This window comes from Paroedura picta, chromosome 6, assembly GCF_049243985.1.
Source record: "Paroedura picta isolate Pp20150507F chromosome 6, Ppicta_v3.0, whole genome shotgun sequence".
Classification (NCBI taxonomy): Eukaryota; Metazoa; Chordata; class Lepidosauria; order Squamata; family Gekkonidae; genus Paroedura; species Paroedura picta.
In genome coordinates, this window is record NC_135374.1 from 89,244,154 (window position 1) to 89,316,242 (window position 72,089).

The 72,089-nt window shown below is 41.2% G+C and overlaps 1 long non-coding RNA gene across 1 annotated transcript; it reads right to left on the reverse strand.

Moving 5' to 3' along the window:
• Nucleotides 1-30,244: 30,244 nt before the first annotated feature.
• On the reverse strand, nucleotides 30,245-34,097 carry LOC143840724 (uncharacterized). The gene is made up of 3 exons (XR_013232350.1): nucleotides 34,058-34,097; nucleotides 31,647-31,754; nucleotides 30,245-30,291 (listed from the first exon to the last, which is right to left on the reverse strand). It is a non-coding gene; the product is annotated as an uncharacterized LOC143840724 (long non-coding RNA).
• Between the last annotated feature and the right edge of the window lie 37,992 nt (nucleotides 34,098-72,089).

The window sequence follows — 72,089 nt, forward strand, 5'->3', positions numbered from 1 at the left end:
GCTTGCTGCACAATGTTGAGTGTAATCCACCCAAACACTTTATTAAGTACTGTAGAAAAATCAGTCATTTCCAGTACAGTTCACACTGATAATGCTATAGGCTAACATTTGTGTCCAAATTATACAATAAACAAGTGCAATGTCTTAACTCTGTAGAACTGCCCACGTTTGTATACATTTACATTTTTCAAGAAAACTACGATGATTTACCATTAAAAGGTAGTGAGAATCCATGAAAGGCAGAGAACAACTGAAAGACTGGGTCCTAGTTCTTGCTGTACCTAGAACAACTAGTTCCCAACATTTCAGGCCACCAGGAGGGTTAAATTTAAATAATCATTTTTGAAATCAGTTCGGAAATGGAAAAAAAAATATCAGTGACAGCTTGACTCTCACTGGGTATGTGGAACACATACCTGGAGCTCTGGGGCTTCTTGTTTCCCCTCCTCCATCTATCCTTCTCTCTCTCTCTCTGTCTCTCTCCGTCTCTCTCTCTCACACACACACACAAACTCCTTTTCGCACATTCCCCTGTGCCCTTGTCCCCCTTACCTCTCACTGGCCTGACCTCCTCCCTGGTCCCTCCCCTCTTCCCTTCCACCCCTACCCAGACTTCTTCCTCCCTCTCAGCTCCCCCGCAGACTCTCTCCTCCCTCCACCCAGACTTTCTCCTACCTCCCAGCTCCCCCCACTCAGACTCCCTTCTCGCTCCCACCTTCCCCTCTCCTTACTCTTGTGGTGCCACTGGCCTGTCTACCCTCCATGAATCACATGCATCCCGAAACTTGGAGTGCAGTGGCACTGTGCTGGCTGGGCTGCCTCCCACACTCCACATGTGTCCCGAGGCCTTGGGTGGGGCAGGGCTGTGCTGGCTGGGCCACCTCCCACACTTCATACCTATCCCCAGGCCTTGGACAGGGTGGGGCTGTGCTGGCTCTGCTACCTCCCATGCTCTATTCATGTCCTGAGGCCTTGGGCAGTCACAGTGCTGATCCACCACCTTCCACACCACTCAGCAGCTGGCCCAGCCTCTTCTAATTTGCTCTCTGGGGCAGGACTACAGACATCACGCCCATTCCCATTTTTGTCCGGGTGACGAAGCCTGAAGATGTCTTCCACATCAATAATGATTGCCAGAAAATTGAATTCCAGTGTGGTGTTCATGAAAACACAGGGGAAAAGCATATATTGTAATATTTAAAAGACTTTAAAATATTGTTAGGGGGGAAAGTTCTGAACCAATAATTAAAATTAAAAGTGATATGGCTTTTTATATGGCTTCAGATATTGTTGTCATGTTTAAAGCTTAAGTTCGATTTGAGGATTAGAAAGTTTATCATATATATACTCTAAGATCATTGATTATGTCAATAATTCCTTTTTTGCTGTTGAAGGTGTCTATGTATTAAGCAACCTACAATCACTACAATTTTTTGGAGACAAATTCATATCCACATGTCTATTATCTGTTATGAAGACATGTTACTCTATGACCATTTATGCACTGGAGGTTTCATGCCTGGCTGCAGGCTGGAGTTTTACTCAGGGCAGGTTGTCCCACCTCTTCCTGCACCCACACGGGGGAGCATTTGGCCTGGTGCACTTCATCCCCCCCCCCAATTTGTACTCCTGCACGGGAGCCGGGGCATTGAAGTTCCCAGTGCATAAATGGCCTATGTATATCAAATATCCACAACTAATTTTCACATAATTTACTCCCTCTTAAATTGTTGGCGTTTATACAAGTAGCTACCTACCATGTATTCTGGCTTATTGTAAGAGAGGGCTGAGTAGAATCACTAGTTTACAAAAAGTGTATATGTAATGCACAGTTGGCTGTGCTTTTAAGGAAGGACTTGACTACAGCTTTCTACAGAGTAAATCCCACTGAGATTGCTACCACAGTTTCATACCTTTGTAAGAGAAAGGGGCAAACCCATCCTGCTGTAGTAGGTTGCAATGTCCATCAAAACTTTAGCACATACCATGCTTACGGATTTGTGCCAGAATCAGGTGCCTAATATCTAGCATCCCCAATTACCTCCATGTAGTTATATGGCTGCATTAGTAACTCTTAATGCTGACCAATATCATTATACTGGGACAAATACTGAATGTTCTTGGTGCAACAATGGATTCAATCATGCACTATTTTTAACTGATAAAAGGCAAATGTAAGGTATAATCTGAAAATTATTTTGATTTTTTGATTTTGATTGAAAATATATATTCCTGTTTTTAATTTGGGACATTTTTCTCCCTAGGTAAATCTTCTCCAAGACCTATTTCCTGTTTATAGATGATATTTCACAGAAGCTCAAAGCCACCTGCGTACAAGCTTTTGAGGAGCGTCTAAGTATCTATATGGTTTGGAAAGCAATAAATTAACCAAAAACATATTGTTTACTGTTGCGCATTTGCCTTGTGGTGTCACTTTAAAAAAATATACACTCTCTTCCAAAAACAGAGTTAAGGGAAAGCAAGGAGAAAAGAGGGGAGGAGGAAACTTTTCAAGCAGGTTCTTAAAAGGATTGCAAGAAAGGGGGGAGGGAATGGCCTGCAGAGACAAATGCAAGTTCAAACACCAAAGTTAGAGGATTTGGGATTAATTGAAATCCTCAAGTGGTGCATGGTAAGTGACTGCCTATTTAGAACCAATAGATAGGTTTCCGTGAGGTTAAGGAAGCGAAAAATCCCATACGAAGCTAGTGAGATGTTAAATTCTAATTAGAAGTGTTAATTAAAAAAAAACATTTCCAATTTCATCAGCGAGAGTGCCTTTGTTGTTCTGATTCTCTTTGCTACAGTGAATCCTAAGTATCCTAACTCATTTTGTCCCAATATTATTTACCACTTCTATAGGGTATATAAAGTAGACTGTGACTATAGGAGCTTGGATTATTTTGGCTGGCACCTGCTACTGTGCTGGTGATAAGAGGGCAGGCAGCTCTTCTGTCTCATGATCCTATTTTCTGGGGTTTAAAACCTAGTCATAAAAATTCACGCCAAGCTAAAAACTTAAGCATATAAAATCTCACACTGTAAACGAATGCTCTATAAATCTCAACGTGCACAAATCGCCTCGGTCATCTTCAATTATGAGGGGCCAAAACCAGTAATTTCTCTTGCATCTAGGAACTTCTTCATGATTTACTGTGACTAGAACCAGCAATATCCTCATTTAACTTTCCTTTTTCACCCGGGCTGTTAGGCTGGAATAGGGAACAAACACTTTGTAGGGGTACATGCATAGATAAGACATATGGCTGCTGTCACAGAGAACTGTGGGTACCCAATACCCTTGAAAATATAGGTCAGTGCTGCCTGTGAAAATGAACTACTGCACAGATGGAGGGAATTTTCTTCCTAATTAGAAGGCCAGGCTATGGAGACCACTTTGAAGTACTAACTTTGGCCTCCTCCAAACAATTGTGCTCTGTCACTTGCAGTGTCCAACAACTTAGCAATGTACAGGAAAAGCACTATGGTATGTCATAAATCGGCAAGAGTCAGTATTGTGTGAGAAACATAAAGTTAGTAGGCATCCTGAGACAAAATATCCTTGTCTAGGAAAACCCTTGTATAGCCTTACCCTTCCCCCAGACTAACACAGATTCCAATTTAAACTAGTATATTATAGTGGTTAGCATATTGTACCAGCGTGTGTGGAATCCACATTCAAATCCTCATTCCATCATAGAAGCTTGCTAAATGGCATTGGGCCAATCACTCTTTCAGTTTAACCCACTTCACAATGTTGTTGTGAGAATGAAATGGAGGAGGAAAGAATGGTATATCCTGCTATTAGTGCCTGTTGGAGAGAAAAGTGTGTTATAACTATGTTAAAGAAACAAATCAATAAACTAACTAACAAAAGACAAAAGCCAAGTGGAAAGTGAGGCAATTTGGGGGTGGGAGAGATGACAGTAGGGAGTATGATGTCTTCTGAGAAAATTCACAAGGCTAAACTTGTTGGGTTGCCTTCAAATGTGTCTACATCAGTCCAAAGAAGACACATCAAAATTTCCCTCAATTTTTTAATCTGTCGTGGCTGTTGTGCTAGACTAGGATTCAGAAGACTCAAGTTTAAATTTGTCATGAAGTGGCTAGTGTCACTGACTGGCACCCATCAGGTGGCTGGGGAGGGGGAACCAAGCTATAGAAAATGCCATCATTGTGATGATGGGACATCATTTTGAAAGTGAACATAAATGTCACACTACGCTAGGATTCAGTGGATAATCTATGGTTTTACCATGCAGTGGTATGACATCACTTCCAGGTTTGCTCCAGAAATGATGCCTTGATAGGGTCAGCTGTGGGGGTCATTTTAAAATCCACCTCTGCTACAAGTTTTTCACCATATGCTAGTCCTTAAGTACACTGCTAGATCAGCCACATAAGCAAACAAATGATGGCATCAGTTCTGTCTCTGATGGTGTTAGGCATTGTTCCTGGTGGAATCCAGTAGGCTTCCCCTTCATGCCTCACTCAGAATTTCAGAAAAGAATGACCAGTTAATGGATTTTTAAAATGGTAATGCACATACTAGAAAATATTCAGTGTCAAAGACATTTCCAGCAAATGCAGTATTCTTCTGAACATATCACAGTGGCCAAACTCCACTGGCTCAGCTTCAAAAATATCCAGGAGTTTATTTGCCTGTGATGCAATCAGTAGTGCCTTGTTAGCATTTAATACATCTTCATTTAGCTTCTCCCTCTTCTCCCCCTCTTCCCTGACACAATCTTACATCAAGCTGTCAACTTTTTAAAACTGTTCCTTTTTCTAGGAAAGTGACCTGTTTTCAATTCACAATGTAAGAAAGGCTTCCTCAGAAACCATTTGAAAGACCAATAGCAGACAGATAGTAGGCTATATTTGCACATCTAGTATTTTGTAGCAAGGGAAAGGTTAGTAATATGACAGAGAGCTTCTACTTGTCTACCAGTCAGTTGCCTCCAGGGCCTTGATCCCTGTAGCTGTATGCTACCCAGAAGCACTCCAAGAACAAGAACACTCCATTTCCGCATGAGGAATCTTTTGTTTTATAAATTAATTTCAGGGCATGGGGGAGGGGGGGAGAGAAAGTTGCAATCCACGAGATAACTGCTGTGCTGTGATTGGTGGCTTGCTGTAATTGACAACCCAAGGAGTAGGGAGAGAAATTCATTTTGTTTTCCCTTGCAGCCTCGTTGGGAAGCAAAAAGCTGTGATGGGGCAGAGGGGAAATGTGGGAGGGGTCTCCCGTATGGAGTGCTGCAAATGCGAGGTTTACCATCCCACATTTCCAAGCAGGAGGCCACCTCATAACACTTTCTCTCTTTCTGCCCCTATTCCATGACTCTCTCTTTCTGCCCCCCCATCAGTCTCCCAGCCTCCTGCCTGCTCCCTTCCACCCACAAAGTAGCAGTAGTTCCAGTCACCCACCTGCTTCTCCTCCCTAGCAGCAATGACAGCAGTAGCTATCACAACAGATATCAATTCCTCTTAGGTCTGACAGCTCCATTTTGGGAAGTTCCAAGGGTGGAGCCTTGGGATGATGACATTTTGTGAGGGAAGCAACCTCTGTAGGCTATAATGCCATGGACTCCACCTTCCAAAGTAGCCATGTTCTCCAAGGGGACTGATCTGGAGAGCAACAGTACTTTCCCTAGATGAAATGGCTGTTTTGGATGATAGAGTCTTTGACTATCTCTCTGAGGGCCTTTCATATCTCACCCTCCAGATCTCTAGGAATTTCATAATCTATACATTTTACCCCTTCGTGTGGAAACGGTCTTGTACTCCTTAAGAACAGTTGCTAAAGTTCAGGGATGACAAATTCTTGGGAGCCAGAGCTAAGCACATTAATTGCTAACTGCATTTCATTCTTAATAAATATTTTATCATAAATAAAATAAGTAAGCACACCATATGATGCAGTAAATTTACATAGACACCTCACCCCCAAAAAACTATTTAACTTTGTATAAATCCTGATCCAAAGTTTTATAGAGATGCAACCTGCACAGGTTTACTGGCAAAAGATGTCTTCCTTATTGCTGGCATGGATTTTTACCAGAGCCAGGCAATAGTATTTATTGGTTACCTGGAATAGGGCAGGCATCTCTCCCTTTTTCACATCTGAGTTCCAGTCATTAGTTGAAAAGTGTAAGTGATTCCTGATATTATCGGCAGGCTCTTGAAGGATGTCATTATTATAATTGTTATCATTGTTGTCATTATTATCAGACAAAGCAGCAAAGAGCCAGCTTTGTGCAGTGGTTAAACATGGCAGACTCAAATCTGGTGAACCAGGTTTGATTCCCCACTTCTCCACATGCAGCCAGCTGGATGGCCTTGGGCTCATCACAATCCTGTTAGAGCTGTTCTCACACAGTGGTTCTGTCAAAGCTTTCCAGCTTCACCTACCTCATTGGGTGTCCATTGTGCAGAGAGGAAGGGAAAGTGATTATAAGCCGCTTTGAGACTCCTTTGGGCAGTGAAAAGTAGGGTGTAATACCAACTCTTCTTCTTTTTTGGCACTTGGGCACTTGTATAGAGTAAAAGTCCCCCTATCTTTATCTGCTTGGAAGAAGGAGAGTAGTGGCCCTTGGTTTTTCTTCTGTGCTTGAAAGAACACAATCCAGAAAAAAGACAATCAAAGCCCAAAACATTGCAGAGTAAGCTAAAAGCTTCTTATTAACAACTCTTGAAGTCATGTCAAGCCAAGTCAAAGCAAACAAGTCAAAAGAAAATAACAAAGAGATAAAGCTCTACAATAGCTAAGCTGCAGTCTGGTTGATGCCATCTGGACTTATCAGGTATCAATCTGACTTCCCACATAATAGCAAAATGTTCAGGACCTCCTGCTTCAAATCTGGTCAAAAAGGAGGACTTCTAGGAAGATCCCACTTCTGTCATGTGATTTGTTTTCATATGGCATCTGAGATGGATCTTGGACCGTTTATGCACTGGAGGTTTCATGCCTGGCTGCAGGCTGGAGTTTTACTCAGGGCAGGTTGTCCCACCTCTTCCTGCACCCACATGGGGGAGCACTTGGCCTGGTGCACGTTGTCTGCCCCTGATTTGTGCTCCTGTACAGGAGCTGGGGCAGTGAAGTTCCCAGTGCATAAACGGTCTTGGTGGTGCAAAAGAAGAACCAGAAGGAGTTTCTGTTTATAGATTTCCATATGGCTCTTGAGACCTCTGATAACAGTCTATATGCAGGGTTGGCTTCCAATGTGCTCCCCTACCCCAACTGGGATCATAGAAATGTGACCTATTGTTAAAACAAAATGTATTTATTTCTGCAGCAACAGATAAGGAAAGTGTTCAACAAATATTTCATTAGTTGTTTGCAAACCCTAAGACATCAATATTGATCTTGTTAGATTCTCTTCCAACCTTTATTTGGATACAATGGCATCAGTACAAATAAAGCTGTTTTGTTTTAGTTCCTATGAACAGCAGAGTCTTTCTTTGCAAAAGCTCTTGAATCAGCACTCCTGCTTCAGTGACTGCAAATACTCCCAGGAGTGGTTTAAAGATTGGCGGGGCCTGTAGCACCAGAGCCAGTTTAAGGATTCAGGGAGCCCTAGCAGAGTACAGTTGCAGCAGGAGCAGCCAGACTAGGGACAGAAGGACCTTCAACAGTGGAAAGAAGTCATTCGGAGTGCCCTTAAATAGGGAAAGGGGGAGGAATGGAGGGAATTCATCTTTCAGGGCCCCTGTAAGCATGGGGCCCACAGCACATGCTACATGCGCTACATGGCTACACTGGCCCAGATACTCCCGACAAGACTGCCAGAATTGCTATTCCCGTGTAGCCCTCTTATTTTCTGTGCCATTCTTTCCGAAATGGTTCAGAGGATGTTGCCTCATGACATAGACACTTCAGACCTCATATCCATGCCAGTTTCCTCCCAGCAGGTCTGCTCTTCAGGTACCACCAACAATAGATTATTTAGCACACAGCCTAACACAGTCTACCTTAAATGATGCAGAGGACAAAGTGGATGCTTTTCCAGCCAAATTTGCTTAGCTAAAGCCAGATGCTTGGAATATCTTCTTTTCTCCAAGGGATTTGACCTAAGGAGAAGGGGTTTAATGAGCAAATATGGCTAGGGCAGCATGGGAAACAGATTTTTAATTAGAAATCTGGTAATGGGATTCAAAATACCTGGCTAACTTGTATTTCCTTGTGAACACACCTCATCTTGAAGGTGCTCATTATTGCTTGTCATCCCCATCTTTAGAGGACTAGTAATTATTATGATGAAATATGGCATAACATTTCTGTAATTTTTTTTCTAAAAGAGTGGTATAGCAACATGTCTCACTGTGAAATGAAAATACAGGAATATGTAGTAATATACCGTTATTAAAACAATGCTATTTCAGATTACCTTTCCAGAGTGGAAAGAGAAATCAAGAACAACAATGAGAAAGACTAGGTGGTAAGACCTAGTGGTTGGAGTTTTGGTGCCATGTCCCTTTCACCCACCTGAGGAAGAAGGGATTGTGCCAGAGGGGCATTTCCAAGGCTTTTTTGGCCTTCAAGTCCACCCCTAAGTAAGTCTACTCTAATGAAACTCCCCAGCCTCATTCTACTTTCAGGGACTATACTAAACTCATCCCCTAGTTCATCTAGATACAATTCCTGGCTTTATTGAAAACAACAGCCACAGAACTGAACTCTTTTTGCAAAGCTACATGCAGGAAACCATGCCAGTTGACTCTACTCAGAAGTCACTACTGAGAAACAGCTAAAGGTAGGCTGTACTTTAAAATCAATTCATTTTGAAAAAATGTTTGTGATAGATTTAAATACGGCAGAATTCCACCTGTGCAGCAATGCCACGGGGCAGCAAGAGATAAGAAACATGCTAGAAAGCAGATTGCCTCTAAGTGCCACTCAAGCCTCAAAAGCCACTTAGGAGCTTCAGCAAAGGTTCACCATGAGTCAATCTGATCATCACTGGTATCTTCTTCACACCTGGCAAAGTGATTCAAACTCACAGGAATTTTGTTTCAACAATGAAAGGATTGTTGGGGAGGGAGGGACTTCAGAAACGCCACCCTTTCTTAGCCCATCATTTTTAATATAGGACAGAAACTGGGCAAGTAACAGAGTTCCTTGTAAGGATTGTTGAAATGATAGGTTAGATCAAACTACCAAACTCCTCCCACAAATGAGGCAACCTACACTGACAAAAGCCATGTGGGATGGGAGCTGCAGAAAGGAGGGACAACAGGAGAGACTGGATGAACCCAATGCTTTGAATGCTTTAAATATGAAGTCCTATTGGCTGTAATCTCTGGAAGGTTGAACAGCATCAGAACCAAGTATGACATCACCAGCAACCTCCTTGCCATGCTGTGCCTACTCTACTTGCATAAAGTTTATGGCTCTTCTGCAAGGATTGCACTCAGTGAAGAAATCGTTAATTCCAAAGCTCTTCTGAACCACACAGAACAGCACTGAGCTTCTCATAGAAGAGATGATAACTGTCTGCACTGGAATCTGGCCACACAGAAATTTTGGATTTTTCCTTGTATGAAAATAGTAATTGATTGGTGAGGGGAGGAATACAAATATCCTTAAACAAGGTTGCATACTGTAGTTGGGGAAATGTGAAATCTTTGGCATGGTACTCACATTCAAAACAGGGTTCTGAAAGTGAGTAGATCTGTAACCTTAGAGATTAATAAAAAAAAATCTCTTTCTTTGGTTTGTTTGTTGTGGTTGCTTTTATTCGGGTGATGAAAATAGAACAAAGCAGACCATGTTCAAACAGCCGTTATTCAGTAGTCTTTACAGATATTGTCTGAATCTAATTGGATTTTAATGAAATGATATTTCCTTTGTGATAAGTACATAAAAATTATGTTTTTAATTAACATCACAAGGTATAAGCTATAGATACCAACCCTCAACTGAAATAATATTACTTTAATGTTTGCTTCATTATAAAAAAGGACAGAAGTAATAACAACATAGCAAAGAACGTGTGTAAACGAACTGGACAATGATTACTGCCGGTCTCTTTTCTTGCCAGACACCGCTAGTATTGACTAGTAACACTTCCCATTTCCCATGACTTATGACATGATCCCGTGCATACATAATATGCACAGGACTGAGTGCTAGCATCTTCTTTTGCTATATAGGAACCCGGATATATTTGCATGTAGTGGGTTTCTAAGATGCAGGGATAGATAGAGCCAATTTGGTGTAGTGGATAGGAGTGTGGACTTCTAATCTGACATGCCGGGTTCGATTCTGCACTCCCCCACATGCAGCCAGCTGGGTGACCTTGGGCTCACCACAGCACTGATAAAGCTGTTCTGACCGAGCAGTGATATGGGGGCTCTCTCAGCCTCACCCACCCCACAGGGTGTCTGTTGTGGGGAGAGGAAAGGGAAGGTGATTGTAAGCCACTTTGAGCCTCCTTCGGGTAGAGAAAAGTGGGATATAAGAACCAACTCTTCTTCTTCTAGATACAGTAGACCCCTGGTATGTGTGGATTCGCAATTCAAGATTCCACTTATTTGTGGCCTGACCACATGATGCAACTGTTCCTCATGAGCCCTCTGCATGTTAGAAGATGGAGACTGAGTACCCTCCACATGAGTATCAGCTTGACTGAACTGTCTATTGTATGGAGGAATTGAGCATGCTGTAGACTTGCACTGCATATCCATTTTACTTGTCCCACAAGATGACTCACCAAGTGGTGATTGACTGCAGCATGGTCAATTTGTCATGCAACTTGCTCAGGAACTTTGGGTTAGGAAACCCCTGGAGATTTGGGAGTAGAACCTAAGAGGCATCAAATTTGGAGAGGAGAGGGACTTCCATTGGAAAAAATGCCATAGGGGCCACCCTCCAAAGCAGCTATTTTTTTCAGGTGGACATTATAGAATCAAAGAATCACAGAAGCATAGAGTTGGAAGGGGCCATACAGGCCATCTAGTCCAACCCCCTGCTCAACGCAGGATCAGCCCAAAGCATCCTAAAGCATCCAAGAAAAGTATGTATCCAACCTTTGCTTGAAAACTGCCAGTGAGGGGGAGTTTACCACCTCGACCGTTTATGCACTGGAGGTTTCATGCTCGGCTGCAGGATGGAGTTTTAGTTGTGGTAGGTTGCCCCACCTCTTCCTGCATCCACACAAGGGAGCATTTGGCCTAGTGCACCTCATCCACCCCCGATTTGTACTCCTGCATGGGAGTTGGGGCAGTGAAGTTCTCAGTGCGTAAACGGTCCTCCATAGGCAGCCTATTCCACTGCTGAACTACTCTGACTGTGAAATTTTTTTTCCTGATATCTAGCCTAGAGCCTGGAGATCAGTTGGAATTGCCCCAGGTTTGCTGAAAAATCTGTTTGGCCCCTATGTGGCCCCAATCTGTGGATTTAGATATATGCAGATGCGGGGCTACACAGGTCTAACAGTATATAGACAAGGGGGGACCAGCAAGAAATCTGTGGGTTGGCTATCCCATCACCCCAACTTTGCTTCCTCTCCTCTCCCCCTACTTCTCTCACAGTTTCTGTCCTTCCTGCAAACCTTTTTAAAGTTTCTCTCCTCCATGCCTGTCACTTTCTCTCTTTCTGCCCCCACCTTGTCACTCTTTCTCTCTTCTGCTCCCCCATCAGTCTCCCAGCCTCCTGCCTGCTCCCTTCCACCCACAAAGCAGCGGTACCTCCGCCCACCCACCTGTTTCTCCTCCCTAGCAGCAATGACAGCAGTAGCTCTCTAGGGCCCATTCCACACACATAGGATAATGTACTTTCAATGTGCTTTGTCAGCTGGGTTTTCCTATGCAGAACATGGGGACAGAGAATGAGGCAGAAGACATTTGGGGAGCAAAACTTTCTGGGGGAAACATCTAGCCGAGCATACTTGTGGATTTTGTTTCTGCTTTAGAATGAACAGTGGGGTATTTTCACATGACCACCTACCACAGGCACAATCCTTCCTGGCATTACAACAGTGCCTTCATTTAGCGCTCACTTTGACTCCCATAATTTATTCATAACAATGCACTTACCATTAGACGTTTGCGGAATCATTATAGCAAAGACATTTTATAAACTGCTGTGCCGGTGACACTTTTATTAAGTAAAGTGAAGGTTATTTTTTCAGGAAGAATAGTAGTAGGTTCTCATCATTACTAAAGATGCTGTCCTATTGAGAGGACAAAGCTGTCAGCAGGCCAAGGATTTTGAAGTTAACAAAACAAATGTTACACAGACAGTTAAATGATGAGCTTTGTGATTCATAAAGACACTGCTAAATTCCTTTTTTTCCCAGATTTATATCATCAGAGTACATGATTGTTATTATATATTATAGATCCACGACAGTCTGATATTTGATTCCAAGTAGGGAAATTTTTTAAAGGACTATCTCCTTCCACATATCCCTGTACACCAACTACAGTCATATTTGCTATTGTATGGTACAGGACACTGTGAATGCTGTCTCAATACACAAGACCAGTAACCAGTTGGGTTTACAAACAAGCCCTGACTCATCATTGTGATCATGTTTCATGGTACATTTCATATGGGCTAGGAAGGGGGAAGGATGACTAACCCAATTGACTTACTTGACTTGCAGGAGGAATAAGACGCGACACCAATGCTGGGATGAACAAGGCCACAGCTTTATTACCTCCCCACGGGAGGGTTGACACAACATGGGAGAGGGAGCCTGACCAAGCAGTCAGCAGACTGCACCAACAATCCAGAGTCCAGAGGCACCCTGGGGACCCGCACCGTTCCCAGCCGGGAGAGCAGATCCCCTTGCCTACTGAAGTCTGCCACTAAGGGAAGCGACCTATGGGGAAGCCACCAGGCGTCAAGCTGCTTTGACTGCCCCCAGGCCACCTGGCAAACGAGCTCCTGGCCTCCCAGCTGGGTAAGCCGCGCTCGTATACGCGCCTCCTCGTAGTGAGGCCCCAAGCCCCAGGGAGTCCTGCCAACAGGCTCCATCCCATGCAAACCCGCAGCTGTGACAATTATTAAACAAAACATCCACCTCATAACCCTGACAATTTTGTATTCATAGTGTGGGTGGGAGGGAAGCAGCTCCCGCAGCGTTCCTGGCGAAGAGGGCGAGACCCGCGCACGTGGCGACTTAAATAGCCACCACAGGTCCCGCCCTGCCCTTTATGCTGTGTGTGCTGCATTCTGGCAGTGCGCACACTAGAGGTCCTCTGTGTGGTCACCTCTTCTTCTCAGCTGCGTCAATGTTCGGCCAAGGTAAGTCTTGGACGGGTTTTACTTTTCCTGGTGAAGTAGATAGAAAAGGAGTCCAGTCCTCTCCATGTTACTGCTTTGGGGTTTTCACCCCTGCATCTTTATTGTGCCTCAAAGAAATACAAAGGTGGACTTTGTTGAGGTAAATTCATGTCTGTAGCTGCCAAATGTAAAAGCAACAGTTGAGCCAACTATGTTTTGATTGCAAGAATTATTCTGACAGATTCAGCCGGTTTTTCAGTCATTTTTGACTGCTTGCAAATATAATACCTCTCTCAGTAGGTGTCAGAGTTTGCAGCTTTCTATCCTGAACTTGGAGAAGTCTGATGACAGACTGTTGCCACTCACAACTATTTTTATCTTAAAAGCTGATGGTAAATATTGAAGTTCTCAAGGAACCACTCTCTGGAACTCCTAAGAAAAATGTGTTCTGAATGATGCAATCACAGGATGTAAGTTCTGTCACAGATTCCTTCCACAGTTTGCCTGATTCTATACGTTGTTTGTACCGTGGTTAACAACCCGACTCATTGCATTGTCACATACTTGGCACATTTCTCTGAGGCAAGTCATATGGCTCAGTCTTGCTGTGCCCCAGGTAGATTCCTGCAGCATTGCAACCACTGTTCTAGCCCTGGTATCAAATTTCTGTTAATGGCAAAGGAGTCCCACTAAGAATCTACCAGTTCAGGGGCTGACCACTATGCGAGAAGCAACAGGCACAATAGAGAAGGAGAGACTGACGCATGCCTTCCTGAGCTGCTTGGGGGTGTGATAAATATTTAGCACATTTTTATTGTATCCTTCCACTAGGATCAGAGGTTTTCCTGAAGCACCTTGCAAACTGCTTTAGATTGTCATGATATGTGTGTGTGTGTGAAATTCCTTCCATTGTGTACACTAGAAAACCAAATAAAATAACATAATCTTTTTGGGTGAACAGGAAATATTAATACCTACTGGGTCGCTGGAGGGAAGGCAGCATGGTCTGATTTTGGAAGCTAAGCAGATTCAGTTCTTGGATAGGAGTTCACCAATGAAATCTCTTCAGAAGGCAATGGCAGCCCCTTCTGCTTCTCACCCTGAAAGCTCCTTGCTTTGGTCCCAATAACTCTATTACACGCAACTTGACAGCATTTGCATATTTATGTAATGGGTCATTATGGAGGGACAGGACATGAATGGAAGCCTGGGGGATAGTGTCCTGAGAAATACACTGCAACTGCTGAACACCACTGAAGCAGCTAATTGTTTGAACTCTTTGTACAACTTACAGAACATTGTTGAAGAAACCAGAATTATCTGAATTTCAAACCCCACTCCATCCTGGACTATTCGGGAACGCTCAAAATAATTCTTATCAGATCTGGAGACCTTAAAATATGCATTGGTGAGTGTATTTGGGTCAGTCTGTGGGTGGCTAGTACTGCAGATCTTCTAATTCTGTAATTAGTTTCAGTGTTTCTAGATTTTTATACAAGGCTTTTGTATGACCTTGTGTACATATATCAAAGAATGGCCGTGAGTAAATGGCGGCCGTGGTTGCTGCGGCGAGTGGGCAGGACAAAGAGACGCCAAGGCGTCTGCCGCCAGAACTGGGATGCGCCAGCTGGCACGTCCTGATTGCGCGGGAAGGGGCAGGCCTCGGGTGCTTGAATTTAAGCACCATGAGACCAGAGCTTGCCCCTTTCGCCGCCCAGAGAGCCGAAGGACTCTGCCCAATATTTGTTTGGAGTTTTTTCATCACAACTGCGTAAAAGGGGCATGAACCAGCTTGCATATTGGGACCCTGGGGTTGGGAGTCTCAATAAGAGACCGGCTAACACCAACCGCAGCTTTGCCCGGCTTGGAAGGTCAAGGGCTTGGTGCCAGGAGGTAGGGATGGTTGAATATGGTGGATGCCAGACAACCATTAACCGGCCTCCTCCCAGGGGAGGGCATGCAAAGGGCAAGGGAGCCTTCCTCCCAACTGGGAGGAAGGAGGACCCAGGGCACCCCTTGATCCCAGGTTAGCAGCCGGACGGCTGCATGGAGTTTACTCCTCACCTCGTGCCAGGCCAACCCTAGTTTTTGGGTTAGTTAATAAAGCTGTGGCCTTGTTGATGCCAAAGAGATGTGTTGCGTCTTCATTGGCTGGATACCACACTGCCAAGCAATCATCTGATGGCCCTCAACTTGATTACCCAGTACTAGTTTTTTATAGCCTTATATATGACTGTTTTGCCTTTTGGAACTGTCCGTAGAGTTTTCTCCAGCACCAGAGTTCAAAAACGCCAAAGAATTGAGGCTTTTGAACTCTGGTTCTGGAGAATACTCTTGCGAGTCCCTTGGACTGCAAGGTGAACAAACCGGTCAGTCCTCGAGGAGATCGGCTCTGACTGCTCCTTAGAAGGCCAGATCCTGAAGGTGAAACTGAAATACTTTGGCCACCTCATGAGAAGGAAAGACTCCCTGGAGAAGAGCCTAATGCTGGGAGCGATCGAGGGCAAAAGAAGAAGGGGGCGACAGAGAATGAGGTGGCTGGATGGAGTCACTGAAGCAGTAGGTGCAAACTTAAATGGACTCCGGGGAATGGTAGAGGACAGGAAGGCCTGGTGGATCATTGTCCATGGGATCACAGTGTGTCGGACACAACTTCACACCTAACAACAAATAACAACATATGACTGTTTCCACTGAGAAAAGGTATTAACTTGGATCACAGAAATGATTTTGACACATAAGAGACATATCCATCAATTCTCCCCTCCTGCTGAAAATTGACTATCTTCCCCATTCTATTTCTGGGATGGTGTTGTCTCCGTTTGCCCTGGAGCACCATTCCAGAGGATCTTTTGGGACACAGTATGAGTTCAAAGGAATCCAAGCTAATGTAATGGACATCAGATGTCAGAGTGCTGTCTGGAGTAATAGAACTGTAATTTTCCATTCTCACATATTATCCTCACTTGATATGCATGCATATTTTGAGTGTTTACTGTAGATGGCTGCTTTAATTTTTTTTTCATTTGAAATAGCATTAAAGAAAATAAGAAACTTCATGATGTATAATTTAATATACGACTTGGCAAAGAAAGTTGGCTTTCAAGGTGAAGGTATATTAGTTAAAGCCAATAAAAAAAAAGTCAGTGCATTTTTTCACAATGTTTTTCAACTGCTGCTTTTGGTCTCCCTTGGTCCTTTCAATTCTCTCATCATTCTCTGTTTATATTCTGCTGAAAAGATTCTAATTTCATTGTTCGTCTCTTGAGAATTAACCTTGCAAACACTTTTATATGCTTAAAAAGCATTCTCCCATCTTTATAGTGGCTCACATTTAAAATATTCGTTTTATAATGCACACCACTGGTGGAAGATCAGCGGTCTTAGAATTTTTCTCTCCAGATTTCACCATTTCCAAGACCCTTACCTCTGAAATGTCTGGCTTTGTAAAAAGTCATAACCTTGGTCCTTCCATACAGTGTTCTGTGTTAATTGCTAGCACTGAACAGGATGTGTAGAGAAGGAAAACAGCTTGAGCAAAGTAGCAGTCACTTCCACAACTGTTCTTTTGTAGATTTGACAGCTTTTTGTCAGTCTTCCTTGTCTTCTAAATTAACTCTCCATTTTTGTTGCTGAAAGTATTGCTGATATGACTAATCCTTCTTGGATATACTGTGGGCTGGAGCCCATGACATCCTGATCTGGGGTCCCAGCTCAGCAAAATACTTTTCACCTCGGGTCTTTAGCTGTTGAGGAAGATAAGTACTCGGTCTCTGGGAAGAAGGTGACTGTTTTCACAGCTTCACAGCTTCGGCTGTTCCAGAGGTATGCATGGTGGTTTACAACAGTGGGTTTTATAAAAAGGCCCATCCTTCAATGAACTTTTTATAGAGGAGAGATTTGAAAATGCAACAAAAAAGAAATATTTGAAGGATTAATTGGTAAAAAGAGAGCCCTAATCTCCTTCCTGTTCTGGCAATGTGATAGGAATATCCTGCTTTGGAGAACAAGTGGGCAAAGAGCCCATCATGGATAAAAGAGAAGGGAAGCAATTTTTTTTTTGAAAACCGGCTCGTCTCCAGTTGTTAGCTACTCCAATGGCATAGGACATGCCTGAGTGAACAGCCACACACACATTGTGAGAAAACTTGGCAGAAGGCCTCAAGGTTTATTAAATCAATAGCTAAGTGTGTAAACCGATTATGGCGCCCTTTAGTCAGCAAGTAATCCTTCAAGAGTAAAACTTCCTCAGATTCCCATTCTGTTCCACAGAATCATAGCTTAAGCCTGCAAGATGGAGCCAACAAAGGGTTGCTCATAAGAAGAAGTCAGGATGATTTGACCATTATGACCCTCATGTAGGGGCTGCTAAAGAACTTTTTTTTGCATTCAGGCAGCTCTACCTATGGGACTTCCTTACATTCAGGAAGACCATTTAACCCAGTATTGTTGACAGGGGCTGCAAATACCTCTTCCAGGATTCCAGATACAGGAAGAACTTTCAACCCTTACTACCTTGAGAGAATTTTAATTGGAGATACCAGTGGCTGGAAGGCTGTGTAATCATCCCTCCCACTGAGAGAGGACATATGGCGCAAATAATGCCTATAAGTGGCCTTCATGCACTGATAGTTCCAGTTTCCCCCTCCAGAGCATCTCTGCAGAACAGAAGTATTCTCCTATAACTGTACATAGGAGGACCTGTTTCATGAAATGATTGATGACAAGGTGTCTGACTAAAGTGTGAGGAAAAATCATGTTATAGATAGACAGGGTTCATAATGACAATGCACATACATATGTGCATGGAAAGCATGGAAAGAGAAGGAAGTAGTAGGATTTAGGCATATTTCCTGATTTAGAACATCAGGATCTTGTCTGTGTGTTTGGGTGTCAAGAGGGGAACCAGCTATTCAGTGTATTGTGCTTTAAGAAGGGTATTCATTTTTGCCACTTTCATAAGAAGTGTGCTGTTTTTCTTCAACTGTTCGAGCAGTCTGAGTAAACTTCAGAAAAGGAATTGATTTTCTACAGAGCCTGTTGGACAGTTTCTTTCCATTGGTTTGTAACAGGGGCAGAGGATGACGTAAGCTTCTGGGAATGCCCACAGGAAGGAACCAAAGAGAAATTCTTCCTCACTCTGTGATGGAACTTGAGCCTGGTGTTCAGAAACTCACAGCCTCTTAATTCATGAAGCTCTCTTGGCAAATAGCTATTGACCTGTCCTCAATTATTTGCTTGATCATCATTTAAACAAGTGGCTGTTACCATATTTGGTGGCAGCAGATTTCATAAATTATGTATTGTATGATATGAAGATTTACTTTCTTTTTCTCTTCTGAATCTACATCCAATAAATTTCACTGGCTGAGCCCAAATTCTTGTATTAGCCCTGCAAAACCTGGGACCAGCCTATAGGAAGGATCATCTCTCTTAGGATTCTGTGCACATTACTCAGATCCTCCTAGATTTTCTTCCCCACCCTAGTTTGAAGATTTTTGATAGGCCACTCTATAGCTGGGCTGTGACATCATATGGCTCAGGGTCTTTGAAATGCTCTCTTGGAGAATGTGAGGAGACTCACCACATTATCCTGCTTCGGTTTCATAAGCAATTCAGGATATCAATATTCAGATGGGCCTTCACCATTATAGATCTACATGAGAGCAGAATTGATAAATACTTGGATATTGATATTGATATTGATATACCATCCTCCCCGAAGGCTCAGGACGGATTACATGAAACAACAAAATGGTACCGGTAACATCATTCTGGTAACAGTAAGGTGATAACAACAATAACATAAACATGATAACAATAACAACAATAACAATTAAAGGATGATGAAACTGCAAAGAGCCTTAGCTCAACTCGTACTGAGACCCAGGGGTTGGGTGTATTTGTTAACAGTCATGGTAGGAGGGGAGGGCTTGGAGGGCCAATTGGAAGCGATGGATAGGTCGACCTCAACCAAATGCCTGGTGGAGGAGTTTATCATTGTGGGGGAGAAGTTGTTTTAGGTTAGCAGGCTCTGTAAGCAAGAAAAAGTCACCCTTCCAGGGCCTGTGCAAGGGAAATGTTATTATCCAGCATGGGTTGTGGGTCATTAATAATATGCTGAAGTCAATCTTTGATTACAATTTCTATTAATTTGTATGGGACAGATGTTCAGCTGAGTGCCCTATAATTTCCTGGTGCCTCTCTGGACCCTTTTTGAAAAACTGGTGTAACTTTTGCTACTCTCAGTCTTCTGATACAGTGGTTGAATATATACAGGTTAGTAGAGCAACTATCACACATTTGAGTTCCTTAAGAACTGCTGAGTATATGCCATCAAGACTTGGATACTTCTTGTTTTTAAATTTCCATAATATATCTAGAACTTCATTTCCAGTCACTTCAATTAGTTCTTCAGACTCTCTGTTCTGGAAAAGAGTGGCTGTAATATGGGTACATGCCCCACACCTTCCACAGTGAACACACAAGCAAAAAACAAAATCATTGCATTTCACTGCCATCTCCTCATCTTCCTTTATTCTTTCGGCATCCATGAGCCCCTATTGCTTCTCTGGTTGGTTTCCTTATCTGGATATATTTAAATAAGAGCCCCCAGAGACTCACCCACAGGGGCAGTTTGCTATCATGGGAGATCAAAAGCCAGAAAGGACCTGCAGGCAGGAGCACGGACTCCTGCCACCAGTGTCCCTCAGGCAGCACGCAAAGTGGAGCGGCAGCAGGGGGAGGGGCTGAGCCTCACAACCTTTTAAAGGATGGATGGTTGAGCACAGCCTCTTTCCCCATTTTCCAGCATCAGGGTACATCCCACCCTCTCTCCCTATGCAAATGTTTGAGTTTATTGGTGTTTAAAATCCGCTTTATGTGTTATTTGTTAATTACCACAGCCTTTGGGTTGGAGCATGGGTCAGATCTTTAGTGTGGAGAATCAAGCTTGTGCTGGCCTTCACAGGTTTGGGAGCCCCCCCCCCCCATAAGGGGCTGTGTGGATGAATAGCCAGAAGGTGGGTTACCATTTCCAAGTGGCAAGGGAACCCACCAGAGGTGGGCGCCCGATGGGTTCACCCAGTTGCCACCTCTCATATGTCAGCAAGCTGCTATGTCCTGGGATCCAGGCCGGCTAGCCAATGGGACCCATTGGGCTGATTGGGCTGATTGGGCTGCCTTGTGATTGGGTGGCCACAAGAGGGCAAGGGTTCTTACCCATGCCAAGCCATGCTCTGTGGCCAGTTCATGCTCAAAAGATTTGTGGTGGTCCAGTGTTCTTATTGTGGCGACCAGTATCTCCCTGCAAAGCAAATGTTTCTTTTCTCTTGATGCTTTTAGAAACCTGCTCCTCTTTATGCATGCTTAATTATTGACTCACTTTTTTCCTGTCAGACCCTATGGTCTCTTCTGTTCAATTCATTAGTACAGACCAAAGCTTTCAAAATTTTCATTTCAGCATCCTAATTCTCTCAATGTTAAACACATTGGTAAAATGGGAATTACATGTTGTTCTTTCTTTCTTTTTTTAAGAGTGCCTGCAGGCTTTCAGGATGCTCCTGTTTTTGCTGAAAGGAATTTGCACGGCTACCGGTTTTTGGGTAAAATGCTACCATTCATTCAAGTTCAAGAGGTTTCAAAAAGTTTGGTCACTCCAGCATTCCATGATCCTCGTATCTGCTGAAGCTAAAGGAATGTACTGTGATCACTTTAGCATGCAGACAACTACATTAGTTATCTGTAAGCCAATGTATTGATTTTCGAATTGCTTGCTTATAAGAGTGTAAAGGAATTGTCTTCAGGCAAGTTCATATCTTTATATGTCCTGTCTCCCACAGTCAACAAGAGCAATGTGGCTAGGCAGACCAACAAGCCTACATGGTTCTCTGAAACAATAAAATATGAAATAAATCTCTGCAGAGCTTTCTGTAGGTATAACTTGCCTCCACACTTATTTAGAGCCTATTATTTTTCCCCAGAACATGTTATAGTGAATTTAAAAATCTCATTCATGAAAATTTTGTTTTATTATACAGCAAAAAAGGCCTTTTTGTTTTAGACGAATGAGTCCCTTCTGCCCAGATATTCTAAACATCAAGAAACTAATAAGTTTGTTCTTTCATATATGGTGTTCTTGTAATAAAGGTTTTTAAATCTGGCTTAAGATACATGGTCTTATGCAAAAAATCATGAATGTGAAGTTTCCTTTATATGCTAAGTATATATTGTTCAGTTTTTTTACCACCAAACTTACCTAAGCAGTTGAACTAATTATTTTTTTTTTGATGTGACACTGGCTGCTAGACTCATGGTGGCCCAAAGATGAAAAAAGCATCCACTCATTTATGGTTGACAAAAATGGTCGAATTTTCAACAATGGCTAAACATAGCAGCTTAATGCACAGAGACCTTCCAGGGGAGTTCCCAGCATGCTGGAATTCTTTTCTTTTTTTAATATCAAAGAAAGTAATATTTGATTCATGCTGTATATAGCAAAAGCTGTGTATCAACCATATTGTACAGTCAATTTTATGGATTGGGAGCCTGCAGTAATCTGTATTTTTTCTCTTTTTCTCTCTTTTATGTTGGAAATTGAATAAAACTTATATCCAAAAAAATCTCAGAAATAAATTCTAATTTATCTCAGCTGCTGAGTGAAACTGATGTATCTCACTATAATCCAGAACTGAGCTGTATCTAGTACTTCCCTTACAAACAAAATGTAGCATTTATCATTAGTATTAATGTTTTTTTAAAAAAATAATGCTATAAACATTTCATGTCATGGTAACACATGGATTCATCAACTAGTTACATCATGAATTATGGTGCTAATGCTATAACAGCAATAAGTGGAATGTCAATTTTTGACTGTATTTGTTAATAGAGGGAAATACATTTAAGCTCTCACTCAGCCGTGCAGCTTACAGGTTGATCTTGAAAATAATTTATTTCAGTTCATTGGCAATTTCATGGAAACATGTAGCTAGGCAGAGTTCACATTGATTATCTTACTTCATACAAATACCCCAAAACCCCACTGTCTGAAGGGTCTACAGAAGAGTAGAGAAGAAGGAGTCTCAAAACTGCTTACAATTGCCTTCCCTTCCTCTCCCCACAACAGACACACTGTGAAGTAGGTAAGTGTGAGAAAGCTCTGACAGGGCTGCTCTGTAAGAACAACCTTAACAGGACTGTGACTAGCAAAACACCCAGCTGGCTGCATGTGGAGGAGTGGGAAATCAAGCCTGGTTTGCCAGATTAGAGGCCACCACTCTTAATCTCTGCATCAAGCTAGAGTAAACCTAGTCCACGGGCAGAACAATCCTCCTGCACTGTGTTTGCACAGACATCCCTTGAAGAGGAAAGTTACACAGTGGCCCCCCAGTAAAAAAACCCAAAATACTGGGCACTGTCGCAATAGTGTCAATGGAGTTTGTGTTGCAGTATTCCATGCCAGCACTGTTGCTAGGTGTGGATAGTGTGATAGACAGATCAATCAGGGTCAATCAGTGGTCAAGTTTTGAGGGAACTGGTCCAAGCATCTGTCATTTGTAGGGGGAGAGGGGCAGGCCAGAAGAGGCTCACTCATGGTCATCAGCACCCACCATTTAAGATTCTGGCTCCCGTTGAAAGTCCTGTGCCCCTGCTAGAACCCAGGATCGTAATGCCCATGATAGACAAGCTCAGAAGCAGCTGTGCTATCCAGCAAGGCAGCTGTCAAGGATATTTTCACGTCAATCTCACTGCCACCTCCAGTAGAGGAAGAGCAGGCTGGTAACTGGTTGTAGTGGGGGGTACTGCGGGGCTCAGAGAGCCTCTGACAGGGCCCCTGTAGCCCTTGATGAGCCACATCCCTCCCTTGTGATAGCAAAAAGTCCAGGTATCGAGCAACAACCATCCTAGATTATGTCCATGAGTGTTGGGTAGAAGCAATGCACCTGGCCCTCTGTGCAAAGCCATGGACTTGGGAATGATGATGGCTGGATCATGTTCAGCAGCCATTCAATACCGCAGTCCCCATGGACCTTTAGCCATTGCAGGACACACAGGCCGTGGGTGTTGAATCAATAGCCATTGAAGCAAGGGCAGCTAATCAGTTCGGACTCCATGGTTCTGGAACTGGCATTTGGTTTCTATCCTTGGTCTGTATGGGGACCCCTGAAAATGAGAAAGTGTTTGAGCTAGGGACAGCCACCATTTTTGATGAGTGTTGGCCATCAGCCATTTGTATAAGCGTATCTCCTGCATCTGGCAAAGAACATATGTAGAATAAGATCATGGTCTGAGTGACCAGTCACTGTGATAATGGTGATCCTCATAGATAGCTAATCCCTCTACACTGCAAGACCCACGCACCCAACCCACGTAGGGTGGGTACACCTAGAATGCAGACCTCAGGATGAGAGCTGCTGTTAGAGAGCAGACTTTGCAGACATACCAATAGTGAAGTTACTCATGGCTGCCATGTTCATTGTCAGTGTGTGGCTGGCACTGTATGCACAGATTAGCCACAGCAATCAACTGCCTGGCATACAGTCTTCTGGCAAAGCTAGTACTGATGGCTTCTCTTTGGTCTTTTCGCCATTTAAAGCAAATCTTAACATCTGAAAGGAAAGCCTGTAACTAAGGACTTGAAACTGTAAAACATCTGAGCCTCACGGGAGGACAGTATATAAATATAATAAATAATGGGAAAAGCTTGATTCTTCCAACTACCCTCTTGGTAAAATAAAATCCTTTGTTGTTAAAAATACCTCAGTACCTTAACGATAAAAGGTTATAAGAAAAAGAGCTCTATACCAGGGGTAATCAAACTGCGGCCCTCCAGATGTCCATGGATTCAAATTCCCATGAGCCCCTGCCAGCAAATGCTGGCAGGGGCTCCTGGGAATTGGAGTCCATGGACATCTGGAGGGCCACAGTTTGATTACCCCTGCTCTTACCTTCCCCAAAGGGTTCCAGGCCTGAGTAAAGCCAAAACGATCTAACAGTGAAAGGGTGGGACAGTCAGACCCATTATTAATCACACTGCTAGGCTAGCTCAGTCTGCGGGGGACAACATTTTTATTTTGGAGTGAAAATTTACCTCAGCAAAGGAAAGTGTGTTGAGAGGTAACTGTCATAACTGCCTTTAAATTCGTGGAAGACCATGGAGGCCCTTCAGTTAACGAACTTCAGCTGACAAACCATGAATCAACTAAAATTAATCACAAATTTACTTTTATGAGCCAGTTTGTGCCCATCCCTAATCTACATATCTCAGCACCCAGGTTGGCAGCCCTTCCTACCCACTTTGGGGAGAGTTCTGCCAACTTGAGAGGCCGGCCGGCCAGTGTGAGATCATCCCCTTCAGCCTCCTGCCCCATGCAGCCACCTGCTTGGTGCATGGGGACTATGGGCAGCCAGGGGACCACTGCAGGCTCCCCCAACTTCCAATGTTTGGACCATTGAGAGGAAGACGGCTGGTAGAAGTGTGCTTTGGGAGCTCCCTCTTTGGTTCTTGGGGGAGGGGAGAGAGTGTCTGTTGGGCCTAAAGCTGGGAGAAGTCAGCCAGGAAGCTTTTGGCAGGGGGCTTTCAGACAGTGTGCTGTGCTCTGCACCCTGCCTCGTAAATTGTGAGGTGACCTGCAGGAAGCAATTGTAGGATGGGGAGGGCAGTGATTGGAGAGAGGGGACACAGATGTCACAGGGGAGGGTTCTGATTGGGTGCACCCTTATTTGGTATCCTAAGCTGCTTGGCTTCCCTTGGCTAGGCCATGCTAATATGGATTAGTGATGTTGGTGTGCCAAGACTAATGAAGACCAAAATGCTGCAGTATCTTCAAAGAGAAGGGCACGGCTTGAAAGCAACAGGAGCTGCAGACTTTATTGACCAGTATTCGTGCACCAGACTTCACTTGGGCAGAAGTAGCAGCAGAAGAGGCAATGGCGGCATCGGAATCACCATATGATTTATGAACCATTTCTCAGCACTGGGTAGACTCACCTCCCAGAAAAAAAGGCACTCTAGAATTTCCTGCCAGTTTCCAGATACTTTTAGAAACTACAAGCCTCCTTTAAAAATATGGTCAGGCACTCCCCTTCATTGTGTTGACAGCCAAGAACATCTCACTTGAACTCTTTCTTTAAAAAAAAATAGCTCCACAGGATTCCTGCTGCACAATGACTCCAAGTATTCTCTCACACTGCAACTCAAGGTCTGAATCTGACCTTTAAGAGGTAAGAATTGAGCAGCACAAAAAGAAGCCATGCCTAAAAGGACTGAAATCAATGAGATGTAAACTAAATGGAAGCCTTTTGGAGAAGTCTTACCTCGGGTATTTCATTTCTGCACCAGTGTGGTTAATTTCATAATCACCTATGAAAGCCCTTAGGACATGCAAGTTTAAACTTAAAACTTTTAACCACATTAGACAATGGAATCAGAAGCATTGCTTGTATCAACCAGGTCTACACATGGCTTTGTTTACTTGTTATCTACTATGTACAATATTGCCACTTTAAGCAACATTAGTAAACTGAGCATCTGAAAAAGTTCATTCGTCTAAAAAGCCAGAGAGACAGAGAAAATATATCTGAAGACAGCCCTACAGTATCCAGCATAAAAGGAGTAGGATGACATAGTTACAGAATACACTCATCAGGTTAATCTGAAAGGGCTATTATCACGAAATCTATGCTTCAGAGATCTCTTTCTCCTCTTTGTTACCATGTTTCCTTTTTATGGTTAAGTGAACTTCAAAACAATGACAAAGGAATATGTTCAGGATCCCATACATAAAATAGACTGTAGAAGAGATTGCAGTTAAGTTCTTATATTTCTCTAAACTTCTTGTTTTAAGAAAGTCCTGTTGTTTACCCCCCTTCATCTATTCCGTCACACATGCACATCTTAGTAACTCAAGAAGTACATGAAAGGCCGTTTATTTCAAAGGAAACAGAAGTTTTTAAAACTGAGCGGATGCAGAAGACTTGCTCTTTCCTTTTCATCCAAAGTACTTGGATTCTTGGAAAATCAAACATTACCCAGTAGCCTTATTAGTGAGCTAAACACTAGCTTTAATATTGATACATTTGCTAATTTAAAAATAACAAATAAATACTGCTCTGCCATCTCAGAACAGAAATAAGTCAGCAGAAAATACAAGGGAATATTTCTGCTGGGAACATGTTGCATTCACACACACACAAGCATGAACACACACACAGGAAGAGTGCTTGCACTCGTAAGCTCACGCCTTGAATAAATCTTTGTTGGTCTTAAAGGTGCTACTGGACTCTGATTTTATAAATGCACAGATGCTTAAAAAAAATCTGATATAACCTTGAATCACCTCAAAAACTGGTGCAGTGTGCAAATTTTCTTCTTCTCCATCTCCAAGTCCTATCACTGATGAGAGCCCTAATTTTGGTTTAAGTTAGCCCTTTGCCATGCAGGTACTTTCCACCAAGTCCAACCTGTTCAATACTTACATCCTGTGAGAGGTCATTTATCCACAGCCTAGGCTTAGACCTAGGCAGCCATTGTTACTCTTTGATATCTAAAATGTGTCTTCTTTTACAGACACGTTTGTGTGCTTGCTAATGACTGAATTAGATGTGACTGTACCCTTGTGTATGCCATGGGGATACTACCGCCATTTTAAAATGAAAAATGTGCAATTGAACTGTGCTGCGAGAGCCCACTGGGCCATGTCCAAACACCCAAATGGTCACGGGGAGGTGGCTGTTTCTTCACTTCAAAAGGTGTGTGTGGGGGGGGGGGGACGGGACAAAAGCATCATCTCCTGCTACACTGCAGGCCCTAGCAGAAACAAGCCTAGCTTAAACTTTAAAACAACATCATGTCTGAGGCAAAGATGGTGTTATGACTAGTCTGGGAGACTGAGATGATTCAAACTGTATCACAGGAAAAGAAAGTCAGCATGTACAGAAACAACAGGAGAAGTAGCACGGGGAGAATCAAATTTTATCTATGACACAAACTGCAGCAGGGTTTCCTGGCACAGAGATGCCTTTTAAAAAGTTAATGTTTTGGAGGATGTAATTGTTTCCTTGGGCTTGGCTTAAGGAACAGAAGCATCGTTTCATTTCTAGCTGAAGAGGAAATTCTAGCAATTTAGGGATTCTTAGCATGATCAGGTAACTTTGGCAAATGGGTGATAGTTTTAATAATTTTTATTCAGGAGATTTTGTCATGAAGAGTTAACGATGGTGATATTAGGAGTTGGGTGCAAGTAAAAAGAAATAGTGAGTAGGGTTGCCAGGTCCCTCAGAGCAGGGAGCGGGGGTACTCTTACCTGGAGTGAGAAGGAATGTCAGGAATTAACACAACATGCCTATATAACTTGCCAGTGACCTGGGTCTTTTCTTCATTCATATTTCGCCCCATTCTCAATCCTGCTGAATTCTAATCGATTTGAAGCCAGGTCTTCCAGCAGATCTTCAGCCTTCCTTTTTCCCTGATCTGAAACAGGTCCCACTAAGTCCATGCCTTTTGCACTGTATTTTCTCCCAATTGCCAGTCTTCTGTCTCCTTCCCACTGGATTGCAAGGGATGGGGGTGGGGTGGAAGCTGGGTGAAGCTCCCACTGGTATTGATAGAATGCAAAGCTAGAGAGTGCTTTATTTCCTGCCTTTTGTCTCCCAACTCAGCCACAGGATGCCGCGGGAGTGGCAAGTAGAGTACGAGGCTGCTTGTTTATTTTTATTTTTCTTCCCCCTGCATGAGGGGGGGGGTGGAGCGTCAGGACAGAATGGGGCAGAGGGAGAGGAAACTTTGAAAGGGAAATCTCTGTCCATAGAACAGTGGGCTTTTGGAGCACAGTCATTTTAAAACAACCCCGAAAATAAGGGCAACAATTAAATTTGCAAGGGAATGACAACCAGGAACCACGGTATTCCTGCAGTCTTTGAATTGATACCCTGACCAATCAGTGACAGACTACCACGATATGTCAGCCTTGGAGGTGCAGAGAAGGGGAAGGAAGTTAATCCAGCAAAATGTCGACATCTATACCGGGGGGGGGGGGGGTCAGAGCGCTTTTTCACAGATATAGCGAATTATATCCACTCCTGGATATCATGGAGAAAAGGTAGTGTCACCAAGGACTCAATCATGGATGTTGCAGAGGGTAAATTTAAAGGTCCAAAATAAAAATGGAAATCAAATAAAGTACAGAGGGGAGGGATTTATTCGGGCTTGGAGAGGATAAAACCCCCTAGTGCAGACTCGACCCTAGACACATGGGGGGGACACTCTGATTTGGGGGTAAACTGTCTCAGTTTCAGCTTTTTTGCAGCTTCCCTATTCCCAATCTGTGTGCACACTTCCCCTTATTCCTTCACTGTCAGGAAGCAATGAGGAAGAATGACATGGAGAAGGATTTCCTGCGAAAGACCTCTCGAACAGAGGGGAATCCTTTATTTATACATACACGTAAATCATTTCAAATAATCCCGCAAGGTAGCGTGGAGCAAACTGATAGGCTTCAAGTAATCCTGCGAGGTAGCGTGGAGCAAACTGATAGGCTTCAAGTAATCCTTTTAACATATGAGGCAATTGTTGTGCTGTAGTATCCTGATTGGTCTAGGTTAGATGCAGAGGTGCAGCCTCAGAGAGCGTGGTTTGCCAACGCCCTCAGGCCGAATCTCTACACTTCACAACAAAAAGGAAGGAAGGAAGGAAGGAAGGAAGGAAGGAAGGAAGGAAGGAAGGAAGGAAGGAAGGAAGGAAGAAAGAAAGAAAGAAAGAAAGAAAGAAAGAAAGAAAGAAAGAAAGAAAGAAAGAAAGAAAGAAAGAAAGAAAGAAAGAAAGAAAGAAAGAAAGAAAGAAAGACATAGCTCTGAAGTGGTTTTGCCCTTTCGTGTCCCATGATAGCTACAGGCTTCTTCTCAAAGAAAGAAAAGAAATTTGGGCCCTGCTACACTTCAGATTGTATAATCAGGAACACAACAGTTTTCAAACGTTTAGACACAGCCATTCCAAATCAAGTCTTATGGGAGCATCAACTACAGTAAGGCTATTGAAATTTCTCAGGAGAAATATGTGCACCTATAATTCTGCTACTTAGTGTAACCTAACACAAAATTTTAACTCACATTTTGAAACACATGACAAATGTGAATGGAAACAAAAAGGGTTTTGGTGAGGCAAGTTATAATTTCTCACAGACGTTTTACATATCCTTATAAATAGAAACCAGAACTTAATGTTTTTCCTGCAGAACATTGTAGGTTGAATTACCAACATCTCCAGTTAAAAGGGTCTAAGGAAGCAGGTCTAGGAAACGCCCCTGCTGAGATCTTTGAAAGTTGAAGCCAGTCAGTGAAAACAATACTAGCCTTGAAGGAGCCAGGATCTAACTTAGTGTGAGATGGTTGCATGTGTCCACCCATTTAAGTTTGAAGAGCAGCGGGGAGAGAGGTCAAAGGAAGTGGCTTTCATTTGAAGTCAGAGCTCCAGTTTTCAGAAGTGTTTTAATGGGCCAATTCTCACTTCTTTAACTCTGAGACTAGTTTTTGAAATGTTATTTTTAAATAGCTTTGGTTGGTCTCCTAGAGTTCTAGTTTTCTTAAATACAGGAAAAACAAACATAATTCTGTAGTATCGTGAACATAGGACACCTCAGCTTTGCTGCAGTCTGACAAAAAGTTTTATTCAGCTCTCTGGCCCAGTCTCTCTCTGGCTGGGCCTTCTTGCAGTCAGCCTTTCATACTAACTTACTCAGCTCCAAACTGTTCTACAGGAGCCTTGCAGGGCCAAAACTCTAAGACCTACAAAGCAGAAACTTGCACCCCTAGAGGCTACTGATATACATTACAACAAATTTGATACTTGTTAACATTTTGCAGACCAATTGCTAATTTCTAAAAGTACTTTAAGTACTAGGGAGGCTGTAAGAATATCAGCCCCCAAATTATTATATTTGTCTGCTGATTTTAATGAAAATAAGATAAAATAAGATAAATTTTAAAAGTACTTACCTTCACTGTTATGTTGAGATTGTTTTGTTTTGTTTTTTGTTTTGCTTTTACCATGAATAGTCTAGCTGTAATTAAAAGCACAGAGAATATCCTTTTGTGTTATAATAGTGTTCTTGTGGTTTTTTTCCTTGAAGTTACCTCTCTGCCATAATTTATTGTTTCTTCAACCCTATGAGTCTGTATCAAATTTACACTCTAAATTTCCAAAGGAGAGAACACCAACTGGGGAGAAAAATATGCAGTTTCAAACACTTTCTGCAGGTATAATGATTAAATAATTACCGCATATACTTGAGTATAATCTGACCGGAATATAAACTGAAGGAACTAATTTTACCACAAAAAACTGGGAAAACTTATTGACTCAAGTATAAACCGAGGATGGGAAATGCAGCAGCTACTGGCAAATTTCAAAAATAAAAATAGATACCAATAAAATTACATTAATCGAGGCATCAGTAGGTTACAAATTTTGGAATATTTATTTCAAAGAAAAACAGTAAACTAGTTCTGTAAGTGCAAAAGAGGATAATCCTCAGCAAGATTATTGCGTGAACCTGCCCTACTGTCCTCCAGTGGAGGAGCTCAGTCTGGCCTAAGTGCTTAATCCATGCTCCATCATCACAGGCTCTCCCATACAGCCTCCCCCCACCCCCACCAACAAATACAGAAAAGTCAAGAGGATGAATAGCTGTTGGGTTTTGTACCTCACTTTTCACTAACCAAAGGAGTCTCAAAGTTGCTTACAATCACCTTCACTTCCCCTCTTCATGCCAGACAACCTGAGAGAGCCCTGACAGAACTGCTCTATGAGAATAGCTCTGACAGGAGAACTAAATAGTTTATGGTTGCATGTGGGGGAGGAGTGGGGAATCAAACCTGGCTCACCGGATTAGAAGTTGGTGCTCCTAATCACTACACCAAACCAGAAGAGCTAGTTTCCCACTACCTACTGAGGAGCATGAGGCACATGCTCTCTCTCACACACACTCACCCCCCCCACGCAAATATCTGTCCTAATTGTCCAAACATCATGTGGATTAGCTGTCAGTAGAAAACTCAGTTCTCTAACTAGAGTTTCTCCTCTGTGTGGATGGTCAGCTCAAATTCTGTCAGAATCATTCTCAGAATCAGAATAAAATCAGAATGAATCTCTCTCTAGCTGTGGCTACATATCAGTTCCCTCTCAGCAGTTGCTGACCAATCTGAGCTCTCAGAATAGCCTGTCAATTTGGCTCCTATTTGCCTACTGAGGATTTTTAACCCTTCACTCTCCTGTTACTTTTACTTCAACACTTAGAAAATTATATTTTTAGTACTGTCATCACAATAGAGACTCCTTAAAATGATTCTGTCATGAAAAACTGTAACAAATACTGGAACAATGCTATGTAGAAAATCATGTTTTGGAAATAAGTACCTGGGGGAGATCGATCAAGTCAACTAGAAGAAGCATCCATGTGTCTTTTACAGTTGAATGAAAGCCAAGAGAAAAAGAATCCAACCTGAAGGACCTTCAAGAGAACCACTGGAGAGATAGAGTTGGTGTCAAACTAGCTTAACAAAGGTTCACATATGAAAAGCCAAAAAATGATTGAATTGTAAATGGTGAAAGAATGACACAGGGCAAAGTCAAGTTGCAAGCAAGGTCTGTAACCAGCACAGTAAGCAGAGTTATTTTTTTGACATATTGTTTTCTGCCCACTTTGGCTTGCAGGGATTCTGTTACCTGAAGAAAAGTTAGTTGAATTAGTTAACCCTTTTATTCTGGTGTTTAACTTGAGTCATCAAGTTGACTAAAGCAAGAGAAGCCTAATTTACTTTTCACCATAACTTTGCACTTTCCCCCTTCTTTAATGGAATATTTTAGTCTCTCCATTTTCATTTCTTGATGCCCACATACATTTGTGGCAACTTCTCTAGATTCACATAAAAAGGGAATCTAAATAAGCTTGAGTGTGTGGTATCCAACAAATATCCTTAACAAATGCAACACAAAAAGTAGCCCCAGAATTGTGTGCTGTTTAGCATGTTTAAAATAAAGATTTGTGAAAAGCAACTTTTCTAAACTTTATGAAATAAACTATTTTTTAACATTTTGAGATTTTAAAAATAAATCTGATGAAAAAATTGCTGACTCTTCTCAGAAGAGAGTATCTGGTCTTCCTCTTTATTCACAGCATCGAGAAGGATAGGATACAACTCTAGTGTCATAATTTTTAAAAAGATAACCGTTTAAAGGTGGCAATACACAGCCGTCCCATTTTTCAGCACCTGTTATTGCTCCCCCTCCCTATTCTAGTATATTAACAACAAAGTTTTCTCAGGCCAAAGTTTATCAAGAATGACTAAACAGACCTCGCTCATATGTAGTTCCTGGGCCTAATTCTCATTAACAGGGAAGCTACATTAACCTGTTCCGGCAATGTAAAAGGGCCTCGAGGTGAGAATAGATGCAATTTGTACCCACTTTAAGGCACTTTCCCATTGCCAAAGTGGTGTCACGTTGTCTTAGTATAAATGAAAATTAGACCCACTTTGGAGCTTTTAATGTGGTACTACTCATGTTTCAATGTAGAACATTTTCCTTTTTACTAAAATCAGGGTAATAAGGGTCTGAAAGGTGTGCAAAGCATATGGCAAATAAAGTAATTTTCCTGTGAGTCTGCGTTATTGCCATTCCCCTAACAGTCTTGAGTCTCTTTCATAATAGAAGTTGCTGAGGGGCTTAGAGTACTAGAAAATATAAAATACCTCTGGGACATATTCCAGTACTGTACATTAAATTTGAGGATTTTACATGTGATAAAGTATGTCAGTGTTGCTTACAGGGAATTCCAGTGATACCTCAGCTTTCTTGGACTTATTATAAATCCTTTGTTGGAATTATTGCGGCTGGTTCAATAATTCAGATTAGCCCTCATGTTTATTAATGCTCTACATCTGTGCAAACAACATGTCAAGCAGAGAGTTTATTGTAATTGCCTGAGCAAACAGAACCTGAAAGAAGCAATTTCCAGTTACAATGTGCTATGACAAGTAATGAGGTAATTGGCATTCTGTCCTGATTACTTCCACCTTCCTTTTCATCAGGTCTATATTGTGTGTGATAGATAGTTTTATAAGAAATGAAGGTGTTTGATAATATGGTTTGCTGCTGCTTAAGGTTAGTGATTAAAGACAATCATCATTTTCTCTCAGAGATCTTATTAGCTTTAACATTATTTATTCATATGTGTAAGAAGTAGGCCCCAAACCTATCTTGCTGAGCAATAACATAAGAGTTAAATTGTAAACTCGACTGCTAACTCAGCAAATGCAAAAGATTTAAGTCTAGATTTTCAACACTGAACAACTTTTTTCACATCAGGTTTGTTGTAGTTGAGATAACGGTTTAACAACAACACTTTCATGTCCTGTTTAGTTACTGTACATTGTTTCACCATGGTACTATCGACATTAAAGATCTGGCCTTTTTTCATTTAGATGTGGATTTAGGAGAATTAGATAATAAATGTTTTGGGGAGAAATGGTTTCTGACTTGTAGCTACAGGTTACTTCAAACTATGTAATTTTCTCCTTAACTTGAGGGGATTAGAAATTTTTAGCTTGGTTTCTGCAGGGGGGGAAATGAGTTTGGTAAATAGGCCATTTGGATTACAAAAAAAATGATGTAAATGTTGAGGTTTTGTTTTTACGTTTTATGTATTTTTCTGTCTCATGTTTATTGGGAGAAAATCTGTTTCATTTGGATCATTGATGACTTGGAAGCTTGATAATGAGAATCAAGGACCATGTAAAATACAGAGCAATTTCCTAGCAAGCTACTACCCTAGATGGCCACTGGTGTCCATGTCCAGCAGCTAGCAGAACCAAGCCCCAGCAACTATGTCAGCATTTAAAGGGCCCCCCTGGCTCAGACCCTTCTACAGCAATGGCAGTTGGTGTCAGCTTGCCAACTGGCATTGCTTCCAGTGGGTGACCTAATCACCTGAGTGCCTCAGTTGCTTGGCCTTGTACAAAGACCACAGGGGCCACTCAATTTGGCTTGATCCAGGGCCTTTTTCTTTTCCTAGTCTGCTCCTGACATGGAAAGTGGAGAAGGCTGTCAGACATGAATTTGTGCATAGAAAATCATATCAGTCCCCTTTGACTAGTGATGTTATCAAAGTTCCTAGTGGTTTGGTGTGATGTTTGTAGTTTGTAAAACTGGCAAATTGTTTGCTATTACCCACAGAACTTCTTCTCCACATCAAATTAAATTCCTCACATGAGCAATCAACGTGTAGGAGCCAGGAGCAGACAGTCTATTTAACTGACAGAATCAGTGGCCTACAGGTGGATAGTCCATGCAATACCAAGTTGCAGTAAATCTGTCAGTATACTGCAGCACTTGGCTCAGATACTTTACTAACAATGTTGATGCCTCAGAGGCCACTCCACTGAGCTCGTTCCAGGGCTGTTTTCCTTTCCCAGTTGACTAAGTGCCTGAACAGAATTTTTGTGTGTGTGCGTCATATCCCTTTTTCTTTATGCATTCTTGTTGATGGCTGTGTGCTATTAATCTGAATGAATTCTAGTGATATGAAATTATTTAAACATAGAAACATAGTGTTGGAAGGGGCCATACAGAGTCCGACCCCCCCCCCGCTCAATGCAGGATCAGCCTAAACTATCCAGGACAAGTATCTGTCCAGCCACTGCTTAAAGATTGTCAGTGAAAAGTAGCTCATCATCATATTCTTAAGCAGTTGATTCCACTGCTGAACTTCTCTGACTGTGAAACTTTTTTTCCTGATATCTATCTGGTACCATTCTACACATAGATTAAAGCCATTACCACAGATCCTGGCCTCTGCTGCCAACAGGAACCACTCCCTTGCTAAAAATAGAATACTTAATATTAATCCCTGATTCTTACTGGTCGTTTTGTATTATGTAACCATACAATCAAGCACCTTTGTGTTAGAAGACCATTTTCTTTGCTTGTTTCAGTTCTTCTGGTTGGTTCTTGCAAATATTTTATATGGCTGTTGCAAACTAATTGTAAACTTTCCCTTTTTTGCATTATCCTTATTTACAGAAGGGTGGTTGAATTTCTGGGTGCTCTCTGCCATGACTGATGCGGTGACATGGGTGCAGGAAGGACAGGTGCAACTAAATCACAGTTCCTAGGGGGCACTATGGCATTCGAACCATTAGTAGACATTACAAACTGAGAAAACACATGAGTTTTCTTTTTAAAAAATTGCAGAGAAGGTATTAAATTGATTCTGGAGTGAATTGAATAGAGTTTGCCACTAGATAGGACTACTAAACAGAGCAAATCAATAGAATACACATTCCTTTTCAGACTTAGTTAAAATGTACATGGATTTTACCTTTATATGATATAAATATATTATTATACTTGAAATAATGATGATAGATCTGACTGCTTCAAGAATCGGGGGGGGGGGGGGGAACATCTAGCCAGTGTGTAGTATCTCTCAGTGTGTAGTAGGACAAAAAAAAGGACTTTCTCCTAAAAAAAATCAAATGGACTTGCTTTCTTGTGAACATATTGGCATGTATCTGAATAATAGCACCTTGGTGTTTAGCAAATAACATTAACATCTTTAATTGCTTTTAAATTCTGATTCTATTGCATTCTCCTATGAAGATAACTGGATTATTTTAGACTAAGTGGTTTGATAAATTAAGTTAATTTGGTTGATTTACTAACAGGATTCAACAAAAGCAGCCTTTTAAAACATTGTGCCTACGGGAACACTGACTTTATCAGAAATTACTGCATAAGAAGCTCAGTAATGGTGAGAAATTCACTTTGTCCACTATTTCTGATATTCCCCTACAGACTGTAATGCAGTACAGTGACGTACTAAGGGTGGGGCAGGAGGTGGAGTCAGCCCTCCTGACTCACTTCTCTTGTTCCTTCCAGAGTCCAGAAACATCCATAGAATCTGAAAAAGGACCCTGTGCAAATGGGGATGGGAACACTCCCCTACCCCCATAATAAGGTGACCAGATTGTACTTATGTTGAAATTTAAAAATATATATTACAATACTATTTTTGCATTCTATGAGTTCTATGAAAAATTTTGTTGCTCCATATAGACCAAATTTTAAATTAAGAACCCCCCCCCAGTCAATGGTGTCCCGCTTTTACCAATGTTAAAATCTGGTCACCTTACCCCATAAGCAAGCAGGAGCCACACAGAGAGGAAGAGGGAGGAAAGAAGGTGAAAAGGAGGAGTGACAGAGAGTTTTCAGGTAGCCTAGATGCTATGGGGGTGGGTGGGCTGGATATCTCATGGCTGGTGGTGGAGGAAATGCAAGCAAGAGGACAAATATGCAGAAGAACCGCCCCCCTTCTTCAGAGAGGGCAAGCACATTCAGGAGCCTGGAGGCCATGATGGATTGGCTCAAGCGGAGTGAGCTGAAGTCGAATCCAGCAAAGATGGATGTCCTCTGGCTGGGTCAACATGTTAAAGGAGATGTGGTGAAACTCTGGCTGTTGATGGGGTCTGCCTAACACCTGTGACCACCAACTGGAGCCTGGGTGTGATTCTGGATCCTTCCCTGTCTATGGAGGGCCAGGTAAAAAATGTCACCTACCAGGTATTCTACCACCTTTGCCAGGCATGACAACTTTTACCATAATTATTGGCACCAGACCTAGCTGCTGTGATCCACACAACCATCACCTCCAGAACAGACTTCTGAAACTCACTCTACACAGGACTGCCCTTGAAGATGACCTACAATCTCCAACTGGTTCAGAAGGCAGCAGCATAAATCCTCACTGGGCCTCTGTGGAGAGCACATATTACGTCAGTGCTCTCCCAGGTGGAGACCAGATCAAATTCACTGTTATAAAGCCCTAAATGATCTGTGTCTGGCGTGAGGAGAGGAAGGGAAAGATAATTGTGATCTGCTTTGAGACTCCTTTGGGCAGTGAAAAGTGGGGATTGAAAACTAGCAGCTAGTCTTTCTCTTGACTGTTCTTTTTTGTTAGGGATGTGGCTGGAAGGGAGAGCCTGCGATGATGGAAACATGGATTCAGTGCTTAGGCCACCCTTAGCTCCTCCACTTGGAGGAATAGAGGTGGTGCATGTGCTGATCTTGCTGAGGAGGAGGAAGGTGTCCATGTGACACTACCCCTCCCCCACCAACAGGCATCCCCCTCCTTTGCAGGGGAACTCAGATGAGCTCTGTGCGGACTTCAGTGGGTATCCAGTTCTCACCTGGAGCTGTCCCCTGCAGCTCTGGAATTCAATATCCCTTTTCCCCAGGGGAGGTGCTGGGAATGGGAACTGCTCTCTGTATGAAGACAAGCTGCAATTCCAGTTTATTCCTAACATATCCAGTCTGGAGGGTGGCACCTGCATGCTAGACCTGAGAGTGAGTGAGAGTCCCCTTCCTGCTTTGGCAATTTTCAGGTTTACACCATCTTCATGGCCTGGGAGGGGGGTAGGGGTTTGAGTTCGAGGCTCCAAACTTTCAGGGTAGCTCTTCTCTAATTCCCCCCTCCCCAAGTTTCAAGAAGATTGGACCAGGGGGGCCTATTCTAGGGGTTCCCTATCCTACTTCCATTATATCCAATGATGAGAAAAGATAGAGTACCGTTATAGTTTTTCTCAACATTGGATATAATGGAGGGCACCCTCTTGGGAGCCCCTAGAATTTGACCTCCTAGCCCAGTCTTTTTGAAACTTGGAGGGGAGTCAGGGAAGAGTCCCCTGAAGCTATCCTGAAAGTCTGTAGCCTCTAACTCAAACCTCACCCCCCAGGCCACAGAAGTGGCAGAAACTTTAGATTTCTCATTAAAGTTGAAGCACTTCAGATGAAGCTGGATCTGAAGCAGCTGATTTGGTTGGCATTTTAACAGACCAAATTGGATTCTTCCAAACCTGAAGTGGTCTGGATTTTTTTTTTGGGGGGGGGGTGAACATGCCTAGGCTGAAGTATACCAAGAGTTGTCCACCTGTTTTAATTGGCTGTAGTGTAGCCTTGGCTAGGGTGGATTATTTTGATTGAAGGATATTCTCTGACAGTGCTCCAGACAATTACTTTGTTCATTATATTCTCATATGAATACAAATAAGAACAGAAATACCAGGCCTATACAGTTCAGAAACTGTTATACTGTATGTATCATTTAAAGAAGAAGAAGAAGAAGAAGAAGAAGAAGAAGAAGAAGAAGAAGAAGAAGAAGAAGAAGAAGAAGAAGAAGAAGAAGAAGAAGAAGAAGAGTTGGTTCTTATATGCCGCTTCTCCCTACCCGAAGGAGGCTCAAAGCAGCTTACAGTCGCCTTCCCATTCCTCTCCCCACAACAGACAGCGCTGATATCACTGCCCGGTCAGAACAATTTTATCAGCGCCGTGGCGAGCCCAAGGTCACCCAGCTGGTTGCATGTGGGGGAGCGCAGAATCGAACCCGGCATGCCAGATTAGAAGTCCGCACTCCTAACCACTACACCAAATTGGCTCTCGTACTCAGTTTAACAATAGCTATTTCAGCAATTCTGACCCCCAAATTCCTTCTGTCTTGAACAAATAAAGCTCACCATTCTTTATTTTCATTACTTTTTCTATTTTTGCCTATCAAAATTTTCCTGGAAAAAGTATGTAATTTTCACACTTATTTGTGTACCTCCCCCCTATCGCTATCTCTCTACATACACATATGGGGGGGGGGTGCTTGATGAATATTTGATGTATAGCGGAAACTTAAATAATATTTCAAAACAATCCAACACCCCAATTCAATAAAAATGACACTGAAAACCAGTGGCCCCAAACCATTAACAAAAACCAAAATGAATGTGAAACAGAACAAAACAGAAAACATTTGCTCATCCCTAGTGCATTTAAGGTAATGCAGTTTCATGTCAGTCTAGCAAAGGGCCTATGAAGCAGCTACGGGACTGGGATCAAAGACATGAACATTAATTTATTCATAGACACGAACCCAGAGCAGCATGGGATCATATCATAGTGAACCTGCTTCTATATCACCACTGATAAATGTATATCATTTGTAGATACACTATACCTGCATTCCTTTTGTAAAAGGGTGTTTCCTACCAATTTCCAATTGCATTAAAATACTGGAGAAGATTTCTCTCCTATGACTAAAGCCTATCAGAGCTGGTGAGAATCTCTGCATATTTCCTTTAAAAAGGCCACAGGGTACAGATTTGCACTGATATCCAATATTAAGATAACTGCTTTGAAATTAACAGGGGGAAAGAAGAATGAAGACAAGTCAATGAAACTTAACTAATGGTTTATGCCATATTCAGTGCTGGGAAAATACCAGTCTGCTATATGTTCTGACATCCAGAAATGCAGGAATAGTCTCAGTTCTCTGCAAGCTATCTCACATGGTGTCTGTTGTGAAGAGAGGAAGGGGAGGCAATTGTAAACTTCTTTGGGACTCCTTCAATGTATAAAAAAACTGAGTATTAAAACAGCTCTTCTTCTTATCTTACTACTCATTCCCAGTTCAAATCCAATATTTTCCTAAGCCTTATTCTGGTTCCAACATTTAAAAAAAAATTCTTTTTAATCTACTGATTTGGAAAGCAGCTGACCCATCGGGTTCCAGACTCAATTATAATCAGGGTGTGAGGGAAATTTCGCCTACTTTCACTCATCAGGGAAAGAAAACATTTCCAAAAATGGTCAGAAATGGAGATATTCCACAAGGTAACATTAATTCTGCATTTGCAATTTATTGCTCCATACAGACCAAATTTTTAATCAAGAACCCCCCCCCCCCAGTATTGTATTTATTGTATTTCCCGTGTAACATCTAATACATCACTATTTGGCTACTAGCGGAAGAAGCAAGCGTGCAAACATTGACCCATAAACAGTTTTGGAACAATCTTAAATTATGATAAATTATTCTGTTTGCAGTGTAGGGCTGATCTAGATAATCCTGGCCAGCTCAATCTTGTTGGATCTTGGGAACTAAGCTCTGCCTTGTATTTTGATGGAAGACCTCTGAGGAATACAACAGTTGTGACAATAAGGAGGGAGGCAATGGCAAAGCACCACTGCCCATCTCTTGCCTTGAAAACCTTACACAGGGTCCCTATAAGTTATTTGTGACTTGATGGCACTCCCCAGCATCAGTATCGTCTTAACAGGGGCCACAGCCTTCCATGTACATTGACTTTAAAACATGTATCAAGAATCCAAAGAGATTTCTACAGTTAGGAATGTTGTCAACACAAAGCAAATGTTACCGTAATCACTTTTGCTTCTAAAGCTAGCCCTAGCTACCCTTCTGACCATCTTAAAGTACAAGCAGACATTTACATTTACAGACCTACTTTAATACATGTCATATCTTGCCTAAATGTTTAAGCACCAGTGCGAATCACAAGCAAATTACCAGAGACGGTTGTGTGAGAAACCCTTACTCCTATGCAAATGTAAAATAGCATATGTTTGAATTCAGCATATGCTAGAATGTTTAGCAAAACGTTGATATTGTTCCAAAAACGGCTTACAGCAAGAATGTTCACAATTTTGACATTTATTTTTATTAAGCAATTATTGTCCTGGTAAAAAGATGTGTTCCTACAGATCAGGTGTAACATTTATCCATGTTTCTGTGTTGCTTTGAAGGGGGGACCTTACTAAATACATCTAAGGACTGATGTCAGTTTTATATATTTGAGAATACCCTTCGAGGTTATCGGTCAAAGCTTTAGGGAAGGCAGGAGGAGGTTTTCAGCTTGTAGATTCGTTGCTGGAAGCATGTGATGCTCCACCATCAAGCACAGCTCTACCTAAACCACTGTACAATATTTGTGTGTTTCCATTGGGATTTGGTCCTCTTTTTTATTGTTATCAAAAGCATTTCCTCAATTGGTAGGAAGGCTAAGGCTTGCAGGTAATGGAGCTTCAAATTGAATTCTGGATTTAATCCATGCTGAGTTGCCAATCCAGCTCTTTGTATTCTTTGCCAATAGTGTTGGCTCAAGTGAAAGAAACTAGCTTTGTTCTAAACTGGTGCAAATTCCTTGGTTGCTGTGATTGTAGCTTGTTCAAAGTCAGTGATCACATATGTGAGTCTTAAGTAGCACTGTGCAGAACTTGGCAGATTCAGTTCACAGGGGGTTTAATGAAACTTTCTTTGGCTTCAGCTCATGTAGTTTTGGATTAGGAACACAAAACTTCCATAATGTCAAGGAAGATGCTCTGTGTGTGTGTGTATCTGTGTGTGTATAATACTCTTAGCAATTTGTGTTTTTTTCATTGATACAATGCATGCCATGAATAAATATCCATTTGTCATATAGTACTGATGTACTGATTAAGAATCACATTGAAATGTCTTCGATGGGGGAGGTAACCATGATAATCTGCAGTGTTCTAACAAAATACGAGCTCTTATTGTTAATGGGGAAGCTGCTGAAGCTGCATTTCATTCATTGCAACATGACTTTAAGGTACAATTTGGATGCACAGAAGGTTCTATGGATGAAGAAAGAACTATTCAGACATGCTCTCTATTGCTAGTGATTAATGGGGGAGGGAGGGTTGCTTGCTAGCTCCCGTTCCTGGGCAATTCTCTGAATCCTGCTGGAACGTCCCCCTCCCAGAATGCAGAGGGCTGCAAGACCACTCAGTGATGATGCCTCTCTTTACATAGCGATCAGCCAAACTCCACAATCATGCCTGCAATTTCATCCACCATCAGGGCTTAATGCATTCATATCTCTGATGCGCACCTGACCCTCAAAGCAAAGCACAAATTGTGAAGACTAGTTACTCATTCAAGGCAAACCCCCAACCCATGGATTTCTGCTATGCAGGTCCAGGCAAGGCATGACTGACAGAAACAGAAAATCACCTCCCACAGCGATTTGCTTTCCTCCCACTCTCCGACTCCAAGGCCACCACCCAATCAAACGAGATACAGTATAAAGATCTGTGCACTGCAAGCCGGTACAGAAATTAATAATATAATAATCATCATTTCACATGTGCAGTTATTACTCTGATTGTCATGGAGATTATTGGCAGTTCTGAGAAGTAATCAGTTCACTTTATTTTTAATTACCTGGCTGTGCAGTCTCTCCTTTGATGCCCCTCCCCTTCTTATAACACGGGGCTGCAGCTTAGGGCATAAACTAAACTGACATACATGACATTATCCTTCATGATCAGAAGTTATGCTTCTATAGGAACTCTAACAAGCCCAACAGCAAACCTTGGGGTAGACCTATGGAAGGTGATACGAAGGTATTTGTTATTCTGGTCTTTCTCATAAACATGGAAGAAGATAAAAAAATTGCCTCCCTAGTTCAGGCTGAGCACTAAAGCATTTTTTTAATGTAGTAGCAAGACAGATAAGCAAAAACCCAGTATTTTTCAAGAATGCCCACTTTTCCACAATGACATATGCTGTGTGTTGTAGCTTCTGAGATGATAACATTTCACATCTGAAGGTTCTTGAGCCTCCCTATGATTCACTAACATCCTATGAGTCCTTTCCTGGGAGTAAGCCCCACTAAGTAGTAGTATTTATACACAGTACAGTATCTTTATTGGCATACTAAAAATAAAACTGAATAGTAACTAATAAATAACCCACAATTATTACCAGATGCCATATATATATATATATATATATATATATATATATATATATATATATATATATATATATATATATACACACACATATATATATGATAAAAGCAATTCATAATCAAGTCCTCTGCCAATGTAGCTGAATCTTTCTCCAGTAAACAGTAGCTAAAAATTCTGCAATGCACTCAGTTATTTTGGAGATCACATCAGCTAATAACTACCGTGTCACATCTACAGTTAGATCCCTTTGGGCTTGCAAAATGGGCCCAATTAGGCGCGACCGCTGTTTGAGGAATAATGGGCAAATTAATAATATATACACGATTGTTTCTGGTTCATCAAGATGGCAGGCACATATCCTTTGTTCTATGGGTATGTTTCGATGTCTCCTTTTAACAACAGATGATGGATAAACATTAATTCTAGTCATCATGAATGCACAACGGTGAATTGGATCTACTAAATTTGAGAAATATTGGGTCATAGAGTTCTGAGTAGAAGAGAGACCAAAGAAATGGCGAGAGCATAACCCCGGTTCAACCCAACTTCAATAAGATGTTTCTCATTTTCCCACATGTTTCTTTTTATTACCTGAAGAATATAGCTCTGCCCTGAGTTGGCTAGGAAGTGTAGTAATATTCTGAGACCTGCTTAGGATTGCTCTTACACACTATCCCTGTGCAGAAGATGATCCATTTGTGCATTCACTCACCATGTAGGAAGGTGAAAGAATGCTAGCTCTGCTCCCCCCCCCCCCGCCCCATGATCAGCAATCCATCTGTACAATGAGAATGCATAGAAGCAATGCCTATATACATGCCTCATCTCTCTGATCAGCAACATTTGGAAAGCAGAATAGCTAATCTTGGGGGGATACATATGTATGACAATATTAATAATGTGCAGACAACTCAGTGATTGCACAAAGGTGAGGGGTAGGGCCAGAACTCTTGTGCCTGCTTTCCTTTCCCATGAAGTGAGTCAATGCATGGATGTGTCACTTGCACACATCTTTACAGAAGTGTTAAAACACAAATGCCTGTCGTACTGATTCAGAACTGTGTCAGTAATTGTGAATCCCTTCAGAAAAGTCTCAAGAAATTATTTTATATTATTTTGCTCCTGGGAATTCTGTTTTGAGTCCTAACGTTAAAGAGAGCTTCTGTATTTGTACTGATATATGTTCCATTTAGAACCATTTTTATCCAATTTCCTTTAATTCATAGTTCAGCAAACACCCATGAAGAGCTCATTTGAAGTCTATTGAGCAATGGTCAGGCCTGGGGATATAAGGGAAAAGAAGATTTGCAATCCTGGAGTTTTTGTGGACAAACCTTAAAAACCCACAATTTGAATGGTCTTTCAACTTTTTTTGCTTATAGCAAGGAAGCAAAATAGAAAAAAAATGGTTCAGAGTTACAAATTGGAAATGACGGAGGAAAAACTGGTATTACGATAAACAACTTCAGTGTTGATTGCATGACACTGCACTGGGCTTTAATCATTTCCAAGAGATTAATTTCTCACTCTTTCCTTTGTAAATCATTTCATATGTATTTTTGCAACTCTGAGATTGATGCTGTTGTGTCTTACTGATTTTTCAGCAGTTGCTTTATGGCATTTTCACAGCAGTTTGTGACTAACCCTGAGATAGTTGAAACAGATGACTGCATTTACTCAAATGCAAGACTAAATATTTTTCCAATTAGGCTATCAAAAATTAAATTCACATACAAATTACAGTTGTGTCCAATACTAGAAAAAATACTCTTTGGGAAACAATATTTTTAGATGGTAGTTCAACACAGCCTCATTTTCCTTTAAAGTAAATACCGTATTTTTGGTCTTAACCTGATACTTGAAGAAACTCTAGAGAAACCTAGATCACAAATCATGTTGATTATTCCCTGAACACTTTCTAAATTTCCCCCTTCACTGGGCGGGGAGTGAAATAAGTGAACTGTTTAAAAATGGAGGTATCTATTTCTGGGCTTTGAAATGGGTTGATACAGACTCACCAACTTTTCACCAACATGCACTGTCACTTCCAGCAAAAACTGGGCAGTGCTGGGCACTGCTGTAGGATTCATCCCATACTCCTTGGTTTTGTTTAATCTTTCTGAAGCAGGGTTTCAGGCTGTTCCAGCCCGAAGCAGCCAGCAGTGGCATGGTGGCCAAAGTGCCCAACCCTACCTGTGAACTTCAAGGAAGGGGTACAGCAACAGAAACGCTATCAGATGATATGTTTCTTATTTCAGTTTTCCCTAGAACACCATTACATAGCAGGGGGGCATGGAGGAGGCTGATAAAGAGTACTCAGTCATGGTCTATGGAAACAAACAAGGCTACAGCTTTATTATAATACCAAATAGTAGTAGGGTACAGCATGTGGGAAGTTGTCCTCTGGTGGTCATCAGACTACCAGGAAACACTGCTCCCAGCAGCCATCCTGTGCAGCCAAAGTGTTCAGGTTGCAAGTTGTTGGAATTAGAAAGGCAAGGTAGAACATTGCCAAAACTAGATACAGGGCCATTCCACACAGCGTTAATGTTGCTGAAGTGTTACCATTGTGTAACGTTATTTATTTTTCGTTATTCATGACATCATACACAATCTGCAACACTCCTGCAACACTCCTGCAAAAATCGCTTCGTTTTAGCGCTTTTCGAGGAATCCACAAAAGTGTATTCCCCCTAAGAAAAACCACTAGACTCTTGAGAACAACCTGACAAACTTGCATTTGATAATAAATGACATTGCTGCTGAAACACAATCACATCGTGGACATTTTTTATCAAGTACCTCCAATTTTGAATTCTTGTAACACTTTGAATTTTTCAGTGGTTTATGAAAGTACTGGGAGGAGAGATCCCAGGAGTTGCACCATACTTTAATGATATACTAATTATTGTTTCATATGAAGAGCAATTCATATAGTTTCCTAGTAATAGTATACAACTATGTGCTCTCAAGTATCAGAGGGAGAGGGAAAGAGAGTGAGAAAGAGAGTTCAGATCAAAGTTTCTAGTATCACCTTCTGATATCATATTGATGTAGTTGGCAACCAAAAAGAAGACAGGATGGCAGACAAGATTTTCAAGTCTTCCTGGAATTTTTCAACTTTTACCCTATGTCCTTGAAAGATAAAGCCACCATAGCACAATACTTTATCAACTGCTAGATTTAAAAAGTTCAATGGAAATGTATGATGAAGCCTTTCAAAATGTCACAGAGCTCTCTGCCTAGGTACTTGCTTAGTACAATGGGCAGAGGTCACTGTTCATTATGTGTCATACTCACGATTTGGTGCTACAGCTGTCCTAATTCTGATTGATGGAATTGATGGGCCTATTGCTTTTTTACTTAAGTACCATGACCTCACCTGAGAGAAACTATGCTCAGACTGATGAGGAAGCACTGGATATCATTATTGCAGGAGTGAAGAAATTTCACAATTATGTTTATGGTCATACCCTTAAAACCTGAATTTACAACAAGAAATGCATTGATTTCCCACCAAACAAGCCAACTTTAATTCTGTATCCTCATATATAATGTTTAAAGTTTATGATGATACACTCATCTACAAAATCTGGAAACATAATTGCTCTTCTTGATATGTTTTCTACAACAGTGAAGGCTGTATGAGAAGTTTGCTGAAGAATTCATACCATCACATAATGTGAGCTATTTTCTATGGGGAAATAATGCTGTAATTTCAGCAGCAGGACACTGCATTACACTGTCAACATATGCAGCACACCAAGATGTTTTCTGAGCAAAAATTCTAACCAACAGGGCTGTGCAGCCAGAGATGGACAATGAATTAGAAATATTTGTGAAAGCATACATCACTTGTCAACCTACTCACCATAAACCTCATAATAATCCCTAGGGAATGACTAGGAAGCCTTTGTCCCAAGCTCACATCAATTTTGCTAAAACTTTTCAGGACAGTACTTTAAAATTGTTGTTGAGTCATAATCAATATATGTTGAAGACATCACAGCTCCAGCTTTCCAATCTGCTGCTGCCATTACAGGTCTTGATCAATTGTTTGCAACTCACAGAATGCTAGGTACTTTGCTAAAGACAATGGTTGTTTTACCTTGGGAGAGTTCTGAGACTTTGAGACTTGCATGTCCAAACGAGCTATCACCATTGTGTCTTACAATTCCCAGCATTATGGCAATCTGAGAAAGGAACACAAAACACAGAAGGTAAACTAAGGGGATTGTTTTTTAAAGTGACCAAGATAACCTGCAAAATTCATTGCTTACATGTTTGATGACTCCCAGCCTTTCCAGTTCAAGATCAACTTCTCCATCTCTAGATGGTCTCATCTTCGGTGAAAGCATCTTGGACGTAGCCATTTAAAGTCACACCAAATAACTACAGTGTTTTCCTGATACACCCACTGCATCAGGTTTTGCAGAGATGCCAAAGGAGGTCTTATCTGAGGTAGATGGTTGAGGTGGAGGAGTTTTATCAGCAAACACAACTGCTTTCAATTCTGCTTTCTGCTTTCAATTTCAGAGTTATTAAAGAACTGCACTAGTCTAGGCCACAAATTATGCTGTACACTGATTTGCTTGATTTCTGTATAAATGTTTTTGCTTGAACCTGTGTGTGGCAGTTGTCAATAGCTTAAATACAGAAGCTATGCTACTTTGAAAACATATATAAAATGCATCATGGGTGAAGCACACATTTTAGCCCTCCCGCAGAGACATGATCCAATTGGTTTCCAGAATGTTCTGTGGAACTCAATGCCTCCTGGTGACTCGTTAACAGCGCTGGTGGAGGACTAGCAGTCCTGCCTGATGGCTGCCATAGGCAAGATTGCACCTAGACATCCTCTCTCCTCTCACCTCAAACAGGCCCCCTGCTATACCAGAGAGCTTCAGGAGAGGAAGAGGGAAGTGAGATGACTACAGTGGATGTGGTGGAAAACCCATGACTATGTGGCAACAACATCTTATTGCACACTTATGAGGGCATATGAGATGGCAGTGAAAGTGGAAAAACAATTGGTTAGGTACTGCTAAACACCCACTCTCAAGGAGGGGTGCCAAAATATTAATAAATTGGACTTGAGCTGTGAGGCATTACTGACCTATTTTGCGGATAAAGTCTTGTCACTCCACTGTGCCTTTCCCACCACAGTTGATACAGATGGGGAACTGGAGGCTTGTTGGCTGCATGTGGAGGTGACATTTGATGGCTTCAGATGGCTCTTATTACCAAGTGGTCAAGTTGCTGAGGTCAGTGAGGGCAACCATGTGTCCCTTTGATCCCTGTCCTTCTTTGCTGCTCAAAAGGGCTGGCCAGTGGATAGGAGGTCAGCTCAGAGTTATTGTTAATCTCTCCATGTCTACCAGGGAGTTCCCTGGGCTGCTGAAGGGGGCAGTGGTTCACCCGCACCTCAAAAAACCATTGCTGGATCCATGGGACCCAGCCAGCTACCACCTGATCTCGTATCTTGCATTTCTGGGTTAGGTAGTTGAAAGGGCCAGTGCAGACCAGTTCCTGGGAGTGACCTTGGATGCCTCACTGACCATCGGGGCACAGGTCAGAAAAGTAGCCCGCCAGGCATTTTTCCATCTATGCCAGGCACAGCTACTAGTGCACCTAGCTATGGTGATCCATGCAATGGTCACCTCCAGAATACACTTCTGTAACGCGCTCTACACAGGCCTGCCATTGTCCCTAACCTAGAAATTGCAGCTGGTGCAAAACGCGGTCCTCACAGCAACACCTTGGAGGGCCCATATCCAGCCAGTGCTGAGGCAGCTGCATTGGTTGCCAGTAATGGCCCGGATTCGGTTCAGTGTTCTGGTTTTAATCTTTAAGGCCCCTCAAAATCTAGGACCCAGGTATCTGGGGGACCGCCTGTTACTCTATGCCCCCTGGAGGGCTTTGCACTCTGCAAGTACCAACTTGCTGGTCATTCCCATTCCCAGGGAACATTGCCTGGCCTAAACCAGGGCCAGGGCCTTTGCAGTCCTGGGCCCTGCCTGGTGGAATGAGCTTCCGGAAGAGCTGCAGGGACCGTAGGAGTTGTCGGTTTACCGCAGGGCCTGTAAGATGGAGCTTTTCCAACAGGTCTACAGTTGAGGCTGATGCAGAAGGAAGATCTGGTTTCCCCCTCCCTCACCCTTAGGAAGTTACATCACTTGCTAGAATATCATGAGTGATGATTGGTTGACATAGCCCTCTGCCACCCCAGTGGCAGGAATACCATATGGGGAAGGATTGTTTTTGTAATGTTTGGTAGTGTTTTAATGGGATTTTATTGTTGTGGGGTTTTTAGGTTGTAACCCACCATGACCCGGCTTGCTGGGAGTGGCAGGTAAGAAATGTAAATATTAATAATAATAAAAAGCCCCCAAGAGTTATCTAAAGGGGCCATTGCTGCTGCAGGGGAGGAACACTGATAGGGACCTGGCTGGTGGGAGAGAACTCCCAGCCCTGGCATTCTCTGGGCCAGGGGTAGTCAAACTGCGGCCCTCCAGTTGTCCATGGACTACAATTCCCAGAAGCCCCTGCCAGCATTTGCTGGCAGGGACTTCTGGGAATTGTAGTCCATGGACATCTGGAGGGCCGCAGTTAGACTACCCCTACTCTGGGCAGTGTGTGTGTTGGCATGGCAACAGTGGGCGTGGCTGAGCTAGGTATCAGTTAAACGGATGGCCTGACATTGCTCGGCCTCTTTTTCCCCATGAGGGCACCTGAAGACGCGGAACCCATCCTCCCTCCCTATTTATGAATTGTTGGACTATTTGTTAGATGTTGGATTGTATTGTTGTTTAATTGTCACAATTTAAATATTAATAATAATAATAATAATAATAATAATATGTTGTTGTTGTTGTTGTTGTTGTTGTAATGTTTTGGGATAATGTCCACTAATTTATTTATCTCTCTTTACTCAGCCGTAAATGGAATTAATAATGGTATTATAATGAATATCTGACACAAAATTTAAGCCATCTAATGTATTTGCATAGATAGCATCAAAAAGAATATTATTAATTAGATATTTAACACTGGGGGTGTTAAAAAGCAAAGGTATATATTTATTTGTTGGGTCTAGTTAGACTGTCAGAGTTGGATGCATGGCTTCTGAAAAGTTATTCAGGAAATATTTTCAATATCTATAATCTAGAAATTGTATTCTGTAAGGAAAATGTTCTGATTGAGTAAAATTAAGCCAGCCTTAATCATTTTAACACACCAGTCTCTCATGATTTATTCCTATGATATTACTAAGTAGTTTGATAGGTTGTTGAAGAATGTTCTGTTAAATAAGTAATATTTACAAGAATTTCTCTCCATCCCTGCAGGGATAATAGAACATTATAACAGTTCCCACACAGGAGAAAGCTCTCTACTTTTAACTCCTTTATGTCAAATCTAAATATCATTTTACCTCTCTAGAAATATCAGCCTATTTATTCAGTACAAAGTGGTTATGAAACTAAAGAGCTACTGTAGGTGTTAAAAAACCTGGGGAAAGGAATTGAAGGAGAAGGTAAGTCACTTTTGAAGATTCCCTTATGAAATATTCTAGAATGCATTCTCTCAGGGCAATGAGGTTTTATCAATTTTGGGAAAAGCTGGGCACTTTTTATCCCTGGCTCTTAACTTTTCCTCTGAAACACAACTTGATAGAGACTGAACTATCAGAAAATTGTGTTCCAAACATTTCAGCCATGTACTTGATAAGTATTTCTTTTTTTAAATTATCAACAATATTTATTTATTTGTACATTCATTCCTTTTCTCTAATTTATTTGTACAACAAGCCTGTGAAGATGGTTAGTCTGAGAGTGACTGGGCCAAGGTCACCAGTTTATCTTGGCTAGTTCCTCAAATCCCAGTTCAGCACTTTAACTACTACCCTTTGCTGGCTGTATTTTATTCCTCTATTTCATACCTAATGCCTTCATTTCATAAACTACTAGAATAGTATGGAATGCATTCCCAAGGGATTGTAACCCTACTCTCCCATTAATCCACTAATTAAGGCTAGCTTCTATACTGCCACATCACAGAAGGCAGCTAATAGCCTGAAATAAATGAAGGGTGATTAACAGTTTATTGGAATGGAGAGAGAAGGAAGGCAGCAAGGCCTAGCCTGATCTGATCAGATCTTAGAAGCTAAGCAAGATTAGTACAGGGATGGGAGACCACCAGTGAATGCTCTGCAGAGGAAGGCAATGAAAAAACTATCTCTGCTTCTCACTTGTCTTGAAAAACCCTTAGTGGTATCCCCATGTCAGTTGCAGCTACGTATCTATGTCAAGTTTATCAATGACTATTTTCCAGTTAATGGCACCAGGATAAGGTGCTCCAACTCCCTCCTCATCTTGATTCCCTTCCTCTGTATTTTCCTAAGCTTTGCCATGTGGGAGGTGACTGTGGCTGCACAAGGAGGGAGGACGCAACAAGATAATGCTCCACAAGTATATTTCTTGTAACGCCCCCTCTAGGTTCCTTCAAAATACTTTATTGTCAGTATAATTTACTGAAGTTGGAAAAGATTGGTTGGCCAGTGTTTAGTAACCAAATGGGACAGAAAACATGCCAGAGGGAAGATAAGGGAGATACAGAATTTTTGCCAGCTAGTAATTAGTTAATAGAACCTCAGTGGTGAATGGTAGTAGAACTCTGAACACTAGATAAAACATTCAAGTAGATTCTTCTCTTCGTGCCTGCTTTTAACTCTCCTAGAAATATCCATCTGACCATGAAAATATTTGATTTGATGGAACTTGACCTGATTGGGGTGTGTGTGTGTTATATAGTGTGGGTTTCATTAGATCAGTTTCTATGACCACTCCTTTTGGCATAGCTGTCTCAGTGTGGTTTACAACAATTTGATAAAATAATTCATTAAAAAAGTAAAAACAATGTAAAAACTTTAAAAGATTGAATCCTGAAAAAAAGCTGCTAAGTGTAATAATCAGTCAGTTGGCTCACAATACTCCAAGATGTGAGAAGTGGGCAAAGGAAGGCCCTTATGGGTGATCTTCAGCAGATTTATTGACCCAAACCAAATGCCAGGTGGAAGAGCTTCTCTTTGCTGGCCCTTCCAATGTGGCAGTTAAAGAAAAAGTAGAAAGAACTGTAGACATAGAGCTGTAGACCTAATTCCTCCAGATAGGACTGATGAGACTGTTGAATCAACTGCAGCTTGGTGGAATAGTTAAGACCACACAATAATACTTCAATACATAAGTGTGTGAACCAACACAAAGCCATATAAGTACTAAAACAGGGTAACTCAATATGGTTTGTATATTATGAGAGAACTGGCTGATGGACAGCCTTTTTAAAAAAGATATCCAGAATACCTAATTTGCCGCAATTCTTCATGTCCTCTTGGTCTCGGCACTTGTCAGCTTTCTTCCAAGTTGTATTTGTCATTGCAGCAAGTGGGTGACATCTCCCCTTCTGCCAACTCCTTTCTTTCTTTTACTCTTCTGGAACATGTTTCATTCCTTCCCTCTTTCTTGTTTGGACTAAATTAGCCAATGAACAACCTGACCCAGCTGCTCAGCTGTTCCCTGATCTGCATTTTACTTCTTAATGAGCTCAGAGTGACAAGCTATTTAGGCTGCTTGTTCCAGCATCAGTTCTGACTCCATCTGTAACTTTAGTGCCACTTCTTTGTCAGCAGTGCCAATTACAAATATGTCTTTCTAATTTACAGTGTTTGAGCTACAACACCCACACTGCACCATGTATGTTCTTCCTTGCCTTGTAGCAACTCATGTCTGCCTTCCCATTACCACTGCAAGCACCTGTTATTGTTTGTCTCTGACCATCTAAACTACAAACCAATGTCCAGTTGGGCTCATCTTCAAACCTTAATATCTCCCTTCTGAATCTTTGGAACATATCTGTGCTGATATTTTATCTACCTACCTACTGGTGTATTACAATTGATAGCATATTTCCAAAAACCTCTGGGTTTGTGTAGCTGGAGGGCAGACTTAGAGGCCTACAAAGAGGACACTTACACCAAGGAACTTTTGACACAAATAAGGCCACATCTTTATTAACCTCCTACAGGAGCATAGGCACAGCATGGAGAAGGATCTGTCGTCTTACAGTCAGCAGACCATAAGCAAACCAGGATTCTAGCAGTGACTTGGATCTGCTGAGAGCATTTGGTCTTACATGGGACAAGGCTCCCCCAGCCAGCTGGAACCCCCCCCCCCCAGGGGTGGCGGCATTCAGTGTGGAGAACCATACAGGCAAGAGTCCTGTATGGTTTGGTTCAGTTCTTTCTCCCTATCATCTGGAAATGGAGCCAGTTTGGCCTCCCCAGTAGGGGTGGAGCTGTCACAGCTCCATATACACACAGCCTCTTATGGACAGCCCCCCCCCCCATGAAGGTGAGTCTGGTGCATAGACATGGACTGGCTCTACAAGGATCCGCCCCATGCGCAAACTGTGAGCTGCAACTAGGAAAAATTGCAAAACCAGTACATACAACACCTGCAGTAACAATCCATCATATCATACTAAATACATAAGAACACAGCTAAATGCTAACAGCTTAAATAAAGGGAGGGTGGGAAGCTTGTGGGCCAGTCCCAGAGGGAGAAAGAGATTGAGTGCAATGTGCGCAGTCCTTATACGGCTGCATAGGCTGAAGCTTCCCCAGGCCCTCTCCTTAAAGGGCCATGCTGACATGCCAAGTGCCTAGCACCCCTGGGCAGCCCCAAGACACCCTGCGTGTCTCCTCCCTATGGCCCCCACACTCTTCTGCAGCCTTTAACGCCTCCACTGTCACAGTCTAGCAACCTTCATTAATGTTGCAGCTGCGTTCATTGTAAAGAAATCATTTGAACTTACCTGCCCTGCTTCCAATTTGACACAACCTGTCTACCCTCATGGTACTAAAATGCTGGCTGTATGATCAGCGAGAGTTCGTCTCTGATGGTACATGAGAGGAACTAATGAAGAAAAGGTACTTTGTTTTATAATGCAAATTTTATTACATTGTCAAGGGAAAACACATAGGTTCCAGACTGCCCAACAAGACCATGTTCTGTTTTATACCTCTGGATGATTTTTGTAAACCTTACCAGGTTGTCACACAGGAAAAATTAAACATTTATGCTTCTGTCTTTCAGTAAAGGACTGTTGCCAAAGCTCTAAGAGGCATTCTTTCCTTCTGGTAGAGAAAAGTGGCATATAAGTTTACAAAGGTCTTCTTCTACTTCTTCTTAAAGATGTTTTATTTTATTAGAAGTGTTGGTTTTTATGCCCTGCTTTTCTCTACCAGAAGGATTCTCAAAGCGGCTTACAATCGCCTTCCCTTTCCTATCCTCACAACAGACACCCTGATATTACTGCTCAGTCAGAACAGAACTATCAGAGCTGTGATGAGTCCAAGGTCACCCAGCTGGCTGCATGTGAGGGAAGGGGGTCTTAAACAGATTAGAAGCTGCCACTCTTAACCACTGCACCATGCTGGATCTCTAAGGCGTTTGACATATAACTTTAAAATATTTGGCTGCCTTCTTTGGTAAATGTATGGCTGCTGTGAGAGAGTGCTTTTTTATATTTATATACTGCTACTCTCAAATGTCTTGTGGCGGTTTTAATTGTATTTACATTTTGTGTTTATATTTGTTGGCTTTTTTTTTAATTGTAGGGGATGGCTTTCTGTAGAACAGTTGTATAACGGAGAAATCCTGCTAATTTTAAAAGGCAATCTTCTATATACATTCTGGTAGTGCACAATTTTTTTTTATTGCAGACTGCAGGTTTTCCTTACCTATTTTCACCTATTTGTTGAACTGCCTGAGCAAATTTAGGGTGTGGAGTGGAAGTGGAAAAAAAAAACAAAACTCAGAAATAATCCTACAAAGAAACAAAAATACATACACATAAGTGAATATTCAGCACTTTGGGTGAATGATTGTAATGTCATGTTAAAGGTTAGTATGCCCAACATGGTGGCCATTTTTAAAGGAATGATTCCACTGTAGTGGACTTGTGTGGGAATTTCATATGCAATGCGCAATCCATAGTGATTGTGAAAACAGCACAATTTTTGCTTATTCCTAGAACATGGAAAAATGCCAGTTAAGCCTTCACGGAGCCCCAAAGTACAATGGAACAGTTCTGCTGGTGTGGTGATGACTGAGAGAGAAAGAGAGTGAGTTTGTTCATTAGAATCTATTTTGTATTGCACTTCTGGCACCTCAGCACTAATTGGCTGAACTTGTTGTGAGCATTCCAAATCACCGACATGCCAAACTGACCCAGAAACAATGCTGTCAGAATGTTTGCAGAGAAAGGATTGGGGAGCATGGGCAACAAGGGGCTCTGAAGAAATCTAAAGTTCAATATGAGAGGGGGTATTATGCTGGAGAGGGGGGGTGCATTGGAAGTTTCCCATTTGAGCAAAGAAACAGCAGGGGAGGTGGCTGTTTCATGATTTCCCTTGCTAATTGTGCATGGAAAATCACCTTCTTCAAATTGCTTTTCTTGCCATGAAGCAGGAGAGATAGGGTCCTGTATCTATTCGCTATGAATAGGAAAGCTGCTTTTGAGAAGACAAATAACAGGAAAGAAGCTTTGTTGCATGTTATATAAGTATTGGAAGGGGTAGGGATAACAGCAGATATGTTAGGCTTCCAGTTTATGATCTTGTAACACTATTGGAGGATCACTTGAGAATCAATTTAAATACTTAGGTTTAGGTTTTGGGAAAGCCTTGAATGCTTTTGTCATTCTCCGAATCAGCATTGCCTGCCACGGAAAATGGTTACCTGCTGGTATTTTTTTTTACCTCTCATGCAGGTGTAAAATACTCAGGAGCCCTGCTAGATAGTCTCTGGGTATCCCTAACAGTTGGAGCTACTGGACAGCTAAAGCTCATTGATGGCAGTTTTGTCTACTGTCTGCTGATAACATTCCTTAAAATAAAATAATCTCTCCCAATTTAAAAAAGAAAGCATAAAAATGGATGCTTTCAAACCACCACACTTTACTACCTGCAAGAGAACTGTCTGTATATCTGACTGAATGGGTAAACAGAGCCATTTATGTAGATATGGGAAGTGAGCCAAGGTACTCCCTTCTTAAAGACACATTATATAAGACTAGTAAAATAGCCCATTGTAATTTAAAATACAACAGGCACTGGCCTTCTCTCCCCCACCCCCACCACGGGGCAGGGGAGAGCACTGGCAGGACTCGCCTCTTCCCTTCCCTCCCCAGGCAGGCCCTCCCATGCACAGGTAAGGCCAGGGCTCGCCTCCCTTTCCTCCCAGGCCCCAGTCCTGCTGTGGTCTCAGGCCCTCTCCCCTCCTCCCAGCTCGCTGGCTGACTTACCTCTCGCAGGCAGTTGAGTGGAGCAGACTGGCAGTGGAGGGGGATATGGCCAGGGACAAGACAGCCTACCTGACAGTTCGTTTATTGGATGGACAGCCAATCAGGTATGCAATGAGTCCCAACTCTTCCCACAATCCCTGTCCAGCTTTATTTATGGTACAGATATGACTAAATTCCGCCTCTAGGAAATTAATTCAGAACAAGTCCAGTTTTTGGAGGGTGGGTCAGGAAGCCTACATCAGATCACTGAAATTCTTCTGTGACTGATGTTTTCAGTTTCAGGAGTTGTATAGTTATCTAAGAAAGCAACTGTCTCAGTAGCATTTCATGATCTCTTTTCAATATTGCTATATTTTGGTGAGATTAAAAATTAAAAGATGTTTAGGTCATTAAAAAAGAAACAATGTATTCTCAGAGAAAGATAGGCCATCTCAAAAGCTGTGCCAGGATTGAGGAAGATCTCTGGAAAACTCTTCCCAAATGCTTTCTTTTTGTAACTCACACCTTTATTCATCTAACTACATATTAGGTGTGTCTCTTAACTTGTCCTGCATTTATCCAAGCCAGCTCCAAGATCCTGGTAAATACAGTTTACTAAAGGAAGCCCTAGAGTGCAAATGTGAGCCTGTATATTGTAAGCCTGTATATTGTGAGCCTCAAAGATCAACCTTGCTCTGCTTTCCAGCAACTCATTCAAAATCCCAGTTGTTCTGTGAAAGAGTGTTCCTTTTGTTATGAGCTCTGTCTTAGCTCTTAGTGTTTCATAATTTATTATAAAGTTCATATGTAGCAAAGTAAAGAGAGGGGCCAGTCCTGTAATTGAATGGTAATGTGATTTTTTTTTAGAATTAAGAAAGAATAATTCAATAATATATTTAAGGATCAAGTTTATTGAAGACTGTGACAAGGTGGTGGTGGTGTTGGTGGTGGTGGTTGTTACTGACAATATTTTTTGAAGGTCGTAGAGCGATGCATACAAGACAGAACTACAGATGATGGTGATGGAAAAAGCCATCAAGTCACAGCTGACTTACAGTGACCCTGTAGGGTTTTCAAGGCAAGAGCCATTCATGGGTGGCTGGCCATTGCCTGCTTCTACATCACAATCCTGGTATTCCCTGGAAGTCTCCCATCCAAATACTAGCCAGGACAGATCCAGCTTAGCTTCCATGATCTGTCAAGATCAGGCTAGCCTGGGCTATCCAGGTCAGATGAGTTAGGGATACATTCCATATATTTTAACATGTATGGGAATGTTATGACTCTGCAATGCAGAAATCCTTTGTATGACCCTATAGAAGTTCATATGGATGGGCTGAGTCATCAGCACCTCCAGGCTTCTTGGGTTTTCTCATCTTGACAGTGCTCAGCTGTTGAATTGGCTTTTGAGAACCACCTTGAGCACTTATTATATAGGACCAAGAAGCAGAGAGAAAGGGAAACCTGGCAAATCAAGACGAGGCTGTATAGTATAGTTGCATACTAATAACTGATAATGTTTCTGACTTCCAGATGGGAGTAGAGCTAATGGGTTTTCTTAAAAAAAATGGACTGTATTTCTGGGGACACAGAAACAATTTGAATTATCCATCCAAGTATTTAATCTGTCTTTTTGAAGTGTAGAATATTCCCTGGGACTGTGTTTTTCCTCTGTCCAATAGGAAGTATCTAGGCTATTGCCAGATAAATATGGTATTAATTTCTTATTTACTTTGGATCTATAAATGTAGGCTAACATGATTATCCTTCATGGTAAGGTCGAATGTGAAAAGTTCAAGCAAACACTGAATCCCTTGCCAAATAGGTCATCATTCTAGTTACGGAGATATGAAGTCAAAACTCTCTACCAAGATCCATTGCTTTGCTGTCAGAACCGCTTAATCACGCCAGCTATCAAAACTCTTGTACCTGATATCTATATTATCAACATGACATTTGTCACAGCGGCACAGAAAACGACTCCCCATAATGTACACTGATGTGATCCTGACACAACGTTTTATTACTTATAACAAAACCTTTTCTTCCCTCTGGACTCACATTGGTTGAAGGTTTCAAAATGGTAATTTTCAGGCTTTTGCCTTGCGTTTTGTTCTGATACACTAATTTAAAACTGCAATAAGAATATGGAGGGGAGAATTAAGAAATATTAGCAATTTGCTGTTACTGTTAAAGGTTGACAGGTCCCACTGTTAGTTCTCCTACAAACTCCATTCTAACCTAGGTGTGGTTTGATTTTATTAAAAGACACAGACCAACACTGTAAATGCCTAGGAGAGACAGAGACAGCCACACGGCCTGCTCTTTTCCTCTAGGTTTCTCAGGAGCTGTATTTTATTACACCTCCAGAAGCTTTGAAAAATGTCTTGTGCGTTGTTTATAGGCTTCTTGCATTAGTCAGTTCTTCTAATAAATCAGATACAAGTTGTGACATGTTGCTAATTCGATCACTAATAACCTGCCCAAATTGCAAATCTGTGTCAGCAGGTTGGTGTTGATTAAGTTGTAGTCCTCACAAACATATTGTTTTAAATGACTGATAATTTTTATTTGCTGCAGCGATCGGCTGCCCGGACTGTTCCTCGCCTCCCCCCCCTTTCTCCCTCCCTCTCTCTCTCCCTCCCTCTCTCCCTCCCACCTTTGTAAGCTTAGAAATTACACAAATGCCCCTGAGGTAGTCTGCTGTAGGGCCTTCTCTTTCTAGGTTTGCTGCAAATAGAGCCGGTAGCCACTAGAGGGAAGGAGATGGCTGGCTTTGCTGACGGTACACAGTGATGGTGAAGAAGCTGTCACAGGACTGGTTGCCCAAGGAAGAGGTTTAAAATATGATATGAAGGTTAGTACAGAGAGAGAGAGAGAGAGAGAGAGAGAGAGAGAGAGAGAAAAGTATTTTTCCTCTAATGCATTCAGTGGCTTCTTTTGCTTAACATAGGTGACTTTAAATAGTCCTAACACCATGCTAGCAATAAGGTATAGCAAACAAATAAGCATTAGAAATACTCTGTGTGAAAGGAAAGGCTTCAAAAGCATGTGTGTGTGTGTGTGTGTTTGCACATTTGTTTCTGTGCTTCGCAGAAAACATTAAATGGAAGAGTATTTGCTGAAAAGGCAGTAATGCTCGGATTTGATGTGAAATGAAAACTCTTTTCCAAATGCTCAGTTCTGTCTCCTCCTCCCCATCCAAAGAAGGGAGGGAAAGAGGCAGAATGTGTGTCTGAGAGAGTATGCTGAAGAGTGGTGAAAACTTCAGTCTTTTTTTGGAGGGTCTTACTAATAATCAGTGAGTTGTCGATATCCAAGATCCCCCCCTTAAATGGGCTCCATTAATTGGTCTTATACTTATGGATAATTGATCTGTGGCGGGGCCTTATGTGTTTGTTTATTTATTTATTTATTTGAGCCGGAGGAGCCTCGGATCCTTTGCATTGTTAAAGAGCTATAACACAGAACTGTGGCTTGTTACATTTACTCTCCTGAGTATAATTGCAGGAAGATCATTCAGTTTCCATTTGGAAAGCCAGTGGCAATTACTGGAATACAATGTATCATGCATTTGCTCACTGGATATAAAACGTATATACTAATTCGCAATAAAATGTAACAGCTGTCAGTGCATTTTCTGCTCTGTTACTTCAATAAATTGGAACTCTGACTAGAAAATGGGAATATTGCATTTTTACACACTCTGTAATGTGTTTGCTTTTTGCAAATACAATTTATTTTCTTCCCTTGCAACAAAAAAAAAAGTGGTTTTGTTATTACTGCTGCTGGATAAATATTCTTATATCAGAATGAATTACACATAGGATCAGTAAAGATGTGATAATATTTCCTTTATTTTATTGTACCCAGTCTCCAGTAAACAATATGCACTTAACTTACTTCTGTCACATGCCAGTTTTATTCTGTTTATATATTGTGGACGTGGGGTGGGGAGGGAGTTTGTTTTCCCATACTTGCACAGGTGTTGTGATTAGCTAGTTAACAGTTATTATATGACGCTGCTATCTATGTATGCACCTACATTTGCATGTGATACTTAGTACACAATGCTTAAGTGATATAAAATGTATCTACACACAATAGTCACACAATAGGCAGTTGCAAACTGGCTTGCAAGTGAACTAAGTACAGCCCTTTGCAGTCCTTAAAGAGTCTGACTTTTATTTAAAATAAAGCCGCACATTTGTGCAATTTTGTTACTTGGGGTCAGACTTTTCATAGATAATTACCCCTTTACACACTGTGAAATCAACCTGCATTGGTTTATTTGGCTAGACTCTTTGCTTCTGTTCTTTATTTCCCAGAAGGTTAACATGCTGAAAATCTAGCTGCAAGCTCGGAGTACTGTCTCTTTGTGTTGTTAATTATCCCATTGCATAATTATTAATATCGGGAGCAGGAAGAGGAAACAAGTATACCAAATAGTCATGAATGCTAGTATTCTGGCAGGAAGCTAGCCCTGCATTAATAAAAAGTGCCTATGCCAATATCGCAGAAGATAGGGAGCGTTCCTTGTTAAGGATCATTTATTAACTGAGATCATCTTTTAGTTCGCCTTGGGGTAATGACTAATGTCAATGGCAAATTTCACAGTTGTCTAGAGAAATGAATTAAATTTGTAATAAAAAGCCCTTCGGCTTGTTGTACATGTTCATTTATTGGAGTAGTTGAACTAGGAGAACTGTAAGGCAACCAAGAACATCGGCTTAATTTTCCTTACATATAATAATGACCTTTAGCTCTGCATTGGAAAAAAAGTTACCTATTATAGACTGGTAAATTAAATGAGAAGTTCCTTCAAATGCAAGATAAACTAAGGAACAGTGGTTAAGTGAAAAAGCCCTTGAGCAAGAGAGCTTTTTGATGAAACAAAACCTTCATTTTATGTTTCTTTTCATTTAAACCTTGCTTTGGTCCTTTTGACATCAGACCAAGCCTAGGGAGATCTCAACAAAAGTAGCCAGAAGCAAGTAGCAAAAGTAATCAATACGTGATGCGGCACTAGTTTTGGCCATGTAAACACAAGCTTCCATATGATGACAGATCTGATGTAAATTATCCTTAATGTGGTAGGTCCTCTCAATAATACATACCAAAAGTTTCCTTCATTGACAAGGCAGTGACCACTGGAAAGTTTTGAAAGCACACAGAGAAATCATGCAAGTGTAATCGAAATGGAATGATGACAAGGACTCCTTAGTTATTCTCAAAGTCAAAAACTCTTGTAAATTCCAAATTGTTCCCTGTATTTAAGGATAAGCAGAATTTCTTTCCTGACATACATTGCAGATTGAATAAAGATATTACATTTTGTTTGCATAGCAAGATAATAAGGCTGAATAGCAGTTCTTTGGGTTCTAACACTGGTCATCTCAATGATACCCCACATTTTTTTCTTGAATCATATCACTACAAAAAGAACCTCAGAGTTAGCCCTTTAAGGCTATTAAAATGAGGGCAGAATATTTTTTATATTAATGTCAATACTGAGAGATGACAATGACTACAAGATAATTATTACAAGATACTTTACGATCCTGCGAGTATTCCACAACTTTCCTGCTTTCTATGATATCTAGCTCATTGACAACATTATTTGTGTGGAAAATTCAATTTTTGAAGTTGGATGAGGTGTCCTCTTGATTTTGTAGTTTTTTTTAAAAGTATGTCATATATATAATGCACAATAATGAAAAATAATACATTATTTTGGTTGGTTAGTTATGAAGGATTACTAACATCTTAATGACTGCAAGGTCTGCCATTTATTTGCAGTCATTTAGACCAGTATAACAATTGGTGTGTTGCAAGGTTCATAACCTGAGTGCATCATAGGGATGACTTGTAGCATTGTAAATGGAATTAATTGATAGCATTGCCAGTGATTCTGCAACAAGAGCAACAGAATGCTAGTTCAAGAAGGTAATGATAGCACCAAGTAATAAATGGTTAACTATATTTATTTTCCATTTCATCAATTTTCTGATGCAGGAATCCTTTCTGATTTGTCTATGTAGTATTCTGTTCAAAATACATTTTAATATGAAGCATTTAAGGACTTTATTGAACAGGGTTACACTCACTGGTCATATGAGAAAGTTCATCTTACCAAAGTTGATTTGCATATAAAGGAAGTGTGATAAATTTAAGTAATTTCATTTTTAAAGTCATACCCCACCTTTTAGATAAAATATTGTTCAAAGCAGCAATGTAGGTTGCAAAGTATTCTTAGTAGAGTCGCTGAAAAAGAATACATTCAGGTTTTCTCTGTAGTCTATCTGCAGTGTACAGAGTCATTAAAAATGTTGGCAACATGGCAAGCAAGGGAAAGAAGAAACTGCCTTAGGCTGTCATCCTTACAATATAAATACTGTAAAACCCAATGATACGTATTTCCATATATTTTGTTTTAAATGATTAGAGTGCCAGTATATCATTGGTCTCTAAAATGTAGACCCAAAACTGGGTTATCCATATGGTGATTAATATTCAATTCAAGATTCCTTGCAATTGATCCCATATTTGAGGTTCTGGAAAGGCATTCTGGGATGATCTCCCTCCCTCTTGCACACACAATAATGGACCTCCCCCATGTGTCATGCCATCCAAAAAGACACTCATGAAAATCTGTCATCAGCAATGGCAAATTTAGTACATTTGGGTTTGCAAAAGAAAGAAAAAATCCTACAATCACATCCTGTGGGAGTCTAAAATGAAAGGTTAAACTGTAATGTTCACAATATTGTTTAATTCTGATATAATTATCACAGCTGCATCCACAGAAATGACATTTTCCACTAAAATTTTAAAATAAGGTTATATGTATCAGAGTTTCTGGCAAGGATGTAGGTTTTTAATTTACATATTTATGAAAGAGCACACCCTCCTCCCTTGTCCCCCTGAACGGTTCTTTTCTCTCTCACTTTCTGTAATTGTGTTTCTGGTAGCCTGATCCTAAACCCTATTGTGTGTATGTGGGGACTGTCAATCCAAATGAACATACTTCCAAGTATATAGTGCTTAGGATGAGACCTTTCCAATGTGCAGACACTGTAATGGGGGGGATAATGCATTTTAAACCAAAAATGCCTTTTGTTCACATGTGCACACCTGTACACATAAACATTTACTCACAAGACTTAGTAAATGTAGATTGTATATATTTTATGGTGTTCATGGAGAATATATATATTCTCCATATATATACGATCTACATTTACTAAGTCTTGCAGGTTATTAAATACTTATCTGTCTGAACTATTCTTGTGATGCAAGACCAATAGTATACAAAAAGACCATATAGTTCATACTCCTTCATCCTTTAAATCTTGTATAAGCTGTGAATGACACCTGCCATTCATCAATTTGACTGATTTTGGTGATGCCTTGTTTTTAATGATTCCACAACACAGTCCCAATATGTTTTTTTAAGTTTATATTTTAGTGGACGTATAATGCTATCTCTTTTTAAGTCAACAGCAATCTTTGCATTGCTTTTCAATAAGTCGGCATCTGCATTGCGATCTTTTGTCCTTCAGAACACCAGATATCATTTGAAGATCCCAGCAGACCTTTCCTGTGGGTCCAAGTAGACCTATTAGATCATCTCCTTCTACCCTGTCTTGGTAAAATTGCGACTGACAGCATTGGCTTAAATGGCATGTCCATTCCACTTTTTAGTTTCTCTTGTTGATGTCTAAAAAAATCTGACTTTGAAAGCAAAAGTTGGACATTTTTATAATCAAAAAGAGCTTTCCCCCCAGTCTAGTTTCATCCAATTTTAGATAACATTGGATGCCTTGTTTTAAAAATGCACATTTTCCAATACATTGCTCAACCCCCCCCACCCCCCAAAAAAATCTGTATGTACAGTATCAAGTCATGAATGAAACAGAAATGGGTGGAGCTGTCACAAACGATTCTCTTTCTTCCTGTGCTAGTATACAATTCCCACTTATTCAGAGAGGCAGTTTTAGAATTTTTTTTTAGAAAATGCAGATGTGCAGCGCATTCTTAATCAGAACAGGAAAAGAGAGTTTGCACTCCCCTTTTAAGCATTCTCTCACCTCAGCCCTTTTCAGCATGTAACCTTATTCTCTGTGGGATTACTTGGATGGAAACCAATTAGGGAACTGCTCAGACAATATAAATGCATACAGATTAGTACAGATTGAACAGTACCATTGCCAACTAATCATACAGTCTATAAAGCCCCAAACAATATAGATATTAGGGAGTGATGTGGAACTGGATTTATATTGTCAGAAAACTGAGCACAAAAATGCAAGCTGTACAAACTATTTATTTAAGTAATAAATAAAGTATGGGTCTGTTTTCCTTGTTTGCTCTATGGCAATCTTCCCATAAGTAACCAACTTTGTTTTCGACATTGCTTAATATTTCTGCATGTCTGCCTGAGCAATTACTCTGCTTTCTTGGGAACATCACTTTTGTACCTCCTTTAGCAGCCTGTCTATTGCTTGATTCAGATAGTATGTTTTGGCATGGTATGGTTTTTTTGTTGGGAATGTGGCAGCACTCCCTGTCATTGTAAAAAAAAAAAATCACATCTGTTCTTCCGTCTCAAAACCCTACTTCTGATGTGTTTGGTGTTCCTTGTCCCTTCACAGTGACATGCTGTAATGGCCATGTGCATAGTTTTGAGATGAGAAAAAAAATATTCACAGCCTACATAGTCCTCCATGGTGCTACCCAAGTCTGGCAATATCATCATGGCCTATGTATGTTTTGATTGCTCTGCCTTGTGATTGACCGATATCTTTGGTTTCCTGCCAAAGTCTGTTGTGCTTCTTTGTGGCAGGTCTCTGAAGTTGTGTTGGTGAAAATGCAAAAATGCAAATGAACAAAGATTCTTGTTAACTAGTTCTATGTCACATGCAACAGTGTGGGACAGAAATACACCCTTGCTACCAGGACAGACTACAGACTTCCATGAACTGCTCAGCACCATGGGATAATTTAAAAACAAATCTCACAACATCACATCACGTGACCACTTCATTCTCCCATTCCATCCACATCATAGTGTGTGTATTTCACCATGTTATGTTGCTTTGTGTACTAGAATGCTGTTGTAGAAGTATCCATGATGCCTTAAATCTGTTGTGTGAATGTAGTTCCTTTTCAAGAAGTGAATATTGTTCTGATGGACATCTTAGACTTGGTTCTCATGTTACTTGGAGCCTCTGCTACACTGTTCCTTCCCATTTAGCCAGGGTAACATGAGAAGCCCTGTACCACATAAGACGACCTCATGCTCTCGTTCCTCCAGAAGCCATACCAACCCTGAGATAATGGCTATTTAGGGATGCATAGGCATCTGGTGCATGAACTTGAATTTTTCACATTTTCCCAATGGAGTGCCAGGTCCCATGCCACCAGGATATTGTACCAACAAAGAAATCAATGTATACATTTTTCAATATCTTTGGGACTCCTGAGTAGAATAATAATGTATTCCCTTTTTAAGTTTACCAACAACAGAAATAGCATAAGTGAAGTTGGGTTTTATTGAAACTTAGTTTCTTTTACTGATAAAATTTAAGATATAAGAGATCAAAGTGACCCAGTAAAACTGCCAGCCACTTAAGGAGACAATTAACGAGGCATTAGTATCTCTTAAACTAATACTGTGTTTTAAAACCCTGCTTTGTTAAGTCTTTCTTTAAAAAAAAAAGTTCCAGTTTTTAACTTTGGGCAGTCATTGGTAACACAGCCTATAATCCTAAAAATGCTTGGAGTAAACCCAGGAGTTACATTTGAGCAACTACAAAATGGGAATTATGTCTGAGCAGACCTGCTTAAGATTGTTTTCACATAATGTCAAGTTTTCCTTATTACATGGCAGGGCAGGATGATAAAGAAGATGGATAAGATGTACATTGGCCAAGTTTTAAATTATCAGAGTATACATGTAAACTGACTATGTGCATTATCCTACCAAATGGAAAGGCACATCTACTGCACATCGAATGCTCATCAGATGAAACGACATAGTAAAACACTCACCTCTGTCCATCCTTTATGAGATCAGTATCTGAGACCTATGGGGCACCATTCATAGCTGCCTCACAGCCTGAACATGTACATTACAGATTCAAGCATGATAAGGAATTGAATCAAGGTATATATACTGTTCTAATATTTTGGCCTTCTAATGAGGATCAGAAGCATGCTTACAAGCTATTATACCATTTTCTTCCCATTTCCAGTGTATGTTCATATGTTTGTTTCTGCATGAGTAAATGTTTTGCATACTGACTTTCTTATTTTCACCTAAGTTCCATGCTGCTTCTATGAAACACACCCAGAGTGTCAACTGCCCTTAGATGAATGTTACCGTATCAGAGAAAGTGCTAAGGATGTAAATTAGTTATTACGTTTTATGGGATTGGAAGAATATTTTTTAAAAATCAAGTTGGGGAACCATGAAGATTTTTCCCCTCTTTGCCTCCTCCTGGCAGGGACCTTTCCTTCCTTCCTTCCCTCCCACCTACCTACCTACCTTTTATTATTTCTGCCCCCATCATCCTTTGTCCCCCTCTCTGTCTGCCTACATTTTTCCATTTCCCTTCCCAATTTTGGTATTCCTTTTTTTTCCTCCCCCCCTTAGTTTTAGTCTCATCCCTTGGGTTAACACTGAGTCTTGCTTCCTCAGCAAAGTTGGTTGCAGGTTGCCTAACAACCTCTCCAATAAACAACAATATCATGTAACAGAGGGGCTTTCCGCACAAGGACCAATTTTGCTGAATGTTTTCAGTATGCAGAAACGCTATATTAAATAGTGGAATTTTGTCATTCTGCATACCTTTAATTTTAGAGGAATATTGAAGTCCCAGTAGCGTTGTATTCATTCCCCATAGCTTTCCGGTCTCGCTGGAGTCGCAACAAAGGAAGCGATATTTTTCCATGCTTCTTCCTGTCCCTGGCCATCAATCCAACAGAACAGCCAATGAACTGTTATATTCGTGCTCCTGAAAAGCCTCTTTCCCTTTAAAAAACTGTTTTTTAAAAACCCAAACACACCAATCGCAACAAATATTTGTTCATTCATTGTCTCAGAAAGACCTTTTTTGCTGGCATAGGAGCTGGAGCTTAATCGTTTACACACTCTTCAAGTAAAACAAAAATCCCTCCCCCCATGGGTGCAATTTGTGGCCAAAATGACGGCCAGTGTTGAACAGAGGGCGCTATTGTGCTTGGGAACTTTAAAGACACTAGCAGTAGGGAGCTTTGTTTTACTGTTAATCACTTCTGTGGAGGAACTTTAGCCAGAGAAACCTCGCTCGTTCGTTGCTTTCACCGGTCTAAGGGGGAAAAAATGGCGATCACGTCTCCGGAAGCTCGGGGGCGAGAGTGAGGGAGGGACATTCAGATGTGTTGCAAGTTGTTCTCAAGAGTCTAGCATTTTTTTTTAGGGGGAATCCACTTTTTGGATTTCCTGAAAAGCGCTACAACAAAGCGATTTTTGCGGGAGTGTTGCAGATTGTGTACGACGTCATGCGGAACGTTGAATTAATAGCGTTTACCAAAGGTATGACTTCTGCTACATTTAAGTCGTGTGGAATGGCCCAGTCATGCGGAATGGTCTTGCAATTTATCAGTATTGCAAATTGCTTAAAGAAACAGACATTGCTTCTAAGATATGGGGGTTTGTCTAACCTCCCTTAAAAAAAAACATACACACACACTCCATATTTTTCTACAAACTAGGTTCTTCCACCAGGCTTGTGGAATGATGCCCTCTAACAGACTTGGTCCCAATTCTGAACATGGCCAAATCAATTGATAATTAAAACTGGAGACTGGAGTCATGAACTGACAAGACAGTTTTAAAGTAAAAATATGAAATAAAAAAATCTAAAAAAGATACACTGAGAGTGCGAAGCCATGCCCCTAATAATATAATAAGCACTTGTAGCTTGAAGAAATAAATGCCCTCAGTGTCCATTGCTAAGTAACCACAACAGAGCTGTTGGTCTTCAAGTTTCTGTCAGTAAAACGTAGAGGAACGGTCAGACTCCAGGGCAGTTTTGAGGGTGTTCTCATGAGGGAAAGGCCTGGCTGCAACTACTGAATGACCTGATATTACATAACATGCATGATTCACCCAAGTCTGGCTTCTTGCAACTGTTCAACTGCAGCTATCTTATGAAAGCCAGTATGGTGTAGTGATTAGAACAGCCCTTCTTTACCATTGAGAAACCGTTGAAAGCATAGCTGTGTACACACTAACCCATGGCCCCTCACTTTCCCACCCCCTCCAAGCCCATCATTGGCCATTTTGGGGGAGGGAGGTTCGTCATGACCATATATGGTCACGTCACTCAATAAATATTCAACAAACAAAAAAAAGATATGCAAAATTAATTAACTACCACCAGCTTGGGAAACACTTCCAGGACTGTTAAGAAACTCCAGAGTTTCATGAAATCCTGGTTGAGAAAACCCGGATTAAAATCTCAGACTAGGATCTGGGAGAGACAGGTTCAAATACCTATTATGTCATATTGCTTACTGGGTGACCTGAGTCAGTTACATACTCTCAGTCCAAACTATCTCACAAGATACCTGTGAGGACAAAATAGAAGAGAATAATGTAAACATGATATAGATGAAGCAAATAAATAATATAACTGACGATTGATGGCAGATAACGGGTATGTTGGTTGGTAGGTGGGATGGAGAGAAAGAAACAAGGAAATATGAGGTTATAGAGCAAGGGTAGTCAAACTGCAGCTGCAGTTTTGACTACCCCTGGTATAGAGGGTTGCCAGAGGGAGTGAAATAGGGAATATGTGGAGAAGGGGGGGGGGTAAATATGTGGGTAAAGTGAGGTGTCCCCCCAAATCCTTGCAGTTTCTTCTCTGTGCAATGGAAGGAAGCACTGTACAACTTGATATAACTTGATTCCCCAGCACTGTACAACTGTACATCTATACAACTGTACAACTGTACAACTGTACAACTGTACAACTGTACAACTTGATTCCCCAGCACTGTAAAACTTGATACAAGCTGCCAGGGAGGAGGGAAGGAAAGAAAGCTGAAGACAGGAGGCAGATTAACTTAGGTTGGCTGGTAGGGGAGAAGGGGAGAAGGAAGTAGGGAAAATATATGGGTGCTTTGAAAGTAATGTTAGAAGAAGGAGAAATGAAATGCCCCCTGCAAGTCCTTGCAGGTCCCCTCTTTGAAATGTTATATTAGTGGAATTCTTCCTCTTTTTTACCAGGTTTTATTAGAGTGAAAAGCAGATACACAGTGACTACTGATTTGATAGTGCCATGTGTATTGTTGATTTCATTGTGCATTATGTTTTATATTAATTCCTAGATGCATTTTATTAAGAGCCAGAATGGAAATTCTGTCCATATAGCCATCCTTTCCCCATCTTCTTAACATTAACTTCCAAACAATAATTGGGGATGGTGTGGGGAGGCTTTAGTTAAGCTGCCAGAGGGATGTACTTTAGTATTTATGATGTTCTTAGCTGGTAATTGGATCTTAACTTGAATTTTAATGGGATCCTGTAATTGTTTTTAATCTACTGTTTCCCACCATGAGCCTTCCACATGGGCTAGTTATAAATTTAAAATAATATACTTGTTCTCATGTAGAATTTTATTTTTCTGAAACCAAAAATGAAAACACGGCAAAAGTCTGAAATTCAGTAAGGGATTAATGGCATTTTTTCACTTTTCTGTTTGGGAATTGTATAAATCATGGTAATTCCAGTGCTTGAAACCAATTCAGATTAAGAAGGGATCTAGTAGTGGAATCAAAGTTTCTTTATAGTTGTTATAGCTGACAAGCAGCCCTGACAGTTCTGAACCCAGAAGCAAAGATATTAAGAAAAGAACGTGCATTTTGCTCAAAGCATATTTCATTAGATATGTTGCCAAAGGATAGGATCTTACAGTTCCTCAAGATTGCTTGTTATATTTCTTCAGGATATGTGACGTCTAAAGAACATTATCCTAAAAACCTTGATGTAAGATTTGTTGTAGACAGTGGTAAATGAAATACAAAGAAGGAAGGGAGCTGATATGCAAGAAAGGAGCCACTGTTGGGTGCAAGGTGAAGTTCAAGCATGCCAGGCCTCTGGGTGAAATCCTTGAAGAGATGCTAGACACTCTTCATCTGGTACAGGAAAAGCTAAGGGATGATTACACTTCTGTTGCAGAATATGAAGAGTTAACTGTGGCTTGTTGTAAAATATCCTTGCAAATGCCCATTCTGGGACAAAGGATGAAATTTAGGAACTGGGCACCCAGATAGAGCTTCTGCAAGATCTGAATGTAGTACTGCCTGCCACAGAAGATGCAGCTTGCATATCTAAACATAACTCTGAACTGTTTAAGTCTTGTCATGATATATTTTTTATCATTCTTGCACCAAATTCTCCTTGTTTTATAAATGAGACTTAGGACAATTAGATTACTTATTTTATTTCACAGTTTGGATTATTCTATTGAAGAATCATTTCCTTTTTGTCATGGCTTCAGTTAAAATGACTTCTAAATGAATTGCTGCATTTCTGTCAGTTCTGTCTTTGCCTGTATATTGGCAATGTTATTTTAACTGTACAGCCCAATAACCTATATTCATTAATGCAGGAAGCAGCAGCAGCAGTAGTTTTTTGAAGGATTTAAAATGCAACCAGAGTGGGAGATGTGAACAAAACAAGATGAGTCATAGCATAGTACATTAGCAAAAATCTCTGTCATCTACTAAAAAAGAAAATCTTTCCGCAATGTTTATGAATAGATTTTTTAAAAACCCTAAAACTGTTTACTACAGCATTCAGGAAGAGGCTAATTACAGAGTAACTCTGCATCATATGAAGCCTCTTTAATTCATGTTTCAAGAAAGATAGAACAGATAAGTAATCTGTGGCAGTACAGTTATAGAGTTTTTACTTTAATTGCATTATACCAGAGAAGGTGATTAATAGTACCTAGAGTCATGAAGTCTTAAATAAAAACTCCATGAATACATTTTATGTGGTATAATTGGTTAACATGACAAAGATAAAATTGTGATCATCCAAATACTGTTTTTATAATAATCTGGACGGCCCAGGCTAGCCCTGTCTCATTGGATCACAGAAGCCAAATAGGGTCAGCTCTGGTCAGTATTTGCATGGGAGACCACCAAGAAATACCAGGATCACAATGCAGAAAAGGGCTACCTCTGAATGTCTTTTGTCTTAAAAACCCTTAAAGATAAAGGTATCCCCTGTGCAAGCACCGGGTGACCCTTGGGGTGACGCCCTCTAGCGTTTTCATGGCAGACTGAATACGGGGTGGTTTGCCAGTGCCTTCCCCAGTCATTACTGTTTACCCCCAGCAAGCTGGGCACTCATTTTACTGACCTCGGAAGGATGGAAGGCTGAGTTAACCTTGAGCCGGCTGCTGGGATTGAACTCCCAGCCTCATGGGCAGAGTTTCAGACTACAGGTCTGCTGCCTTACTACTCTGCGCCACAAGAGGCTCTTAAGAACCCTACAGGTTGCCATTAGTCAGCTGTGACTTGATGGCAAATTTCTGGTATAGATCATTGCTTACAACCCAAAGGAACTCCTAAGCAAAAGCAGGAGACACTTCATCTCAAAGGTTGTTAATTTTTCCACAAAGGCAGCTACCCGTACTGTATCTTTCAATTCTCTGGAGTGGTTTGTAGAAATGTATGGAAAGCAAAGTATAGAAAATACAGGGAGGAGATTGTTGACTCCTTCCCATGTGTAAACAGAAGAGTATCTGAGAATCTCAGCCATTTCTTTTTCTTAATTTAGTCAGACATATATAGGAGCAATGAATGTCACACGAATGCATGAAACTGCCTTATACTTAATCAGAC